We start from the raw sequence: 72,089 nt of genomic DNA, 5'->3' as shown, positions 1-72,089 counted from the left end.
CTCAGACATATTTAGAAGTTTGCAAATGTAAATCATTTACCTATTCAACATGTTAATACTATTTGAAGTGCACTGAATAAATGTTGTATGCTCAATTTCGTTTTTTTCTCTGTAGAGTTTTATGGTTTCGATGGCATTAATGCGGACGGTGATGATGGATCTCTCTTGGCTTTCTCAAGATTTATTTACAATATTCATTACGAATCTACAGAAGAGAGGATATGTATATTACTCTTTTAGAGACAAGGATGGTCATGACACCGGTTTCGAAGATAACGTTGCATATTAGCTCGACTGAATCAGACAAAACCTCGGTAGGGTGGAGCATTACAACCATGTGAACATTTGATGTATTCTTCCATCTGTTATTAATCTAAACAACTTTTTTATCTTTAGTATGTATTGCTGAATGATATTATGAACAGCAATTTTCCCATACCATTATATACTGTGCTTCACCACATTACCACCCTCTGTTTTATTACAGCAACAGAGGTGAAGCAGTAATGATGATTGTTTCTGCCTTACCTCTATTGCTATATTGTAAAGTTTAAATCCTACATTTTTTACTATATCTTCAAAGTAACGAGTCTGGTTGACCACCATCTGCTTTGTTACTGCCATGGAAAAAGAGACACAAAATTAAAATTGAGAACCTGTATTTCCCATTATGGTTAAACATGAATCAAAATGAGACTTTGCTCTAAAAGCAGAGGTTTTTAAATAAAAAAAGGTCTTTGAGAGAAAGTTCTCTCTGAAAAAAAGCGTTAAGTCTACGCAATGTAATTACAGTACGTGGAATGAAAACAAAGAACAAAAATTGTAAGCAAAGTGAAATGGATACTGCTAGTCCGGAGTGCATAGACTGACCCTACGACTTATTGCACTTCATTATCATATTTCTAAACAGCGCCCTCCCAACACAACACAAATTGATATTTCCTCCTTATACGTTGTCACTGAAGGAAAGCCGTTTTAAAGACATCAGAAATGACCTAGAACAGAACAACTTACTGCCCCTGCGAACAGTTACATGTACTCTTCTAAAACATGGTCTTAAAATAATGAGCTATACTTTGTTTTGAACTTTGCTGACTGTACCCAAAGGCCTGACGTATGATGTGTATACATTTAGATGAGTACACTTCAAAATTCCTAAACCCCCGGGTCATTATTGGGATGCCTTGTTTTGAAATAGCAGTAACACAGTGGTATTGATGAAGGGAAGTTAAAATTGTCACACCGCTTACATAACAGTGAGCAAAATATTTGATTTTGTTCCACATTGCACGTCGCACAGTTGTATGTTTTAGAGACACCTGGAAATAAACACGAACTGCCGAACTCACTGCATCCCCTGCGAACAGTTGCTTTACTAAATCTGGGTCTTCAACTGCAGCTGGCAAGTTGATTTCAAACATCCCAAACGTATGATGGTTATTGGAAGGCCTGCTGCTGAAGTCTGTGAAGTAGCTGTAACATACTAGTGTCGATGAAAGGGATAAAAAAATGTAACACTACCAAACGAAAACGTAAGCTGAGCTTCTGATAACACGACCCTATGAAAAGGTTGAGTTCGCTCACGTAACAGTGTGCATATTTGACTCTGGCTAAAGTATTATTTTACAGGGCATGGACATGACAATAAAGGAAAATCACGAGCAAATGAGGTCAAGCTGCCGAAATGGCAATCGTGCTTGGAGAACTGTCTGGGGCAAAAGCGGGCCAGCCTAAGGGTGGCCTCATAACCTTCACCACAGGTGGTGCTGTATGATCGTTTGCAGGAGATAAAATTCCTTCAGGTCCTTTTTACTTCTTTTACTTTTGTTAATTTTTTGACTGCAAATAAAAATTATAAGAAAACCATAGGACTTGCAATTGAAATTATTTCACATAATATCATGGCAAAATCTAAAAAAAAATATTAATATCAAACTACAGATTATGTGAGAGCTTTCCTTTCCACTATATCTGCTACATTTGATGGTTCATCGCCTCATATCGGATGTTTTCGTGTAAACTGACTTTTTGCCATTTAAGACATAACTCTGGTTAAAATGCCGGCCCTTGCCCGGTGGTATATCTAGCACAGTATTGCAAGTGAGAAAAGGGGAGAGGAATTCGCAGATTGTGTTGATTTCAAACGGGTCTGACGGTGTTACAATTTCGAAATAGGTTATTACCTTAAGGGGTCGTCATTATTTACGACCAAGGGGATTGGAGGATTAGAGGGAATCGAAAAAAAAACGTTTCAAGGAAGCATTACAAAAATGGCAACGGAGGGGCAAATATAGCACAGGCATTACTTCTTGATTACATCGTCCGAGTGGATTTTCCATCGAAATATCCATCAAGGTATTAAACACATTTTCATGTAGGTAAAGCAGCTGATCAACCCGCGACTCTAAGAACTCCCCAAGACCAGCCTATCTCTATCATTGATGAATTAACACTCTATCAGTTCAAGAACTCACTAAATCATGTAACTTGAATGTTTCAATACTTGAGCCACACTCATCGATGCATCATATGTACATGTGATAGATGCCTTTAATTCCATCGTACAAAACAATATGGATTCTGTATGGGCGATATTCATCTAGTGGTAGCAAGGGCAAGACACGATCTATTGCCTATCCGAGGTAATATTGATAACACCCGAGACAAAGCCGAGATATCATCAGAGAGTTGTCGCTGTTAAATTTTCCGATCGCCATATTTAAAATTACTTTCAAGTAATGTGTAAGAACGGACACAATTGTTCGTAGCTAGTCGTATGTACTCATCCTTCGATCGCTGTGTCGTCTAATTGTCAAGTTGACTTATGTATCGTCTCGTACGCCCGGGGATAGTATACGTGCATTTCTACGTCAACATAAAGCACGACAATGTGCAGAAACGAAGCGCACAAAGCTAAAGGTAGTTCCTAAGCGGTTAAGATCACCTCACACAGGCTAAAAGTCTCATAAAGTATGATTTATCACTTCTTTTCAATATATCATGCGACTAGGTCTAACCCAGTCACGATAATCGAATGCTGTGTGATGTGCAATAAAATAAGTAATCCTGAGAATGTCAAGGTGCCTTATAGTCGCCTTGAGTCAGAAGCAATTTTAGAATAGTTATAAGAGTTCTCACCACATATTTCCCTCTGCGTTTTGTAACGAGCTATGAGAAGAATACCGTAAACTGGCTGATATGTAATCATGAACATGATATGGAATTATGACAATCCAATCACCGTAATCGAATGATCTGTGATATGTAATAAAATAAGTGATACTTGGAATGTCTTTGTGCCCTATAGTCAATACATATAAATTCCAAATTGTGGAAACGTAATTGGTTTCCTATGAGTAACAGAGACAGATGTGTTTGGGCAGGAAATGAATGACATCGTGAAGAAAACGTTTGTGCATCGGTCATCCCTGGTGCATCAAAGAAATTATTCCCTTGTAAAGTACTTTTACCTTTTAACTCATTGATTGTTTGTGAACTAGATGATATAGAAAATGGTGAGAAACAAGGCGATTACTACCTTTTCAATGATGTCGTCACTTACAAATGTGATGAAGGATATCACTTTGAGGGCAACGTAACCTATTTTGTGTGTCAAGAAGACGGAGAGTGGAGTCAGTGTCTAGGATGTTCTGAGCTAGGTAGGACACGATTTGAAGACACATGACGCACAGTTGGTAATTTACGACCACCGAGTTTAGTATTTGCTTTACTGTATAAAACCTATATGAGTGACTGAAATATCAGTTACTTGCATGAATTTTGCTATTACGTAATACGTTTGGATGATAATAGAATAAGCAATCTAACACAAATTGATAAAATGCTGCTATTTTCTCTTTTCTGCTTGCAGAAAACCGCAACAACGCTTCAAATGTTTGGCTAAGTATGTTATCAAAGTCATGTAAATCTATACGATGATACGAGAAATTAGTAGCATCTGAGATGAAACTATCAAAATTTAAATATATCGTCATTTGACACACCTCTGTATACATGTCAATGAATATCAAACATAGTCTACCGAACAAAACATCCGAGAGCAAATATATGTGCGCACGCTATTTGATTAAGATGAGCGACTCAGAGATCATCGCATTTGACTAAGACGAATAAGCTCAACTAAATATGCAAACCCAAACTGCCAGAGTGGGTGTAACGCTTAGTCTGTACAGTGATTATACATTTTTATCCGCTCTCGCTGAAAGTATCACGAGTAAAACATTAAAAACAAAGCTTGTCAGTACGATTTGAAAACAGGCATCTTACAGACTCGGAGCGAAACCGGGCAATTGAATTTTGTAACATCATTAATTTGTCATTCAATTGTTTTGCATGTCAACAGTTCTGATTGTCTGTCTTGTCTTGCTGGCACTGCTCGCCTTCGTCGTTGTCATCGTCGTAGTTCTGCACCCGAGGTAAGGGCAAATTATATCAACCAACGATCAGAAATAACATGGCACCTCTAACAAAAAATGAATTGAATTGATAGACAGACTGACAGACAGACAGAGACAGAGGACAGATAGATAGATGGGGAGGTAAATAATAGAATAATGAGATAAATTGAGGGATACATAAAAATTAATAATTATTCGAGAAAGAAAGAAAGAAAGAAATACAGCGTTCAAGATAAACGCAGCACAACAACTTTCAACTTGTATTTTCATAATAGGTCGATTATCAAACCCTGTGGACATAAGAAATCTAATAACGTTCAGGATGAAAGTCACCGGTTGGATAGTGGGGATGACAGCAGAAAAGAAAACTCTCTCGAGCTGAATTACCAGACCTTGGTCTCAAGTGGAGTCAGTCTGTTTGCAACACTGAACAAGGAAGACCGGGCCGGCAGTTTTACGAATGGCAGCCAGCTGTGTTCAGACGCCGGTGATGATGGGCACGCTGAGATACCAACGGTAAATAGCAAACGAAGCTCTTCGGAAGATTGTGGAGTTAATGAAAATAATATAGAGCCAGAACGTTACATGCATTTACAACGCCCCCCGCAGGAGGACAGAGAGAGTGCTTATACTTCCCTTGATAATTCGCTCTCGACCTTTTCGACCACTGGTTATAGTAACGAAGAGGTCAATGGAGAAAGCTATTGCGACTCTGATTATGATATAAATTGACCTTGTTTCAATCGTTGCAATAAAAAGTACAACGTAAGACAATGAAATCAGTTAAAGAATCTTTTGCAAGACACACGTTTGGAATAAAAAGTTTCCTGACGTTCCATCTGATATTAAGATATTATTTCCTTATAATTTTCCTCGTTCAGCGATGGAAAATACGAGTGACTTAACGACCGTATCACCACGAGTCGATAACGAGTGGTGTTAGGGTCATTACGCCACGAGTATTTTCCCAGATGAACGAAGAAAAATATTAGGGAATAATATTCGTTATTTTTTGCAAAGTACAAGAAGTTTTCCATAACGATTCCGCGTTTAAACTTTTGAATAGCAATACAGCGTGGGCAAGTCGTCAATCGTTTCCAGTCGTTCGTCGCGTGAGCAAGGAACACGGCGTTCACGTTCGTTCGTGTATGGAGCCAAATGCAAGACGACCTCTCGGTCTTCACGTACCTTCCGCAAAGTTATACACTATTTCAAAAATAGCATATGCTTAGAAATTTATCTCAGAGTTACGCTATTTTTCGGAAACAAAAATCGACTGAATCTCAACGGCGCGAACACTGTGTAACGTCGCGCCTGACCGTGGTTACAATTCTTACGGAACCCACGATATAACGCAACCACCTGCAGCTTCGAGTTCGTTGTTTCCACAAATTATTCACGTTATTCCTTAGGAATATATGGTGGCCCAAAACTACCTGTTCTCCGCATTCAAAGTCTGCGTTGCATTCAATTGTTTTTCTCTCACATATGTCTCCGCATTCAAAGTCTGCGTCGCATTCAAATGTTTTTCTCTCACATATGTCTCCGCATTCAAAGTCTGCGTCGCAATCAAATGTTTTTCTCTCACATATGTCTCCGCATTCAAAGTCTGCGTCGCAATCAAATGTTTTTCTCTCACATATGTCTCCGCATTCAAAGTCTGCGTCGCAATCAAATGTTTTTCTCTCACATATGTCTCCGCATTCAAAGTCTGCGTCGCAATCAAATGTTTTTCTCTCACATATGTCTCCGCATTCAAAGTCTGCGTCGCATTCAATTGTTTCTCTCCTAGATGGGCGTCGCAGTCAGTGATTTTGTCACCAACACATGAGGGCGCTGGCAAGTTTTTGTGAGCGTGACCCTCGCTCCATGACCCATGATTGCATCCGGAAAAAGTATCACTCTTTCAGTGTTCGTGATCGCAAAAAGCTCATTGATTTCGAAGGTAAGTGACAAAGTTATTCATTGTATTGTAAGCTTATGGGGTTAATGATCTAGCCACCGTCTAGCCCTGGATGTATTGGCAGTTGTGGGACGGGCTGCCGTTTTACATTCGGACGCTCATGTGGGACCCATTATGATGCGCCCATACTGGTGAGCAGCGTACCCCCTTGGCTAGATCATTAACCCCATAAGCTTACAATACAATAAATTACTTTGTCACTTACCTTCAAAAATGAGCTTTTCGCGATCACAAACACTAAAGGAAAGATACTTTTTCCGGATGCAATCATGGGTCATGGAGAGAGGGTCACGCTTACCAAAACTTGCCAACGCCTTCATGTGTTGGTGACAAAATCATTGACTGCGGCGACCATCCACAGGCGGCCCAATCACTATTAATAAAGCTTATTATTGAGTTTTTCTCAGTTTTCTCTGTCACTATCAGTCCCTCTCCTTTTCTTCATGCTCTGACTGATCGTAGTAAATAAAATAAATGACTATATAGCCCAACCTAGCCTCTTGACTCTTCATTTATTTTACACCCCATTACAAGGATGTTTATCTCTCATATACACATCTTGTAATTAATTAGTCAACACAACTAATTATGCTAATCCATGGACTTATCAAGGGTTGGTCAACATTGGAAAGATAGAGATGTAAATGAAAAAGGAGTTTTAGTAACCTTTCCTATCTTTCGCGATGTTGACTAACCTATAAAATCCCTGATAAGTCCACGGATTAGCATAATTAGTCATGTTGACTAATTAATTAAGATGTGTGTATAGAGAGATAGAACGTCCTTGTAATGGGGTGTAAAATAGATAAAGAGTCAAGAGGCTAGGTTAGGCTATAAAGTAATTTCTTTTTATTTCCTACGATCAGTCAGAGCGTGAAGAGAAAGGGAGAAGAACTGATAGAGAAAACTGAGAAAAACTCAATAATAAGCTTATTAATAGTGTTGGGCCGCCTGTGGCCCATCTAGGAGAGGAACAATTAATTGCGACGCAGACTTTGAATGCGGACACATATGTGAGAGAGAAACAATTGAATGCGACGCAGACTTTGAATGCGGAGACATATGTGAGAGAAAAACAATTGAATGCGACGCAGACTTTGAATGCGGAGACATGTGAGAGAAAAACATTTGATTGCGACGCAGACTTTGAATGCGGAGACATATGTGAGAGAAAAACATTGATTGCGACGCAGACTTTGAATGCGGAGACATATGTGAGAGAAAAACATTTGATTGCGACGCAGACTTTGAATGCGGAGACATAAGCTTATGTGAGAGAAAACATTTGATTGCGACGCAGACTTTGAATGCGGAGACATATGTGAGAGAAAAACAATTGAATGCGACACAGACTTTGAATGCGGAGACATATGTGAGAGGAAAAACAATTGAATGCGACGCAGACTTTGAATGCGGAGAACAGGTAGTTTTGGGCCACCGTATTCCTTAGGAATATATGGGGGATAAACTTTTGTGTTTTCATTGTTCGGATTATTACTGTCGTAGTCTACGGAAATATCGATTTCATTACATGACTTTTGAGGCCTGGACACCGTACTTGACCCTGCAGTGAAAACCGTATGTCTACCGTATAAAAGTAAACCGTGCGTAGTAAGTTCAGGCGTCGCCGGGGTCTATACGAATACGAACCCTCATATTGATGACAAAACTAAGACACAATGACTCAACTTTTCCAAATGGATGAATTTTGTCAGACTCTAATAATCATGACTAATTTTTACCATATTTTCATGTCGTCAAACACGTTTAGATCGTGGGAAAAATACCGGCGGCCATGTTGTTTGTTTACAATGACGAACACACCGAAGATCGACGCATAAAAGGTCCGAAAAATCGAAATTGATGACATAGACGAGGGTTGTTGTGACTTAGAACGACCAGAGAATAAATCCCGTATTGTTTGTTCGTAGACGACAAACTTGGCTTGTGCATGTGATGACATATTTATTTGATTATATCATATTATTAGACTTTACCAATTTGGTCTGGTGAGAGGAGAACAATGCAATTCCCTCCCATTATCGCACCCCTGTTAATTTCCTTTTTGACCATAAAACATTTCAAAGTTATAGAGTAGATACATAATGCACAACCTAAATCAATATGTACAATGAGTACAAATGTATGGCTACGATATTTTGCATTATGTAAATTTTTATCAGTCATTTCAAGCTTCATAACCATGTTCATGGTTTTGACTATGTCATGGAAACACAATTTTGACTTTATCAAGAATCCTTCAAAGATTGCTATACTATATATAATGTCTCTTTTGTTCCATAGAACTGATGAGTCCCTATTTTATTTCAATGAAATACAGCCGCAATACCTAAACGGAAATACATTGACAGAACCAGCAACCAATTCGTCAAAACTACAGCTCGCAAAATTTCCAGCCGTCACTAAAAATTCGTTGTCAATTGATTTCGATCATTCTTGCTTGGGCATGAGTTCTTTAGGTTATCTTTGTTTACAATAGTCTGTTGGAATTTATTGACTAAAGAAAGGTCTACCTCGTATCTCTTTTGTGATGTGCAAATAATATTTACTAGAAGTTAAGGTAGTGAACGCTTCGAAATTGATGAACCCAAAACTTTTGGTCAACTTTCCGCAAGGTAACTCCCAAAAATTATCTTTTCAAATCATGAGTAAAAATTGGGAGTCGCTATTAAAATGGTAATTTGGAAACCAATTTCCTCAAATTTTCTAATAAATTGCTGCCAATCCTATGTTACTTTTACAGGAAAAAAATCATATTTCGATTTTCACAGATTGTAAGACAGTGAAAAGTTTACTGACTCCGAGAGCTCCAAAATAAGCCAAGACAACCGGTAATCCAGGACAGCATTAGTCAATTTTGAGAGTCCGAAGATCAGTCACTGAAGCGCATTCTATGTTTAATCTAGGTTAAATATTCTCTGCAAACCAAATAAACTACGTAACACTACTGGGCACCTTAACGCTGATTTTGCTGCCTTGGTTTGTTTACGGCTCGTCCACATTGCCATGAGTGGATCTTTAAAGGACTATAATATTATTTGAATAATCGTGTGGTGTACAGCGATTATATGCAGCAAAATGAAGGAAACTTCGTAAAACAATAGAATCGACCTTTTCGGTTCTGTTAGAGGGAATTTGGAGCATTATCCTGAAGTCATTTGACACTTCACTCCGGTCGTCACAGGCAGTGTAAACAAAACTGGGAAGGTAAAACCAACAACAAAATAGAGTAGCGACATGATTTACTAATTAAGGCATTAATGTCAAGGGGTTAAAGTGGAATCAGCCCCGTCAACACTCGTACGATGCGCACGCTCTGGTTCATGCTTAGATGATGACCTGATGATTTTACAATATTCAACTGATATACTTTTGATTACTTCCTGATTTTCCGATTGAAGCCATGAAGTCGAGTATTGATGAAACTTGCGAAAATAATAGTTACCAGAGCGCACAGCATAATGTTTATTCCATAGCAATTAAATAGACATGATTCGTAAATTTAGTGAGCAACTAAGCAAGAAGATGGTAATCCCGTCGGTTAAAGATGGTATTAAATCATTGCTTTGAAATATCCCCAAGTAATTAAATGAAATATATCCATCTTACACCGTGTGTGGTTTAAACTACCACCTGCTTAAACCATTTGCTTTGTCACGTAGTTTTGTAGAATGCTTCGTTACAACTATCGCCAGACAAACTATCTTGATCTTGATTTAGTCTTAACAACTTGACCATTTTAATGTTACCATGATCGTCTAAAATAAGTATTGCCCATTGAAACGGTGACTTCGCTCATTAGAACATCTCACAACAAAGCACATTCCTGTAAAGTGTTCACCGGGAGTTGTTAACAGAAGGTTTCAAAGCAATCAACACGGTTAAAGCAGTGGTCACAGTATCAGACCAGTTATTTTTTGATAAAGTATTAAAGACTCCAACATTACTATGAGCACTCAAAAACATATGGAAAACGAAATATGGTGCAACATATGTGAATACTAACGATACATCAAGGTCACTGCGTAAAAATTGAAGAACTTTACTTATTGTTTGCTCGTACAGTAAACGGTTCCCTATCCTGTACTTAGACTTCTTCTTGTTGAATGATGGATTAACATCAATAAATAGATAAATAAATAAATAGATAATCATTAATTGATTAAAAAGGGTCGATTATATCTCCATCCCAGGAGGAAGCATCGGCTGCAATGGATAGACCACAGCTTCTATGGTGTTGCTATAAATTTACTATTGAGTTTATTGATCATTTCAATGCAACAAGTATGACGTGGTTGATGTAGTTGTCCTGACGATGAGTAAAGTATAAAAAAGTATCGTTATATTCGTTCACATGACTGAGCATCAAGGTCATGGTAATATATTAGTTACCAAAGATGACACTCATGGTCATACAATCTTGTCTCAAACATTGCTTTTCTTCAAAAAGAAGATTCCAAGGATGGAAGATAACGTAGCCTTTCAATATCATTGTAAAATAAAATACCAATCTCACTCGTGATTGTGCAGAACAAATGCGTACAGGAGTTACGTCCCTGAAAAATATGAGGAAATAAACGATATTAAACATGTTATATAAATAATATGTTTGACCTGTAACTGTTTTGTCGTTAACGTAAGACCAAAGGCTGCCACATACAGACAAACCACAGGTTTCACAATTTTATAGAGTGGTCAGCTTCCGTATATTTTCAGACAGATCGTAAAGATAAAACATCGCTGTATTCTAGTACAGTGTCATAACTCACTTATTCACAAGAATACGTTTAACTTTGTCAAACGTGCCTTAACTTATTCAAACGTGCCACCTCTAGTTATGACAAAATTTGACCTAGTTGATTGATCTTAAAATGAACATAAGGACGTTTTCCAAGCTGACTGGTAACAGTGATTTAGTCACAGTTTAGATGCTGTACTTAAAATGTTACTACTGAGCAAGAAAAACGATACCCGGAGCTGCCTGTCTGTCACTATTGTAGCTATGATGTAAGGTCGTGTCAGCAAAATCGGCGCAGGTCTCGTAAAGTGTTAAAATTCAGGTCTATTTGGTGTTCTAAAGACACTACTATACTCAGTTTGTCCACACACTTATGTGATAATGACGGAATTTCTTGTGTTAGTACTTTTTCCTAAGGAATCTAGATACTTTTCTGTCCATAAAGGATAGTAACAGAATATGAAAGCATTCATGTCTTCAATAAATGCATTGATAGACAGCAGACTTGTCATTTTTTCAGAATGTTCAAAGCTCTGCAATCTCAATCATTGTAACATCAAGTAACAGGCTTCGAAACGCCACACTAGATACAGCTGCGTCTGTGCAGTAGGTTTCACATTACTGGTATAGAAATAGATCAGTGAGAAATTACATGAATGCAGAGAGTGATGTAGTATGGGATTACAATTTTAAGTTCGCTAGAAAGTTTGAATCGTAAGGTCGTTTGACATTGCTCTCCAATTTCTGCCAAACGTACTAAAAACCCTGGGATAAACAACACAAAATGGTTCTTAGAGCAATGGACGTGCTAACTATGTATCTATGACGGTTGCTTCAACGAAGCAACCAAGTTGGTTAATATTTACTTATCGAATTTTAACATCACGCATTGCTCGACGAAGCCTGATGCTACTTCCTGATTAGACATAACACCCCTACTGACACTGAAATAAAATTGCTATTTTCAGAACTTGGGCATTAAGCCCTACATTAACATGGTACTTGTTTGCATAATGCTTATAGACTTAGATTAAGGAAGTAGCTCAGTAAAATAAGTATATTCATATCAATTAGAGTATGTGATCAATACTAGAGTCTTGCGCATTTTGTACCGGTAAATAGTGATGGTGGCATTTGACAGACAAAGGCTGCCTCTTCTCTGAACTATTTCTTGTTGCGTATGCCTTGCAAGATGATTCAAATCAATATCTTGTACCTTCTACTCGCGCTCTACATTAGACAGTCGAGTGGTGAAGGTAAGTAATAATATAAATTTTAAATTCACCATATGTCACATTACTTGTCATACTATGGAGCGAATTGTACCAAAATCGAGTGTATACCCGACTGCGATGGGGCCCGGGGTTATTGCTATTATATTATATCAACTTGTGTGTCTTTGTTGTCTTGCTTGGTTATTTTCGTCACTTTAAGTCCCGGATGCAGATGACGGACGTATGAGAGATCGAACGTCAGCGTTTTTATATAACAACAGACGCACACAGTATCCTACGATAACATACGCACTACGCTCATCAACATTGCATTTTATTCACATGCAACGCGACTTGCGACCTGCTGCAGACACAGAAAATGGGTCAAGAGTTCAAATCACAAGAAAAAGTAACAATTTTTTCGTAAAGTTACTTAACAACAATAGTCCTGGCTGTTTTGGCATACTAAAAGTAGATTTGTCTCATTTTGTATCTATGCGTCGACCATCGCAACATTCAGGCTTGGTACAATGATGTTACAGGCGCTTTTTTAGAATGATGGATAATTTAGACGTTATTGTACCAGTAAACAAGCAGCTTTGAAATAATCCAGACTTGGGATGCCAGCAACTGTGATCAACAGTTTTGCAGTGTGTGCTGCCTGATTCAGCGAGAGCTGGACGCTGACACTGCTTGTTCCATTTGATGTCAACTTTCGTCACAGTCGCCAGGAGTCATCCCATCGTTATTTTGAACTTCTTGGTCTACATCGTTAGGACATCCCGATCTGTTACAGCCCAAACTTTGGTAAAGAATATCTGACATACCGTTACTGTGAGGAAGTGTAAATTTATTTGTGTATGAACGAATACTAGCTTAATTTTAAAGAGCTGTGTGTCGCGTCTCGACTCCCGCTGAATCAAGCAAAAGTGCACGGTGCGCCGTTGCCCTAATGCAATGATTTATGTACATCAAACCTAAATGTGCTGCTTCAGCGGTTTCTTTGGTCATTGAACCCAACTTAATTTCACCAAGAGGTAAGTTACAGACCCATACTTTTATCTGTGTCTCGAAATTCGGACTTTGGTCTTTGAAACAACTGTTTTGGATTAAGTTTAGATCGGTACGTTCAAATTCACCGACTGGGCAATTTTCGAAAATGCTGGTTTAGGGGCCCGTTTTAGCACTGCTAAAACAATATTTTAGCATCGGTGGAATGAGCTCTCGTCCTATCAGAATGGCACATGGTGGCATAATATAATACAATTAGTTTTTCAGACAGACTTTGTTTTACCTAATAATAGTGTCTAATGTGTCCGGGTCTCATCTGCAGACCATAGCATTCTACGGTGACGTGCTCCAAGTCAATGGGCATATAGTATCAAAACATATAATAATAAACAGATGGACCAAACATCAGCAGACTGTCGCGCTAATAGTAGGCTGTTGCGTAGATCGCTTTGCTTAGCCAGCAAGTAACTCAGCTGCCAAAAAAAGCCAGGCAACTTGGGGCAAGTCTACATTCTCAGATGCAACTCATGAGCAGGAAAACTTCAAAATGGTTTCTCCGATTTCTTCATGACAGACACCGTCGAAGAAAACCTAGTGATCACATTATCCTGTCCTATACATAAGTTAATCTATGACCAAATGAAACTCCATGCCATATATCAGACACGAAACCTAAAAGATAACGTGTTTAAGTTCTTGAATAGGAGTGAAGAAAAAAATATATACACTATTTTCGAAGTATTCGTGGGAATTTACAGTGCTCTATGAGGAAAGCAGAGCGTTATAAATAAAACACAAATTACTTCAAGTACAAAGTAATAATATATGTTACTTAAGTTCCATGCATCCTTCAATCTTCAGACAGAAGTGAAAGGATTAGTAGCTCCGCACTCTCATTTATATGTTTGGGACGTACCATTGTATTTGAAGGTGGTGATAAAATTGATAAATAATATTTGTTTTGGTGGCGACATTTTGAAACCAACACACAGTGTTTTTTCTAACAGCGTAAATTTGTCAGCATTGATAATGTGCAACTTTCCTGATATACAAAGATTGCATTGCTTGTTTATGTTAGGTGTTATGAATGCGTATTGATATTAATTAATTCCTTGTTGTAATTCATATATTATTTATAGAGATGGACTGTGGTGGTGATGTTATAAGCGAAGGTAGAGGTTCAATCGAATTTCATGGAACCCCAGGATTAGACACGAATGAATGTATATGGACCATATACATCCCCAAGCAATCCAAGGTGACAGCCAAAATCGAAGCCTGCAATCTAGCCGTGGAGACAGATGGCAGCTATGAAATGAGTTACATAGAGGTCAGAGATGGAGAAAACGCTGACGATCCACTCATAGGGAATTACACTGACTTGGATTGTTCATTATCGGAATCATCGATATCTATTGGATATGCCTCGACAAACGCGATGTGGATTCGTTTAGTCTCCCCTACGATCACAGATAAGAATATATATTTTGATCTGCAGTTTGATGGTAAGTTTCTCTTCCTCTCTTTTCATTTGATGTAATTAACTTAATTTAACTATAAATTTGATTCGATATATCCCGCAGATTCTACCTATTACATCTCCATAACTTTCCCATTAATCTTAAAATTTTTGTGTCTTTTACGTGTGTTTGCTTTACCTTTACCTTCTCTTGTGTGTTTTTTTAATTTTCTTTAACCAGAGAAACTATGAAATAGTATAAACGATTAAAATAGGAATGCTTGCGGCAAAAACGCGCACCTGTGAATTTTAATCTTCGTGTTATTGCACAATGGGTTGTCAGATGATATAATTTTTAGGATTTTGCACCAATGATCGGTCTTTGTTTACATTTGTCAAGATATATCTTCACTTTGACGCACTTAAACAGAAATTTGTGACGTGGTTATATGTATTCACTGTAAACAAGCGAAAAAAATAGACAAAAATTTTGTGTCACGGTGCCGCCGACCTTTACCTATTTGAACAAAGTACACATCAAATACGATACTGAACTTTTGAAAATCCTTATGCGTATTAAAGTCGCTATGTCCGACTTGTGCTTTATTTTTTGTAAAATTTACTACACAAAATCCAAGCTGAAATATTTGACGTCAGTTCTGTATAATTAGGACCTGTCGAGTAAAACAATTATACGCAGAAACGGTCATTATTGGTTCGGATAAACAGAGCGTGTGAACGTCGAAAGATGATATTTTATAAAAAAAGGCATTTCAGCTAGTCATGCATTAGTGTAACCGCATATGTGAAAGGAAATGACCCTGATGACCGCAATGCAATCGTATACTGTCTTTGTGAGTTGTATGAAAGCGTAACATATGCGCATGTGTAGAATGAGCGCGATTCGACAGATGTCTGAATCTCTAGATACAGTAACTGCTACATCCCGAAACGCTAAAACATCATGTTCACACAAATAAGTCGCGATAACTATGCTATAAATAGCATACACTAATAATTTTATTCGCAGACTTGTACCAAGCCTACTGTGGGTGATGTTCAACAATAAACATATGAAGATATTTCATGGATAATTTATTAGTAAAGGAACATATACCAGCCTATAAATTTTCCACTATTGTCCAGCTTATAAAACTTGTTGCTAGAGCTCGCGGACAACATGAGAAATGTTTAAACTTTTGCAGACAGTCTATCACATTGAGACTATATGTTATAGTATTATAGTAATTTTTTACTTTTCAATCCCAGGTTCTCGCATTAGTGGAGTTCTCCTCCCAGTCAAACACATGGCCAGTATGATGTTTGATTTCTATAACATTAATTACACAAACTGATCTCAACCTTTTGTCACATTTTGCTAATCCTGCAAACAGAGTTTGTGCAAGCTTTTGATTGACGGTCGGTTCAAATCGCCAACAGTCATTGATTCCCCACCACAAACGCTCGAATTTCCTGAAAAATTGTCTTCCAGTCGCGTTAGACTTTGAATATAACCACAGAGTTCGATCGGCAGCAACTTCACGCTGACCGCTTGGCAGTCTGTCTGTTTTTGCAGCCGGGGAAAACTAAAAAGTGGCATTTTCTGGAGCGTGTCCCCGCGTGTTGCCTGTTTGGTGTCCACTTACACAATGAACGCCGCCATACCTTGGCGTCCTTTTAAAGGGCAAAGGTATTTCATCGACCTCGACTATGATGGGGCGTCATCTGAATATATGCAAATGATACAGTTACGACCTGTTTTTAAAGTCTGTAATCTTGTTGCCGTAGGGTTGATTATTGTCAGGGTTTTTTGATATCATTAAGGTATCCAAGCTGAGATTATGCTATATTTGACCCCTGATGTGTTCTGTGTACGTCAGCAGGCTATCTACCGACACACAATTCGCCAAAGCAGGACATGTACTGAAGAGAGAGCCACAAAATGGTTTGTGTATCTAGCTCGATGAAAGCTCGCGAGCTGTCGTCTCGTAAGGATTTCCCTTGTCCGAAAGTGTCTAACTTTCTGTCTCGCGATCGACATTTTATGCATGTATCTCGTGAAAACTCGTCAATTATATTTAGGCATCGACTTCCGTGCAAAGAGGACGTCATTTGCCAGTTGTCTGCCCCAAGATGAGTTGAATCAATGAATGACTCCGCGCCTCAAAAAATCTCCTCTACAGTGAAGAATGTAGGAACTCGTACATTTATCTATTTTCTGCAGCCTTTGATCTGGTAAGCGCAACAGACTTGTCGTTGTTCGTCACCATAGTACCGATAGTTTTATGCAGTCATTTTGTTTCAAAATTCGTTTATCGCATAAATCGTGAAATTTATTTTTTTATATTTTATAATTTTTATTTCGGGAGAAATAAGTTTAAACAGCGATCAAAAAAAGGACGCTGATACATTTACAGAGCAATAAGTACAGTTTAGAGACAAAAAAAAAACCATGGCATTACAGTTGAGAAGAGACTTTCCCAAGTTAAAGATGCTTTACATTATGTTTCAAAATTTCCCACTTCAGTAAAGCTTTCTCAATACGGTTATTTCTTTTGGAAATATACATTTCAACTCTCTTCATGATTTGCACATTTGTTTTCACAATGTTAAAGGATGGGATCCTATTCTTTACCTTGCAGTCGTAAATAGTCGACGTCTTCTTAGTAACAAGAATTAGGCGATTCAAAAGTAAGTTAAAAGATGCATCTCCTAAGAGAATTTGTTTGGTCGATAGAGTAGGAGGTGCATCAAGTGCAGAGCCCCATAGGAACAAAAAGGTTCTCCATAAAGTTTGCACACATTCACATTCTACAAATAAATGAAGAATGGTCTCGTCAACTTTTTGACAAAAAGTACACAAGTTACTGTTAACTCTGGGGGGATTCATACGAAACAAAATACGGTTTGTATAGAGGATATTATGATTTAACTTCCATTGGAACTCTTGTAATTTTGTTCCATTGTAACTTTAAATGGCAGTGCAAAGATATGACCCCACTCATCTTATCTACAGTTAAAAATTGTGAAAAATACAGAATACTCTTTGGGGGAATAATATAACAAAACATGTTGTGAAAAGTTTTCTAATGGTCTTTAGAGCACATTTTGTCAATGGCATAATTTTGTTGCAGATTATTACACTAATAGGTAATTCTGGTATAATTACTTCAACATTACATTTCTTCCATTTCAATGGAATTGACTGTAAAATACCTTGCCATTGTAAAAGATGATTAAGATTACAACCCATATCTGATAAATCTACAATATACACTATACCTAGTGGAAGAAAAACTTATCAAAATTGACTGATTGTTGATACGGATTTCTTTGTTATTCCAGAATCTGATGATTTGTTGTGAAATACCAAAGTTATTACAAGGGTTTATCTCACTCCAAAATTCCAGCATTTCTTTGAAAAAACTGGTAATTGAACAGGGAGAAATTTTACACTGTAATTACATCTGAAGATGAGACTGCCACCAAGTGGTTATAAATAAAAATCCAGAAAAAGTTTCCACGGTAATTTTGTCTCTGAAATGTAACGCTTAATCCATGAAATTCTAAAAGCTTTGTACAATGCAAAAATGTCTATCATACCTATTCCCCCTTCTCTGATATCACCTATTAATAAGTTCCTACTGACCCTATCTGGGCCATTCCAAATAAATTTGTGAATAACACTGTTAATTGTTTTGAATCTGAGAACGAATGTACAGAAACTTTGAGATTATCAATGATTTAACTATTTGGATTTTACCAATTAAAGTAAGCCCTCTGGATCGCCAGTGGCAGAGCAAACGAGAAATAGAGTCGAATGGACCTTTAATATTTTTTTTATAAGCAGACGCATGGCTATATGAGAAGAAAATACCGACAATTTTAATTGGGGTGTCAGGCCACCTTATACCAAAGAGTGCATCCTTTCTATGCCTCCATTTACCGAGCCACATAGCTTCCGTTTTATTACGATTTATAGAGAGACCAGATGCTAAATGAAAACTGTTTAAAAGAGAGAAAGAAGATTCACAGCAGATACTTCGTCTGCCAAAAAACATGTTAAGTCATCTGCAAATGCAGCATTCTTGATTTCCTTGTCAAAGATACTTATACCATGAATATTATCATTTTATCGAAAGGCAGCTAAAAGTACTTCCAACCAATAATAAAGAGAGCTGGAGATAAGGGGTCTCCCTGACGAACACCTCGCTGTAATTCAAAATATCCTGTTGAAAGGCCACGGTTAAGTACACAACTAGTTGGATGTGAATAAAAAACACGTATCCAATTTATAAGAGAAGGGCCAAAGTTAATACTTCCAGAGCTTTATATAAAAATGGCCATTCTAGGCTATCAAAAGCCTTTTCAAAATCTATGGCCATTAGAATACCAGGTAAGTTTTCCATTTTTGTGTACTCCATAATACTATCTATAATTCTTACACAGTCACCAATTTGACGACCCTTTATAAAAGCAGACTGGGTCTCATTTATAATACTATGCAAGATCTTGTCTAAACGTCTAGAAATACATTTTGCACCAATCTTGTAATCGACATTTAAAAGTGTTATGGGCCTCCAGTTTCTAACGAAACGCTTATCCTTTCCTTTTTTTCAATGAGAGTGATAACTCCTTGTTTCTAACTATTTGACAATTCACCAAAAAATTCAAAATTCAAAATTCGTTTATCGCATAAATCGTGAAATTTATTGCATAGATGACGAAGTACCTATACGATTGGCTCCGATCAGTAAAGAAAACTGAACACCGCATCTTGTCACCAGTTAGTTAACTCAGTCTGAACCATACTTCACTCGACTGAGTTAACTGATTTTGCGTCTTGCCACCGGACTCATGCGTGGTCTTGCGTCTTCTTCAATTTCACGATGAAAGATAATATTCTAGGAACAATCAACTCACATGTATCGTTTTCTTTTAGGGGACGGCAAATAAATTTCTTTGTACGCAATGCAGGACGAAGCGAGGTTAGCCATTCGTATTTCAAAACCTACTGAAATTTGAAAAGACACTACATCGAGAATATTAGCAAAATATGATGGAAATATATTAAAAACAGGGACTCATTAAACTTGCAAAATAGAGAAAACGGCGGCCGATGTATAACTGCCCGATTGCAGGCTGCGCTATCTATAATTATCCGTCTGCTTGGGATGGATACAATACCCAGAGTACACTTACATCTGACTTGTCGAAAACTCATGAAGTTGAATTTTGCCATGCTTCTTGACTGCAAAGATCATCTGTAAATATTTGTTTTTAAAAGTCTATGATGTTGAACTTTCGTGAAATCCAACTCATATTGTATAATCAATGCAATGTTTTGGCAAATTCATGGTCGACAGTTCGCCTTTATCTGTTTTATACTAGCTACACTGTGAAAGGCATATACTCGAATTTGAAAGTATGCAGAGACAAAAAACGGAATACGTTCTGCTCAGATAACCACTTCACGGTCAGACAAAAAAGTTACTAGTAATTTCAAAAACATATCAAGTCTACATACAATTTGTGGCTAACGATCCTGGACCGTTAACCTAATAGGATAACAATGATTTGCTCTGTAGACTAATGTTTGCATTATTATTTCACATATTTACAATTACAATATGGCCCTTATTTTTCGACGATAAAAATATCACCTTGCAGAGCTTTAAATTTTAATGTTAAGCCAAGTAAATTATGGCAAACCATTAACTAAATAGTCACAGACACAGGTTATCCAACACCTTTACACTATCGTAGTGTGTCATCATAGTCCACATTTTTATTGTGTTCTCTTTAGAAACTACACTTCATACGATATTGATAACAATTGTTTACTGTACTGTGAAAGTGAAATATTTTTCTTTTCTATACAGCCTGTGGTGGTAACATCAAAACGAAGGGGGAGAACGTTTCTTCACCATTTTATCCAGACTCATACCTGAAAGGCGGAAACTGTACATGGACAATAGACACCTACCAAGGAACAGTCTTCTCGTCCAGTTTTGAAGAGTTTAAATTGAGATATTCTGAAGATTGGATAGAAATCGGAAATGACGTATGCAATGGAGAAGCTGATATTGGGCGATACACCAACGATGATCATCCATGGACAGTTAATGATAGTGAATCAAATACGATGTGGATTACTCTGACAGCGTTTGAATTTCCGGAACTGAATGGAACTGGGCTTTTCCACTTTCAACTAGAGCTCAGAGGTAAGCTTCAAAAGGTCCAAATAAGAAATTTTATGTAATTGCTTTGTTATTAAATATATGACATTTGATATTTTATAACTTTTTAAATAACACCAAGTGGAACGAGCATAGCGTGCACCGCGTGGTACTTATAAGGAACGTGAATCCATTCACTCTGTGCTTGGAATGCAATAAACGTTGGATTGTAGTTCCCACAACTACGTTTTCATCATCGCTGATAAATTGTATTTTTATCCACAGCAATGAGTATAAAAGTGATCAAAACGGCAGAAGTGCAAATGTGTGGTGATGCGAAAGAAACTTTATGAAAACTTATTGTTTACCAGCGCAGCCAACCAGGGAAAATACGTATTACTCTGATAGCTCTTGATTGTCTAAAACCTAATGGATCGGGTTTTTTTTCATTATTTACTTAACTTATTTGTTAAGCTTTGAAAGTCTACGGAAAGAAATAGGGAATATTAGTTGACCTTTTATTCGTGAGATGTTAGAGTTCATGTTGTATGTAAAACATACTTATCAATTAACCTTAACACGGTTTAGCAAGGACTTACCCAACCATTTCCTTTAAATAGGTAGACCTGAGTCCCTAATCATTTGTTATTCATTATATAAAAAGTTGCATTGCATATCTACATGCAGCAGCATGATATTTTTTCTTCGGAAAAGACGAGCCGAAAGCGATCAAAGTAAATAAAGTGCAAAGGTGTGAAAATCGACTTAGCAAATTTTTAGACACAAATTTAAGCACTATAAACAACTGTCTTGAAATTTTAATTTGCATATTGTAATATGCATTTGATTGATTCAATGACCATGGCTGGATTGTTCTTTCATATGATCAAATACAAAATTGGAATTTCGATTGCAGCTAAAGAGCTAGTGAAAATGATCACATGTCGAGTATGTGACCGCTGCTTTTATGCTAAAATGCAGATTGGAAACACTTGTCAATGGACCTGAGTCGCTCTTCCTTATATTGGAGGAACAAACGTAATAAGTTCACTCAATAATTACACAAGGCAGCAGAAACTTCATACAGAAACACGTACGTGCCTTCCTCTGCCATCATTGATAATGGCTGATGCAATTTTGCAATAAAAGTAATTTTTCGTGTAAAGAAACGTTGCTGTTGGACTGCTGCGTTATCGACTAAGGAAATCAAAATCGATGCACATTTTTGAGCACATAACAATATTTGTTTGTTTCCCTTTTTCATCCTAAATTTTACAAGTACCCGAATGTAATTACTATTTTTCATAATCCTCTGCTTATTGATTGATTATAGACAGTCACTCAAATTTGAATTTTCCTCTCATATCTTGTTTCAGTCATTGGCGGAAAGGGCGGTGATATCTTTGGACAGCGAGGTTTCATTATTTCGCCAGGAAATTCAAGAGGGAGAGAAAATGGGCTTGTTCCTAACATAGATGCTACCTATACTTGGAATATCTATTCTCCGAATGGAACGTTTGTACTCGGAAGTTTCGTCGATTTTTCACTCTTCCAATGGGACAAACTCAGTATATTTGATGGTGACGAGAATGAACCCTTCATCGAGTATCAAGGACGACAGGGTTTTGGTGAACAATTTAATACGACAGGAAACAAAATGGTTGTACAACTTTACACATTGAAGCAGTCCAGTAGAGGTTATGGGAGATTTGAACTTCACTTTGAAGGTTTTCTTTTTTATTATCATTAACCTTTCATGTATTTCAGTCACAGCATTTCTAATCGATCAGTATCATGACACTCACGCACACAGATTTAATAGATGCAATCGATAAAATATTTACTTCAGAATTTATTGACCTGTAGCACTCCATTATCTTTAAAATAGTCTTCAGTGTTAGTGGAGGATGGTTGTTGTGTAGCTATGACCTCATTTGTGGGACATAAATGTCTTGATCTGAATTGATTTTGAATTTTTTACTTTTGACATCGCTTTTCAGATTAAATTATCGCGGCAGATAAAATTCATATTGATAATATAATTTTCTTACATAGCAAATGTGACTGACTCTCGATAGGATTATTACTGTCAACTTCAGAAGACGTCACAGGATACAACGGTACTGTACACTCACCTCTATATCCATTACCCTATCCAATGAACGTCCAATACACGACTACGATATCAACACCATCAGGCACCGTCATGAAAATGAAATTTAAAGAGTTAACGTTGAGAAATGGAGACAACGTGTCTGTCTATAATCAAGATGGTCATCTCCTTGCCGGATACAAAGCAGGAGAAAACCTTGAAGTTTTACAAACGCACACTAACGTCACGTTTGTCATTCTGTACTCCGGTAGTGAAGATAGAACAAGAATAGGAACTTACTCTTTGGACTTCGGAGGTAACTATTCCATTTGTAACTAAATATTATTACGATGCAAAATATTCAATTTTACTGCCTCTATATGTACGGAGTGTATACTGCTACGAAACACCTGTACAGATAGCATACTTTCCCGTTTAAATTTTAGAACGCATGCTTGGTATTTATTGAAAGCAGTTAAAATAGAGGTATAGTTCACATGCAAAAGGAACGTTTGACTATGTAACGTTGAGATAAAGGAAAACGTACGTTTCGCCTGGACAGATTGCATATCATCGCAAGTCAACGACAACAAAGACATGTTTGCATGGTTTAGCAGAATATGTGCATATATTTTAGATTCAATGCCTTATATTTACAGAACATACAAGCGTGAGAAGGCTTGACCTTTAAATAAATACTCATGATGACATTGTTCTGCTAAAGGGCAGAATATGAAGTCACGATTTAAAATAACAATAATGTTCGTCAGAAATAACTGTTGTCCCTTTTGTAGCAATATTGGTCTGTTTTATTCCCGATGGTGAAATTAATGGCGAGTTTTATCCGGAAGATGACATCTACTGGCCTGGTGATGAATTGATGATAACTTGTCATGAAGGATACAAATTGTCTACAAACCACACAAATGTGACATGCGAAACTGATGGTAGCTGGAGTGATGACTTCCCGACATGCATTGGTAAGATCAGGCTCTGCGTTGGTCCCGTAATTCGATAGATATTTTCGATCGGATTAACTCGATATTGGCATTACAATATAATTGGAGTTCTCTTCATAAGGCTACACGCTATTAATGGAATATTCTACATTAAAGGATGCCAATGGAGTTGTGAAAAACATTGTTTACAATTTGTAGTGTATCATGTTTTGTTTCAGCTGATTCTACTACACTGTCGAAAAGTCAGATACAATACTTCGATGCAGAGAGAGAGAGAGGAGAGAGCGAGAGAGAGAGAGAGAGAGAGAGAGAGAGAGACTTGGTCACGTTTTTGTATCATTTTTTAAATAATAATAATAGTTCATACAATATGACATTAACTCATTGAATATTTTGTTATGGGTAACATGTACGATACGTTGTCCGAGGTGTATTTCTGACAAATGCCAACCCTATTCATTTACAAGCTGTGTCATGTCGTGACCCAGGTGAAGTGGACAACGGTGAGTCAGAGGGCGATGATTTCACCTATGGTAGCAACGTCACGTACCGATGTCAGGAAGGCTATACACTGAACGGGACAAGCACGATTACATGCCTATCGAATGGAACTTGGAGTGATGATATGCCACAGTGTATAAGTGAGTATTTATTTAAACGAACAAACAACCACACTTGATAGCACTTGTATGGGTAACCCGTTGTAATATTTTATCGAAGTTAAATCATAAACTTGACAAAAGTCCGCTCTTTGGTGTAAATATATTATGTTCACATTCAACATATCTAGATGCAATAACGTCCTCTTGTGGGCGATTTCATTGACGTCTAATGACCATCTTACGCCTAACATTTCCGGTTCGCATTAAAAATATCTTTGTTTGACCTCCGTCAACAACTCAGTGAGTCAACCAACCTCCATCTCACCCTCATATTTCCAAAGTGCAAATTATAAAAAAACATCAAAAATGAAACAGAAAAAAACTTAAAAAGGACTTTCCGATGCATGAATCAGAAACAATGTTACTACTTTAAGGGAACATCGTCAGATGTACATGTAGGCGATAAGAAAAGATAATTTGATAGGCAAGTAATTTTATTGTCATTGGGTTTAGATATCTGCAAACCAGTGTCGTCATTTCGATTCACATGATATTAATTAAACACCGTTGTACGTTAAAATCCCATGTTGTCATTGTAGATAAGAAAATAGGTTTAAGTAGATATCCAAAAGTTTCTCAAGAGTTTGTGGATGCATTGATCATTTCGAATCATAAAGCAACTCTAGAAGACATATTTTGAGTTGGCAATGGCGTGTCTGACTCAATATACTAGCTACATACCAGAGATGATGATTTTTATTTCAATATGTTTAAATATTTACCAAATCACATTGTCGTTTTGCGATAACACGATTGGAACTAATTTGGGATAATTTGATAGCGAACTAATGTCGGTTTAATCGCCAAATGTAAGCTCATCTGCTTTTCTCTTCTAGCAATGCACTTGGTTTTGTGAGTAATTTGTAATATTGCACATTCAGCTATATGGCACCTAACACTTTTGAGAAATTTGAAAAATACAAAGATCCAATTCTCCAAAATTAGTTCCAATCGTCTTCATGACCCTATGCTCTTCATGAAATTTTTTCGTTAGAATAGCAATCGCGACTTCATCCATAGGGATCCCTTTGCCTGAGTTAAATTATATGATTTCCTCTTTTGACGCCAAATTCAACACGAGAGTAATGTATCATGAAAAATTGTATGCTACAAACATCACACCAACAGCAATTCATAATTATATTCAGCAATTCATATTCATAATTAACTCGATTTTGACCAGCCCACTCAATATATGCACTCGCTATCGATCGTGCCTTATGTCGTGAACTGGTCAAAATCTCGTCGTATACCGTCGCTGGATGTGCTTTATTGCTATTATATCATAACAGTATATTGAAATTCTGGCTTGAACGTCAAAAACGGATTTTTGATCAAGCTGAGAGCTCGCGCGTATGCCAGCCGTGGTATATCACCAATATACCACGGTTCTTTTCGCGTCTCGACCAATCAGATCGCTGTATTTACACTATCAATATACTGGTATGATATAATTGGCATTATTTCCCTCGACAGAAGTGGTATTTCAAGTTACAACTGAAAATGTAATAATGACAACTCTACATTATTGGGTTAGTTTAAAAAATCTATTTACAAGGATGTTATAATCAGTCCCGGCAAACAATAAAAAAACGAGTCGCAAAAGGCAAACAAGTCAACAAGTTTTAGTGGCAAACTTCGATATTGCACTTACAGATCCCAAAGCATTTTTTGGGGTCATCTGCTTTGACCCAAATAATTCCCCTTGCATTGTACATTAATTGATTTGTTTATTTCAGTCGTTTTGTGTGGAAGTCCTGGCCAACTAGAAAATGGTGAGAAAAATGGTGACAAGTACACCTATGGAAGCAATATCACATATCATTGTAACGAAGGCTATCATCTGAATGGATCAGAAACGATAACATGCCAGTCCGACGGAACGTGGACTGAAGAATTGCCAGTCTGCATAAGTACGTATTACCAACATTTCACATAATGGCTTCAATGAAGTAAATTACATAAGGCTCGTCTTTCCTATGTTTCATGTTTTCAAATCACTGTTAGGTGCCAAAAGGTAGATGTGTTTGTTGAACCCGTTGCAACTATATACTGCACTTCCCCTTAGATGAGAAATTCCCTTTACAACATACGGCCGTCGTATTCTGTGTTCATGTACCTTGAATATTGTACCAAGAATATTGTGTTCAGAGCTGTCAAGGAGCTCGCGAGGAAAATAAATCCAAGAGTATGAAGAGCAGAGCTCAAACAGTATTGGACACATTCACTATGATATGCGGTATATAACAAGAACCGCTGAAGGTTCGATACGGAGGGAATAATATTAAGAGTAAATACTCGCCCTCATCGGTGGTTAAAGATATGATACTTTTGTTTTGTGGTGGTAAAACGATGAAGTTACTCGATTGTCGAATAGTTCGTTCAGTGTAGAGCTTTCTTTGCGGCTGGTAAAATTGTAACACGAATCAATGTTTTACGTTGTGTTGTGTATACTGTATTGTTAAACCCCTGCGTCTGCAACCTATGGAGTTTTGCCCTACATTAAGTTTCGGTATTAGAATACGCAGATTCAAATAACTTTGACGCGGAGAACAAAAGCTTTATAGCTGTTATGGGACACCACTTTACTTTGACCTAAATCAGCTGTACGTCAACACAGGGGAAAAAAACAAAAGAAGATTTTACATTTATACATTATACATCTGACCATTCAGTACTTCTCTTAATGGATATGGTCAGACCGAAACCTGTGAATTTGAGTGAAATTATGCTGCTGAACAATTTCTAGCACGCACTCTGCCCTTTTCGGATTTCGTTTTGTGCGCTTAGCGGGCGTCCAGAACGCGTTCCCACACTGTAAAAATAGCGGACGCTAGACGCGTCTTTACGCGTTCAAAATGTACATGTCGGTGTTCAAATTTGAACGGCTAGTGTTCATATTGTTAACACTAGTGTTCATAATATTAACAATGATGTTCTAAACCTGAACACTATGTGTTAACAACGATCTCCTTCAAGTGTTCAAAAACTCAGCATCACAGAAATTTTACAATACTGTGAAACAATTAACAGTCTTTTGTGTTTTTTACTTTACAATGGCTATAATAAATTTACTATTAATTCACTGTCCGGTAAACGTACACGGATTTTGGTGTAACGAATTTCACACTAAGTGAAAAATATTTCCGGCCTACAATTGCTGAAAGCATGTTTTTTCTAAAAAAGGAAGTATACAAAATAATTTTACACGTTTATTAAGGGTTGAAAGTTTAAAAATTAGAAAAGAAAATCAGAAAACCACCATGAACGTTTTAATTTTAACATCGGCGTGCAAGAGGCGTTCTACTTCTTAACACTTGGTGTTCAAGTTTGGTGTCTTTTCCTATCCCATGATGCATCAAAACGGAAGTTGCGACATTTTTCTTGTAAGCGCACCCTGAAGTCGTGATCGTGCGGAAGCAAGACCAGAAAGGGTAAGTTTCCTCTCAAAAATAGTAAAAGGTATTAGATTTTTGAAGCATCTATATTATCGTCCTTTGAAATTAATTGTATTGTACCTTGAAATAGCTTAACTACGTGAAGAAACCATTTTTTTCTTTCAGTGGCTGTTATACCAACAACTAGCTGTGACTACGCAGTGGTACTTTTGGCCATAGCTTATCGATCGATCTCACTCGGGTCAAGGGTCATCGCAAAACAACTGTAGCGATTACCCTTGACCTGAGCGCGATCGATACGCCTTGCATAGTACCGCTGCGTAATCACAGCTAACACATGTCTTTTGTAGACACAATCGCATGTAAAACATCAGTTAAACATCGTAGAGTACACAATGTATTGTTTCAGCGTATGAGAGTTTGGCTTTTATATTTTAATCAGTTGATGACAAGAAGCAGCAAATATTTTGTAACAGTATTGAAGAGAGGCACTGTAAGCTTATATGAAAGTCTCCCCTTTTCCTAAACCCTAATCAGCCCCATTTAAAGTTTCATCTCGCCATATTACCTATTGTTGCATTTTTTTCAGGATGTAAAAAGTTGGATTTAACTGAAAATCGAAGAGTTGTTATAGAAGCTGGTGGTACAGATAATGAAGAAGATGAGTGTAGAGGTAGCTGTCTGGAAACAAGCTTGAGAACCTCAGTTCATCTCTTATGTAGATTTAAACTTCCAAGGGTCAGTAACTGAATTTTGATAAATTTCTGAATTTTGTTCTGAATAATCTAAGCTTTGGTAGCATGCTATGATCAACCAAATGTTGCCGGAGAATAAGCTTTCGCAGACGTGTAGTCTCCCTTATTTAAATTAAAGCTGGAAGCGACAGACCATTCAGAGTAAAAATGTTCACTCCGAATAACTGATTTTTCTGAAATGTTCACGGTGAATTTTCTGTCACTTTCTGCTTCAATTTTTCACCCCCCCCCCCCCTTGCATCTGATGAAGGAGACTTCACGTCTTTGAAAGCTTATGCCCTTGTAACATTTAGTTGATCATAGCCTGCTACCAAACCGTAGATTATTTTGTATTGTAGCTCAACACGTCTCTTGTACTTAGCAATTGGTTTTTATCACAACTGGAAGTTGTGATATAGAGGTGGTTTCAACCGGTGTTTGATGTCGTCCATTTCCGTAAACGACAAAAAGTCAAAAACTGCTGAACAGACTGCGTTGATATTTGATACCGATACATAGACTGGTTCCAAGGTTCCAATTCCGAAAAATGGAGCCAAACGGAGCGCCGGTTAGATAGTTTTGGGAAATTTCTAACCCCCCTTTTTATCTAATTGATTTTAGGGGTCTTTCATATATGTAGTTTTGGAATGTACAACAATCCTGCATTGTGGACTGTTTTATGAGTTGTTGAACAGAAATGAGGTTTGATGAATGTTAGAAATATGCAGGATGGCTGATTCGAAGTATAAGAGAGTTCTATGGTCTTTTGGGCATCAAAAGCATTAAAAAAACATATTTCATAGTTTAGATTCTCACTTTTGAGATGACCCTAGGCATTTGTTAAGTAAACATCCTTGAGTCAATATACAGACTTTGGACATTCCAGAGATTAAGTATCCACAACCTCACATGTTACAGTCTTTCACTACAATGGTATGGCCCAAACCCATTGATATCAATGGAGAGTGTGGACCTGTCTACAGGAAATTGGGGTGAACAGGTTAGACAATGACGTTACAAGTTGTAGGTTAGTTATCAAGGTAGCACCAGCATAGAGTCCTGAGCATCTGTCCATGTGTTCTCACAGCAAATTACAGGGAAAAAAATTATTTGAGAAGTTTCTCTCCTTTAAATAGAAGTGTATTACAATTTAAAGCTGTCATGGATAGATTGCTCTCAAATGATCTGAAACACAGTTACTGCCCATTAGCAACAAATCTATAGCAAGATTTATGTAAAGTTCATGAACCTACACAAGGTATTAGACAAAAGATGACCATGACTTTGCTACTTTTCAACATTTATTTCATTCAGATTTCCTCAGCTTAGTGTATAATTTTGTAATCTTAATTACTGTCAACTTAGCTTTACTAACTTATTCTAACCTCATTATTCTTACACTAGTGTTATACCTTATAACCACAAAATTTCAAGAGATGCATATATGATTGTCACTTAACAAACAATTTACAAATATGTCTTCTGCTTTTTCTCCATATACATATACATGTCTCTTTTCTCATAAAAATGAGCTTAAAATCGCAATGTGAAAAATAGTCTTTCAGCTATATGTTGCTCATTGACTTCGTGGTCTGTCTAATTCACAGTGAGTGTGGTTGTTGATAAATGCCGATAATACTCGGCGGTCATTATGTCCAAGCGCCACTGGCGGCATTTTTTAACATAATGACCATAGGTCATTATCACATCTGGAAGTTGTGATATAGGGTTAGCTTCAACTGGTGGTGGACAGTGTCCATTTTCCGTAAACGACAAAAAGTCAAAAACCGCTGAACAGACTGCATTGATATTTGGTAGAGATATTCAGACTAATTCCAAGGTTCCGATTCCGAAAAATGGAGCCAAACGGAGCAGCGGTTAGATAGTTTTGGGAAATTTCTAACCCCCCTTTAACTAATTGATTTTAGGGGTCTTTCATATATGTAGTTTTGGAATGTACACCAATCCTGCATTGTGGACTATTTAATGAGTTGTGGAACAGAAATGAGGTTTTGATGAATGTTACAAATATGCAGGATGGCTGATTCAAAGTATCAGAGATTTTCATGCGCTTTTGGTAATAAAATTGATAAAAAACAACATATTTAATGTTTTAGATTTCTCACATTTGTTATGACCCTTAACATTACAGACTTGATGACATAACTAGCTGCTGGACCTGTTAACTGGCGCATTGATTTAAAGACAAAGATCGTTTTATTAGCTCACATTTGGTTTTACCAATGTGAGTTTATCGTATAGGCTGAAGTCAATGGCGTCTGTATTTATGTGTGTATGTATGTATGTACAGTATGTCCGTCAACATCAAAAACACGCAAACCGCTGCACGTTTCAGCTTGGTATTTGGTGTGTGGATGCATAGATGGGATTTTGTTCAAATGAAGTCTGCATTGCCAAAATTATGCAAATGAGCTTACAAAATGTGAAAATGGTTAAGAATTAATAACTCAAGAACAGCTTTTTTGATTGCTTTGAAAATTTGTGTGCAAGTACCTTAGGTTAACCTTATACAGTTTTATGAATATTGTGAAATATCCTTAATTTGTATTTTTGCTGAATTTTTTGGTGATTTTTCTCATTTTCAGTAAAAATTATTCTTCTCTGAAACCGCCGGCCCAATCGCTCTCAAATTTGGGTTGTCTCTTTGCAAGGGTGTTACTCTTCTAATTTGTTGAAATTATGACAAAATTGGGAAAATTACTATTTTGTGCAATTTTGTCATTTTTGGTCAAAAAATCTTAGACAGTGTTTCCTTTTTAAAACCCCTGGACAGACAGCTTTCATATTTCGTACACAGACGTACAGAGATGACAATAGTTAGATATGTGGAAATTGTCCTGAAATATAAAAAATTGTATTTTTAAGACAATATTGTCATTTTGGTCAAGAAACCTTTATCTCAACATTACTTGTTTGATAGCTTGTAATTTGGTATAAAGTCCCTTGTTTGATAGCTTTGTAATTTGGTATAAAGTCCCGAAAGATGTTATTAGATAAATTTTCTGCTCAAAGTGTTGGGAAACCCAAAATTTGTATATTTTAGGTACTTTTCTCAGTTTGTGACCTTAAATGACCTATACTAACCCAGGATATGTTGTGAGACAATTGTGAAGGCTGTGAACATAATTTTGTCATATTTGGTACCAATTTGTAGGAAAATTTGATCCAGAAAACAAAGCTGAGGTGATTTTTTTCATTTTTGACCAATTTTTGCAACTTTTCTATGTAAGACATTCGAAAACTGATGAGAAATTTGGATCCACGATAATGCCAGATGTTGTAATCACCACCCACAGTGGAAGGCATTTCACTATCTGTAACTAACTTAAGTGCTGTTTACATTAGAATGATAACACTCATGGCATTAATTAAAAATCTCCAAGGTTGTAAATGTACTTCCTGTCATTTGGTCTTATGTAATACCAAGGGGTGGAACATTTGATATGCAGGAGGGGGTAGGGTTTAGAAGATCAATGATGTAGCATTACTTTTTTACCAGATCCCTTGTGCATTTTTTGCCCACTCCCACCTTTTCTTTTTATCAAGCCTTCTCTGTTTCTTGTTGTTGACATTTGCTTATGTATTTAGGATCTGCTTCTCCCATTGCTATTTCCTGCAGTACCAAAACATTATTCCTGCAGTACCAAAACATTATAGACCTTTGACCTTATCCTGTACATTTTCGAAAATTACTGAACTTTATATTCTCGACATGAATTTAGTGATTTACAGTTTGGTTTTGTTACTGGTAGAGGAACTGCCACTGCTGCAGCCTTAGCAAATGATGTAATTTCATACTGTAACAAACGAGGATCGACAGTTTATACTTGCTCTCTAGATGCAGAGGGAGCCTTTGATGCTGTACCTCATGATGTTTTGTTTTATAAAGCAATGGATGTACTTCCTAATCATTGCTGGAAGATTTTAGTGTATTGGTATAGGCATCTAAGCGTACAAATTAAGTGGGGTTCTAGTTTGAGTGAACCAGTTATTGTGTCTGTAGGTACCGTCAAGGAGGATTATCGTCTCCTTTTCTTTTCAATTTGTTTTATCAAGATTTAGTGGATGAATTGTCGTCATGTGTTGGAGGTATCAGGATTAATAATTTGTCTTTTAATGTTTTTTGTTATGCTGACGACTTATTGTTAGCTAGCCTTTCTGTTACTGGTCTTCAAAATATGATCGAGATTGCAAACAAATATATTACAAATCATGGCTTGTGTTTCAATCCTAAAAAGACAAGCTGTGTTATTTTCGGTAAGTGTACACTTACACCGCATCCATATTGGTTACTGAGTGGTGTAAGATGGATGAATGCGAAAGTGTGAACTATTTAGGTGTTACACTTTCATCGTCTAATCCTAATGATCACATCAGAAATAGAATAAATGCATGTAGGAAAGCTTTTTATGGACTTCAAGGCGCTGGATTCAGTAATGGCCATATTGACTGTAATGTACTCGCTTATGTATGGAATGTTGCCATAAGACCAGTTTTATTGTATGGTATTAACTGTGTACACATGTCTAAATCATCAATTAATGAGGCCGAAAAAATCCAGTCAAAATTATTAAAAGCTGGGTTTGGCATTCATAAATATTGTAGAAGTACTTCTTTCCTGAAGGCAATTAATGTTATGAAAATTGATACGTCACTTGAAATCAGTTCAGAAATCCATCTTTAGTAATAACTCTCGTGCACGTTGTTTTTACCTGCATCTTTTGAATATGCATTTATGTGGTAGATTGCATGGTCACACTGATTTAGTATCACGTGTTAATAGAATTTGTGTCAGAAATGGTATTTCACTTTTGCGGTATATTTTTGACAAGCGATATTCTCAGTCGATCCTTAAAAATATGAAAACATGTTCAAGGCCAGATGGGCTGACTGACAGCATTCGCCAGTTGTTACTTGCAAAAGATTCACACAGTCGTCATCTTCTTAATATGTTATTAAGACCATTTTAAACTTGGGATTTTTTTTGTCTTGTACCGAGTGTTTTCCTTTAATACCTGATTTTTAAATTGTCATTGTATTAGTTTTTGTATTTCTCTTCTTTTGAAGGCTTTATAATAAAATAATAATAATAATAATAATTGCTATAGAAGTTGATATGCATGTTCCTAAAGATGACCTCCAGTACCTAAGTTGGAGACCTTATTTGCTTTTGTCATTCTTGTTTTTCTTGTTTAAATATTTCTTGAATGGACCAATTCAAACGAATGTGAGCACATAGTGTCCTTGATGGTATTTTTTGTAATAAGGACGTGTGATTTCGTAAAACATAGTCTATTAGCCTGAAAATGTGATTTTTGTGAATATTGCTTACCCCACTGACAAACAGTGTGGTTTGAAAATGGCTGGAATTCACTACTTCGGGACTTTGTTTTCTGCGTGCATTTACTGACAAACTCCAAACCCGCAGCACCTACCCATTCAGTATTTCATGTACAGGTGTACCCAGAGATAGAGTAGTTTCACAATGTGCCAGTTGTGATCAAGTGCCATTGGCGCTATTTTTAGCTTTGCTGTCAGCTAAATAGGTGGATGTGTAGCAACCAAAGGTTTTTCTTCAAAACAGCCTGTACGAATCCTTTAATATTTGGATTACAGGTCCCAAGGGATTACCCTAATCAGATATGTTCAAATTATGATGAAATATGCACATTTATATTTTTGAGGCTAATTTTGCTATTTTTTGGCAAAAATCTTCTTCTCTTTTACTGACGTCTTCAATATTTGGAAACATGTCCACCAAAATGACCTTAGTCAAATTTGTGCTAGTTGTGATGAAATATTCAAATTTTTATATTTCATGGCAATTTTTATCATTTTTGGTCAAAAAATCTTTAAAAACTCTTTTTCAAAACTGCTAATCGAACAGCTTTGATATTTAGGACATAGATCTCTACTGATAGTCTTTTTCAGATTGTTCAAATTATGCAGAAATTTGCAACTTTGTATTTTTAGGACATTAAAGACATTTCAGACATTTTTAAGACATTAGGGATTACCAGAATGTGACATATTCAAGTTATGATGAAATGTACATGTTTTTCATTTTAAGGGTGATTTTTACCATTTTTGGTAAAAAAAATTGTATAAATATTAATAGCAGGGTATACCAGAATTTGAAAGGTCTTTACGAAATTCAATATGTTTTAAATTTCTGAGAAGTATATTTTTGAAATGTCACCCATTTATGTCAGGGTTTATTTAAAGATATTACAAACAAACATACTTTTTTTTATGAAGGACTTTGTTGGACAAAGAAATAGGTTTTACCCTGCCAAGGACCCACTTTCCCCACTTTCTGCATGTTGTGCCTTACTGTGACACTTTGACAACTTGACATGGTGTGTTTACTTTAGTGTTGACAACTATATACCATTTGAACCAGAGAAGCCGTGACTAACTTCTTTTTTCTTCTAAATTTAGAATTGTCTATACAAGAGGAAATGTCTTTAAGAAACCATCTTACAAAAATGGATTATGCATTTGATTTCGTTTATTCATGACAACCCACATTTAAGCAATTTATAAAATAAACAATAATGATCAATGCGATCAAACGGTTTTTCAAAGTCAACAAATGCTACGAATAATCTACTCTTTTTATGAGCCAAGTATTTTGAAATTATAGTGTGTAAAATGAAAATATTATCTGATGTACAGTAATTCTTTCTGAACCCCGCCTGTTCATCTACAATTGGATAGTTCTTTTCAAGCCACACACGAAGTCGATTGTCTAAAATGCTACAAAAGACTTTACCAATTATAGGAAGCAAAGTTATCCCCCTGTAATTACCGGCACAACCTTTTTTATGAATTGGTGCAATGACACCTTGTGCCCAAGCAGTTGGAAAATTTCCAGACTCAAGGACAGCATTGAACAATTTGCACATCATCTCTTTGACAGGATATGGACATACTTTAAAAATATCAGGTGACACACCATCAATACCTGGAGCTTTACCACACTTGAGTTTGTTGACACAACATTCCACTTCCTCAATTACAATAGGAGAGTTCAAAAATTCTAGGTCAACATCCGTAATTTCTTCACTATTTTCAACGTTGTCGACAAAGCTCTTAATCTCATCATAAAATTGAGTAAAGTCATCGTTTTCAAAACCTGGAGTGTTCAGTAAAGTTGAAAATAATTAAACCACTCATTGTTCGATATGCTGCGAGATGGAGGGGCTGATTTACCTTTAATAAGTGACCAAAATTCATTTGAATCTACTCTTCCAGCTGCAATTTCCAACTTTTCCAAATTACTACTGTTAAAATCTTTTTTCTTTTGGTTAATCAGCTCCCTGTAGTCTCGTTTGCATTTTTTCAACAAGTCAAGGTTGTACATGGATCTATTATTTCTAAAATCATTCAATTTCGAATTGACTATACGTTTAAGTCTCTTACAATCTCGATCATACCATGAATTTTCAGAACATCCCGTGTGTTGCTGCCGATTGCAATTAAAACTACGTTTCATTCCACTTGCTGCAGATTTGATCATACCAATGAGGCATTCAGCAGCTTGCTCAACAGACACACTGTCAATAAAGGCATAAAATTCGCCGATCTGGTTTCTAGCATCAATAGAGTTCCAGTATTGTAAAAAATTCTCTTGTTTATTGCTATCCCATATATATCTATCATATGAGAGTATTGCGTTCCCAGTGTCAGGGTTGTTATCAAAACTAATAGGTAAAGTATCAGTAAAGCATTCACTTGGAGCATCTAAGATGATGTCAAATACAATTGGTTGATGATCAGATTCAACCCTTGTGTCGATATAAAACTGGTTAATATTTGAAAAATTACATGCATGAGTTAAGAGGTAATCAATAACACTACAACCAGTATCACTAACATATGTAAAGCTACCACTACCAATTTCTTTGAAAAGTCGCCCATTGACTATTCGTAGTTCTGTAGTTTTACAGAATTCTAGGAACTTTCTACCAGCAGAATTTAAAATGCCATCTCTTGAACTACGTTTGGGACTGACAGAACGATCCGAGACGAGATCTGCAGGGAACACAAAGGTGGCAACATCCTCATTTGCATAATCAGGCTCCTCCGCAGTGCGGGCATTAAAGTCCCCGCAGACATAAAATTGGGACTCAGGAAACTTTCCAATAAAGGAACCTAACTCTTGTTCTAATATATCAAGTGTACAATCAGAATCGACCCTGTCGCTATCATCAGGGGGATTGTAAACTACTGCAAATATAATTACAGGAAATTTATCGTTATTGTTGTAAAAAGAAAGCCAAACAATATTGTCAGAACTGCTAAGCATGTCATTGACGGTTAAGGTGAGCGAGTCTTTATAAAACACATTTATCCCCCCTGGATGTCTTCCATACTTTGATCTTTTACAGCCAGCTTTTTGAAATGATCTGAACCCATCAATACTATACAGTGACTCATTCTTAACCCACGTTTCAGATAAACAAATAATATCAAATTCTCGCAAATATGAGATGAAGTCAAGATCCAGTATTTTAGACGCCAGACCATGAATGTTCCAAGAAATACAATGTAATTGTCGAAAATTCACATTATTGTCAGATAAATTCTGTGTGTGTATTAAATTAGATGTTCTGTGTCCGTATTTGTGTTATTACCGTGGCCTTGGCCTTTATCCTAGCTGTGGCTGAAGTTCTTCTTGATAAGGGTCGAATATCGTCGCTTGAAGTGTCGTACACGTACGTAGTACCGTCAATCTTCAGTTTGTCAAACGACAAAAAGGCTCTCTTTCCCTCGTTTCTAGCGGCTGCAAGATGGCGGCCAAGCTTACGTCGTGTGTCTCTTACTCTACGGGTAAAATCTTCTGATATTTGGAAATCTGTACCTTTCAAGTTCTTGGCAGCCTCGAACATCTGTTTGCGTTGTTGGTATCTGGAAAACTTGGCAATGATTGGTTGTGGTCTTGTCCGTGCATTTGTCAATCGATGAACTCTGTCGAATTCTATAATCTCCCCATCGATGCCGAGCTTTTCCGTGATGAACGATTTTACCTTTGACTCTGACTGATCCCAAGATTCATTCTCGTCTTGATCTAATCCTTTGAAAATTAAATTGTCCCTTTTCATCTGTCCGTTCATACTGTCTAATTCTCTTGTCAATTCACAGACTTGATCACTTAAGGCTTTATTTTCTTCGGCTAAGCGTGCAGTTTCTTCACGGGCTTCCTCTAGTTCCCGTTGAACGTCATTAATATCATGCGATAAATCATCTATCTTTTTGTGTAAGTCTGACGACAACTTGTCCATCTTCCTGCCGAGGTCAACTTTTACATTACGTAACTCGCGCATGATGTCGGATAGTTCACATTGGTCATTTTCTGCTGTGGCATACGTACCCAATAGTGTGGTTTGTCTTGTTTTCCTCTTGTCGGTAGTTTGTTGGCTACTTTGATTTGGCCCGGGGTTACTTTCTATGTCTCCCGATCTCAATAGCATACAGAGCAAGACTAACCGCAGTGCAGCGCAGATGCCATTGCCGCTGATCTTGACGCCATCATGGCCGTTGCCCATTACACATGGTCCGTTGCAGTATAATCCAATTCTCGCTCGCCACACCTCAGTAGATATACCCATTTCAAAATATTACAACCAGTGGGTGCAGAATTACTTTAGGGTAATTTTACAGCGACGAAGCAGCTCAAAGAATCTCTCCAAAGTGTAAAATTCGTTGAAAAATCTGGAGACGAAGTGACCGATATGCGTCGTAGTCAACGCCCTCTAGCGAAAGTAATATGCATTTCATACATGTACGTCTTTTCAACACAATAAGTATGCCAAATTTTGAGCTTTTTCAGATGATTTTTGTACATTTTAAACAAGTATGAACATAAACGTAATCCACAATATGGTGATTTTTATTGCTTATGTTTTTGATAGGAAGGTGTTAACACTTTTTGTTTTTTCCTCTGACAAACTTTACATACAAAGTTGCATGTTTATTTGCCCATTTTACAGTAAATTATTGTATTTTACTTTAGAAATGTTTCGTGTATTTTTAGAATAAAATAATTTTACTGGATATCAATGGTCTGTAATGTTATTTCAAGGCTTGAACACCCCGTGAACGCCCAAAATTAAAGATGTTCAACAAGCGCGCATCATGTGTTCTAGCCTTTAACACGCTTATCGTTGAACGGCGTCCATGCGTTCAAAAAGTGTTACAGCCCTTTGAACGCGTAAAGGCGTTCAATTTTTTGAACACGTTTCCTGTGCAACGTGTGTTCAGATATGGAACACCATGGTGTTCAATATAATGTCTGATGAACACATAGCGTTCAAAATCTGCACACGTGTGTTCAAAAATTGAACGTTGGTTGAACACGTAGTGTTAAATTTCTGAACGTCTGGACGCGTTCAAAAAGTGTTACAAAAAGGCGTTTAATTGGTGTTCTATCCTTGAAAAATTAACTTTACAGTGCAGTTTGCTCGCAATAGCGCGACGCTGTCCGCAACGGGCATTCAAAAGACTATAATTCCGACCTTTTCTGGTATAATTAGACGAAAACGATGTACAATAATTAGGTAATTCACAAAATAAAGAAGTTTACGTTATTGGAAATCGCACTTCATGTTATTTTCGTACAATTCACACGTCGTTTAATCTGACAAGAGGATCTAGGAAGTCTAGACAAAAGGAAACTTCCAGCTACTGAAATAAAAGCTATAGAGTGTATCTTTTTGTTTTCAGTCGCTAACTGTGGTGAACCGGATGAGATAGAGAATGGCGAGAAATACGGAGAATCTTATCTTTACGGGGACATCGTCGTCTATGCTTGTGACGAAGGGCACCACTTTGAGAGTAATGTGACATACATTTTGTGTAACGCCGACGGAGAGTGGAGCGAATCTCCAAAATGTGTTCCCCTAGGTAGGAAACTATTGTGAAAAATGTACAAGCATTTCTGGTAACTTTATTATCAGACAAAAATTGTGATGGTTGTCTGTACAAGCAGTGGCTGCATATACAATGTGCTCTCACAATTATTTATGCTAAATCATTAGACAATAATGCGTGTACTTTTGCTTTATCTGTAGAAAAAGACGACACGGCTGTACGTGGATGGCTGGGTATGTTATTGATCTTAATGGAATTAATTTGTGGTCAGATACAGGAAAAGGAGTGTGTAATGTTAACAAATGTCAAAATGTGATGCTATAATGACATTATCACTTAAAAATGTATCATTTACGTATCTATGAATGTCTTCAACACCCTATCTTGAAAATAAAAAACTCACGATAGAAAAGCACCTTCCATTGAACTGAATAGCAGATTGGGGTTTGTCGACTTTTATACAGACGCTTTAGTCGACTACATAATTATAAGTAGCTCATATTCCGACTATGTTGACAAAACTTAAGTTTTTTTTTTATATTTTCACAGTTTTCATAGTCTGTGTCGCTGCTATTGTATTGCTTGCCTTTATTATCTTCATCGCCGTATATCTACATCGGAGGTAAGTTTTGGTCATCTTAACCAACACTATAAAATGAACGAAAAGAAAAGTGTGTGAAAATGTAATAAATAATTAAAACAAAAATCCAAATTTCAATACGTTCAATATACTTACTAACATGTTCAGATAATTTTTCATTACAGGTCGGTTTTGAAACCGCGGAATGATCAGAATGGAGGAAACAGAAAGCGAACTAACAGCTTCCATTACGAAAATCACGGAATGGATAAGAGAGGAAAAAGCGCCCACCTGGAACGAGACTACGAGACCTTGGATCTAACTAATATCAGTCAGTATGCAACGTTAACGCTGAACAAAGAGGACCAGACTGGCAATTTTGCACCAAGGAATCCACGTTCAGACGACGAAGGTGATAATTATGCAAACGTAGACATTAAGAATGACGGAAAGGGTCAGTCTGAGGACAATAAAGTGTATGAAAATGATATAGAGCCTGAACAATATATGTTTTTACTTCGCCCCCTACAGGACGACGGGGAGAACGCGTATTCCGTACCAAACAAAACTGCCCTGCCCTCAGCAACCACCGCCGTTTAAGTGGAGAAGTTTTTGAAAACGATGTAAGATAAATAAATCTTCTTCTATATAGAAATTAGCGAATCAAATTTTTTACAGCTATTGCAAAGGTGAAAGAGGCGTATTTCCCGTTTACCGGGTACCCACTGGCCCTACAGTTTTTAAAAATCGTTCGTAAACGCGGAAGTATAAAATAATGAAACACAGAAAAATCGGGCTACAAATACAAATCCTTGAGAACTGCAGTGGGCTCTGTAATGTTAATAATTGATGCACGCTACACAAGCAGCATGGCGGCCAGCGAGGTCTGCTCGTCGATTTTCGTTCGGCAAATTGGATCATGGATTTGAATGAAAACCATCTTTGTTGACAGATGGTTATTACAAGCGGACTTCGGAATACTCGTATTGTTACAATCAACTGAGTTTATGATGAAAGTGTTAGTGATGTTGTCGGGCCATAGCCGGAGTGCGTCAGAGACTAGTATCAATCAATGTTCAAGCTGCATGTTGCTGACGCTACGAAGAACTTTAACCTAGAACATATTCGTTGTAAGTCATTGCAAAAAGCTTAGGAATTGCAAGCTTAAACATATTGCGAGAGAAACTACAGGAAAACCATAAACGCATTTCCAATTCTTGGACTGTATTTTGTATTCAGTACTTCTTTGCTACCACAGGATATAACACTGATAACATTTAGCAGAGAAAAATGCTTATTGTAGTTCTTTGAGACGAGTACAGACTAAAAACAATTTGTTAGGATGAACTGATTCGTGTTTCAGCACAAATGATCCAAGGCTTCTAAATCTTTAAGGTAAATTAGCAAAGTAGTGAATTTTCATTGTTCCTGCTATAATATACATACTCGTGACCAAATAGTCCCTAACTGTTATCATATAAAGTTTAGAGAGAATAAACACAAGCTTCAACGTTGCTTTAGTTTCACATGGGCAAGTTTTGTTTTTGTATGAAAACTAGTTTTACCGACTATAATGATCCATAAAACGTTTTTCCAGCTTGCGCTCTCCTAATTAGAAATATTCTAAATCAATCGTCGGCCGTTCACACATCCGATAATCCATCGTAGATTTTTAATTCCTTATTTGAGCTAAACAAAGGTATGAGTTTACACATTGATGTAAAACATTTTAAAAAATAGTCTCAAAATAGGCAATTTGAAGGAGTTTACACTGGGTGTGTTTCGAGGAAAATTATTGTTGATGAGAACAAATACATGTATCACGTGTTCTCTGTTATTTGCATCGATATTATGGTCGATATTATTAATGTGTTTCTGTAAAGGTTCAGCCACAATATCAGCTGCTCTCGCTTACCTTCATCAAAGCTTTAAAATCTTTGTCAACTGAAAATATACTTTTGATTTTTAAACGAAAGATATCATTTTTTCCGTCGAAAGCTGCAATATGCATTGTAATACGCTTCAATGCAACACACATGTAATAAAAAACGGATGTGTCTTGGTCCAGTTATTTTCTGGCAAAACGTATATTCTCAGAGATTTAGGACATTTCAAGGAAGATTCAGTAAATTAATGAAAAGGGGTTTTGAAATACTTTTGCTTAAATTGCTCTGAATAAGAACATCACTGCGCAGCTTCAGATGTGAAAACCACGTCCTCTATGACCTTTCCAGAAAAATATAAAGCAGACGAATGAACAATAGAACTGTCAAGAGAAATGAAGTTTCACCTATAATACTTTTCGGTAACCTATAATTGCCAAATTAAAGTACCATTTAAGGTAGTGATAACTGCAGTACAATGAATTTTTCAAAACCTTTTTTACATTAATATACTTAATCCTCCTGATACATAACGTCAGAATACTATTTCATTTTAAAGTCTCACTTTGACACATAAACAGATATTTTGTTGAGTACCCTGTAAAAGCCACACCATTGACCTTTCGATTGTCGTTTGTATTTTCACTGAGTAGCTTAGCTAAGTTTGTTTTAGTACTCGTCGTTTACTGATTTTTTCTTCCAATGTACAGCCGTGACAATGTTTATTCAGCCTTAATTCCATATATAGTTTTCATTGATATAAAATGAAATAAGCGATTGTTTCAAATAACAAAGTATTTCTTCGTTTCATTATCTGCGTCGTGATATGTTGTCAGTAAATCGTGTATGTCGTGCATCCGACTTTGAACCATTGCCTACGCATACAATTTAAAAGATAATATCATTTGTGCGTGTAGATCGCTGTTTCTGTTAAGACAACAAGGACATTTAGCTCCGTTTCAAAATTTATTAGGAGATCATGTTGTCTAAACGGACTGATATCTAGTCCATGTAGATATGAAACCGGGAAGCAGAGTTATCTGTTACCATTGTTTGTCGTAACATCTCATGTCATGAACGGAAAGGAACAAACAGATTTAAGCGTGTAAACCGCGTTCAGTGCTAAAATCACCGTATGGATATTTGGATGGAATTGGAAGAAGCAACTGACTGAAACGGGACTATGAGGCTATTGTCTTAACTGTAGTCAGTCCACATGCACAGCTTACCAATTAGGACCTGAGGTTGGCAGTTGTGTAGATGGAAGTTTTAGTTTAGACCCCAATGGTGATGGCTATGCTGCCGTACTCAAGAGAAAAAACTTGTTTTGGCAAAAATCGTCATCTTTATAGAAATAGAATATAATATAGATTCTGAACGATACATGTAACTTCTACGCCTTATAAAGGAAAACAGAGAAAATACATACGTTATTCCTCTAGTGGCCGCGACCACCATCGGTCATTCAAATGAAGTTCATGTACTTGATGAATAAGGCTACTGCTTCTCCAATTATGTGATAAATTAACCGTTGTTCTCATTGTCGAAACGTAATTCACTGCCGAAACAGTTCCCAAGTTGCAACTGCAATTTGGAGTTTTCAATATACATATTCGCTGCTGTCTATCTCTGCATTACTGTGTTTGTAGGCTCACAAACAAACAGTAGTATTACAAACTTTCAAAATTAAGCTGAAAACCATTCCACTTCAATGCAGGGTCGCACACCACATACTTTCAATCAATTTTCAATCCACTCTAAATTATCTAGGCGGCCTTGTCATTAAATGTAACAAGAAAATGGAAAGTGTGATAATTGTCAAAGTGTAATACCTCATATGGCTTTTCGCCGGGCAAGCTAATTGAATGTTCAGAAATAGAACGGATTTTGGTAAAATCAATACACTTATGAACTGTCTTCGGCTGAGTGCACTTATTAGAGCCAGTTACCTAAAGTTAAAGGGCACCCTTCAAATCGGCGAGAATGTGGTACGCAGGTCGGCAGGCAGGTTATTTTAGCGACATTACTGAATGAATGTTCGCGTAAATTCATTCCGTGGCAATATCTATATGCTGGTATTTCTCTTCAAAGCAAACATTTTGCCTTCAAAATTTCTCTGAGCTCTAATTTAGAGTGAATTGAAAATTGATTGAAAGTTTCTTTGACTATCTTAAAAGCCTTGATTGATTGTATTCGTATATTTGGCGAATATCACTGCACAGTACACATATTTGTTATGATGTAGTCGCCAAGCCTCCTCAAATCGCTTCATGTTTGAAATTGAAAAACATGCCGGTAGATTTCGTCCAGGCTATGTTTGAGGAGAAAAAAATAGCATTTATATCTCACACGGCAAGATAGCTAGCCTAAGAATACCCTTATAAAGGTGTCAATAGGTCCTGGGACGGATATTTGTTTATTAAAGGAAGATAAACTGAGCAAATTCCTCCGTGCCACATCAGTGCATAGCGCAGTTGCTGACACTAGGTATGAAATTCACATATCGTTGATTTGACCCTCTTTGACTCCTGAACTAAAGGTTAAACGAGTTATATAAATAGGATGATGCGTTTTCTTGTTTACATTGAACCGGGAAGTAGAGTTTTCAGTCATAACATTTCGACACAGTATCTCATTGATGTCTAAGCTGAACGTCATGGTCATGTTTTCATTGAAAATGCTACTCATCGTCTTCTGTTTGCTGTTACGGATAACAAGCGGAGAAGGTAAGACAAATAGAATGTTGGTCGTTATGAATTACAGGTTTGAATATGGTATAAGGGTTGACCGGACAGTGGTGATATGTAGACATAGGTGTACTTTGGCATCATATCTCTGGCTGTATCCTCACTGTTATATTTGGCATAACCTAGGTGCTGATAGTGTTCATGAGAATGTACGCGACTCTATTGTACTTGTCTCACATCCGAACCCTGATGGATTGTCGCGAAAGTTTTCATAATTCTCCGTGACAATGCGTGGCTTCTCTCGATTCAAGTGCCTTTATACACTTAGCACAAGTATGACAAACACTCTATCGGATTGTCCTGTGAGAAATCGCCGTTAGACTGAGTCAATACATATGGATTCAGTATACATTGTGATATCGATGTGTTGGTCAAATGCTGAGAGAATCGTTCTCAGAGCTTAAAGATTTGAAAGAAAGCAATATCGAAATCAATACTAAGAATTACAGTATGATGGGGTGACACATTAATAATTTAAAAATGCAAAAGTTTGTGTAAACTGTAATTATTGCTCAATAGGTAGTAATCGTTTCAACATTTAAGGTACTTCGAGCGTCTAAACTGTACACTGAAAACTTTTGCTAAGATATTCTTGAAGCAACCATTAAACCATTCTTTTTCACAATCAAGAATACATATCTGGGGTCGCCGTTCAAATTGTGGTGCTAGAGAAACAAATTACTGAATATTAAAAATACTTGAAATTCCAAATAGCCGTGATAAATGTGATATCACTATCAACAAAAATGAAACTTTAGATTTATAAAAATATTGCGGTGAAAACTTTATTTACTCCACGAGATTCAAAATTAGTCCTTGCAAGTGGTAGACACAGTTTTTGAGTCTCAATATCTGTTTCCGAGGTGCATACTACGTATAACTATTAATTTAGCAAAACAATATTTCCGATATAAAGGGTCGCTATAATAATTAGCAAATATTATTTTACGTTGTATTGAACTGAACTTAATACTCGCGGGACCCCTATTATGTAAATATATTAGGGAAGTGAATGTAAGTAAGCTAGTTTTGATCCGTTATACAGAGCCAAACATTGACTGCTTGTTACAAATTAACAATTTAATCATATTTCGTGACATAGAGATAATTAATTTGACGATTGTACCATTCGCCTCATTGTCGGGTAAGTGTAAGAAATGTTTTAATTATACATGTGGAAGATTAATTTAGGATCTTTGTTTACTCTATCAACTTTTTAAATATACTCTCAAGATTACCTCGAAACGTCCGGTATCGGGTTTTTAATCACGTCATTACAGTGTATAATGCAAAAGACAACTGGTGTTGGAGCAGTAAGGAAAGAATTTTTATCAAGAAATGAAGCAACATTTAAAGCCAGAAAGGTGTTTTCCTGTAACATGCTTTTCAGAAATAGAGTAGCTTGGTAGATTTAAGGGGGAGGGAGGGGGGTAGGTAGGTAGGTGGGTAATCAAAAATGTTCAATCCTGACATACATTTTATATTGATATATAATTTATAAATAATTTCCTTCTTTTTAAGTCTTTCACTTTACAGTATGAAATACTGAACGAGAGGAATACAAATTTCGAATTAATTATATATAATCCCATGGTATTTTTCTCTGTTTGACGTCATCGTACACGAGTGTTTTTCGCGGAGCAGTACAACTTCAAGCCGAAGGCGAGAAGTTTAGCGGCTACGAGAAAAACATGAGTATACGATGACGTCAAAAAGAGAAATATTCCATGAGATTATATATTTATCACATTAAAGTCTTCTTATTTTTCTTTGATGTGGATGGATCAAAATTATTGTAACAAAGTGCATGATTTTTATCGCGATTTTGTGTTTTATTTACGCGGATTACTTTCATTAAATGAGCATTGTCTCGTGCTGGACCGATGCAAAGGCAAGTCTGCCATCGGCGAATAGCTTTCACCACGCTAGCGACGGATAACCATAGTATTTTGAGTTATTTAGTATACTTACAAATTATATTTATGAAGTGAATGCAATGACACGATCGAAACAGTAGTTATCATTCTTAGAGATGCCGTGGCTTTTAAAATATCACAAGTTTACGACCTTTGCGAGCCCGAAAGATTCAGATCTATGACACACAGAGTGTACGCTTGTAGTGGGCACTGCCGTCACCGGTCTCCGCCGGTGGCCATCTCGGTCGTCAATGTTTTCGTCTTACGGACTTTGATGTTTGCTGTGACACATATATCGCCCGTAGGTACATCCCAATTTTGTTACTTGACGGAAACCCTGTTCTGTTGTGAGTGTTGTCCGAGTCAACTTTCGAAATACATCGGATTCTACAGCGCTGCACTGCAGAGTTAAGGCTACAGGTCGACAGCTTATGTCTTCACTACAGCCTTACGCTGTAGGTTTGATTCCGATCGAGAAACAACGGAATAATTTGTGTGATGAAGGAAATTTATCGTTGTTCGTCGAATGACTTTATGCTTGTGCCTTCTATGTCGCTTTCCCGAAGATTATACGGTACTCATTTATTAAGTTGAACTTTCTTCGAGGTGTATCTTTCTCTGGTTTATCGCCAACCGGGATCGCCGGCTCGAAGTCGCTTGGCGATCGCCAGGTACGACGACATCCACATTGTCCACAAATAAATAAATCACAATATGGTCAACGTAGCTTTCAATACCGTGCTGCCAAACTGTGGAATGCTTTGTTTGAAAGGGTATGGTCCACAGTATTTATCTGATTTGTTTACCGTTCAGAGTGATGTACATAGTCATCATGCACGACGGTCTACTTCTCGCCAGTATTTTTATGTACCTGGATTATGCGAAAATGAATGTTCCTTTGTAGATGTAATTATCGTAATTTTGCTTGAGCCCCGATGAAAATTACTGTACAAGTAACTCGGCCGCTCAATAAAAGTGTAAATTGAGCTTAAGCTTACAACTGGAGCCGTGACGGTACTGAGCCATCAAAACGATCGACGGTATCCTCATTCGGTTCTTGGAAATAGCTAAAATTTTAGCGACTCGAAATTTCGTTTGACATGCCTTATATATTTCCATATCTGGATATATCGGGTCACAATTTTGTCAAACTGCCATGAGAGCACGGCATCGATCACAACAAATCGGTCTGTGTCGCGACGTGCACGTACTCACACGTTACGGTACCATTGCAGGAAAAAAGTTCCGGTTGATGACGTACAACAGGGATAATATGGATTTTTTATCTGTGCTGGTGTACGTCACACAGGTGGAGATACTGGGCAGTTCATGTGATAATATATGTATTTTGTTCATGAATGTTTTTGTCTTGTTTTTATGTTAAGTATGCAATGACTATAGTTCTTCTTCTACTCGCTGAAACGTTCAACGTTCAAATCGGGACTTAGTAAATTTCCATATGTGGATTGTTCTGACAAACAAAATATTTTTTTCATGAATAGGAATCTGTGGCTGCATGGATGTATACATAAAGAGAGCTGAAATATTATCTAAAATTTGATGTTTTACATTATAATTTCACATAATGTACTTCAAAGGTTAATATTCTTGTAAAAATATCGAAATTATTTAGAACTCAGCATTCTCTCTGTTCTGTCATGTATATATTTAGTCATTTCAAATATGACTCATTTCGTTTCATATTGCCAACCAGTAATTGGCAATATCCTACTTTCATGATGTCAAGTGCCGCTAACTGGTAAATTTAATCAATTTCGCAAAATCATCACAAAACATGTTTTGTAGGCTAATATACCGATTTTACTTATTTTTGACCTTGACCTGAAATCTAGAGGGGAAAGTAGAGCTGTTCGTAACTGCCCTCCCACTGGCATACACGGAAAATGTGCCCTCCCACTGAATTTTGATGCAAACTGCCCTTCAGTATCTATGGTCTGCCCGCTTCCCACTCCCCACAACAATTCAAGCTCCCACTAGCACTGCCCTCTCTCTGCAACTGAAATTCCCTATTGCCAACTAGATGCTCACTAGACAACTCAGACCAACATAAAACAGTGCGAGCAGCTAGCAGTGTACCTGGAATATTGCTCCCCTCTAAGTTAGGCGCTTACCAAATCTCTCCTAACGTTCTATCAACAACGGCTTTCCCCTCCCTCCACGTATTTTCCGGTACCCACAATCAAAAATTTTCTCCCTGCCCACAGAAAATAATGAAACTTTCTTCCCCGACCACAATAAATATTTTTGTTTTCTTTCCGCACGATGATCAGTTTTGAAGTTTGCCCGCCCGCTGAAAAACTGCCTACGAACACCTTTCTACACGAACAGCTCAGTTTGCGGCACTTGATGTGCATCGCATATACTTACGACTGTTTTATATTTATGCAGGCGATGGTCAGGTTTTGAGAACTGAGCTCCACAATTTAGTGGAGTCATTCTCTGACTTGCGTATCGCTAATTTAACCAAATCCAATTGAGAAACATTGCTTTTTGAATAGATCACTTTTAGGTTTCTGCATTTACCATACTTTAGACTTCCTCCTGCAGGCTGAGTTGAGTACAACTAATAACATTAAGATTCAAGGGAAAGACACTGCACTTTAAGTTTGCGTCTGTTTTGGGGATCATTGATATAGATTTGAACTACCACCATATTGCATTACTGAGGACCTGGCAACAAAACAAAATGAACTATTGATATATACGTATTTAAGCTAGAAAAATGTATTCAGTATAATTCTTTAAAGTGTGTTTACTTATTTACTGGTATCAAACTTGCGAGATCAAAGATATGTAACCCTTACCAGTCATACTAATGATGTGAAAGGAAGGTAGGTTTGCAAAGAGAATTAACATTCTGGAAAAATAAAAGTCAAATAAACAATAAGATATTAGAAAAAAGTAAATAACTTGAAAATTATTAACCTACAGTTATAAGCTATGTCTGAATCGCCAGCAGGGTATACATATGAATCGATGTTCCAATCTGAACTTTTAATATCTATATTATTTAAGAGGGATCTACGTCAGTCACTGATTTCAAACTGTCCGCTGTAAATCCAGTGTTCCTATTCATGCATGACCATAGAGCCATATTATGAAATATGTTGATGAGTGCATAAAAGTTTGTCGGTTTGCCCTCTGCTGGCACATTTATTGTTTCTGTTAATTATGTTGTTCGGGTGTCCGTTTTCCTGATAACAATAGTTCCCTCAATTGTCTGTGATTTTGTTATTGTCGTACTGCTTCTGTATACCAATGACCAGATTTTATCTATGGTTTGGTATTCCATTTGCGTGTATTGGTACGGGTTCAATGCTGTTATTGCCTCTAAAAAGAAGTGCTTGAATGTTACTAAGAACGAAATTTTTAAATTTTGATGGCGACACAATAAATTCTCATACCCATAGTACAAAATATTATGTATCTATATAGGCCACTAACATATGATCATTTACCCAACCACCGTGACCTCCGCGAAAACAAACATACACGCATATAGACAGATAAAAAGATAGGCGGATGATAGATAGATAGATAGATAGATAGATAGATAGATAGATAGATAGATAGATAGATAGATAGATAGATAGATAGATAGATAGATAGATAGATAGATAGATAGATAGATAGATAGATAGATAGATGTACAAATATACAAATGTTCTTTGTGACATTTACAGTGAACACATTTATGTGTTTAACCTAAGAGCTGTAATATGTGTATTGTGGGACAGCTGCTGTAATTTTCTCTATGGGATTATTTTTGCAAAGCTAACCCAACGTTAATACTTCTTCGTGGTTTCTGGAAAGGGTTGATGTTTTGTCAATTGCAACAGCTAATGTACGTTAAAATATAGAAACACTGTGTTTACAGCCATGTATCCTGAAATCAGAGCATGGTATTAGGATGTCTTTACAAGTGAGTAAATGTTACGGTAGATGTCAATCGTCTCTCAATGTTAATTCTATTCCAAAAAATACTTGATGATTGTTTTAAAGTTTTATTTATAGTTCATGCATTTGTGAAAAAAACATTTGTTTAAAGAAATACAGTCCAGACTGCAATGTCTTCTGCTTTGTTTACGATACCAAACATTATTCAGGATATATAAGTCAATGTTGCTTCCAAGTTTCAAATTGGCCATACCATTAGATTGTCTAATATATAAGGGTCGCCACTCTTAGGCACACGTTAATGGTCATAATATAGCAGTGGCTTATGGAAACCCGTCAACATTAGCAATACAGTAATTCTAAAAATCACTGCTGCTGTTTTTCTTGATGTTCCATAATTCCTGCACTAAAGCTATAGTTTTTTTATAGATATATCAAAAAGTACTCTTGTTATTTTGTAAATGAAAATATGGTTAAGGGTAGACACACTATCTTTTTTGGATACATAAAGTATTAGGAAAATGAATACGGCTATTGTGACAAAGAACTAATGATTGTTATATAAAAGTAGACAAAGCCCCCAAAATTGAAAGTAGTGTTAAGACCAGCATTCATTGATGGTACTTGCAAAGTCATGATCCCGAGAAAGTCATTGCACATATATATTGATACGAAACATAAAACATTTATATAGGAATATGAGTGAAGGGAAAATGAAGTAACAATATTGCATCGTTTTATGGGGTTTGTCATAATTGAAATGATCAATTTATGAATTGTGTCGGGTGCTTTTACCCCTTCTGAATGCGTATTCCTATTCATCGATTTATTGCCAGAGATGGACTGTGGCGGCGAAGTCATAAGCGAAGGTAGAGGTTCAATCGAATTTCGTGGAACTCCAGGATTAGACACGAATGAATGTATATGGACCATATACATCTCCGAGCAATCTAAGGTGACAGCCAAAATCGAAGCCTGTACTCTAGCCGTGGAGACAGATGGCAGCTATGAAATGAGTTACATAGAGGTCAGAGATGGAGAAAACGCTGACGATCCACTCATAGGGAATTACACTCACTGGGATTGTTCATCATCGGAATCATCGATATCTATTGGATATGCCTCGACAAACGCGATGTGGATTCGTTTAGTTTCCCCTACTATCACAGATGAGGATATATATTTTGATCTGCAGTTTGATGGTAAGTTTCTGTATCAGTTCCTCTTTTTCATTTGACGTTAATAATTTTACTTAACTATATTGATTCCATATATCCTGCTGTTCATATCTATTACATACAAAAGTATCCTTTTACTATTAGTGTTGATTGCATTAAAGCTTCCATTTACTGCTTCAAAAATTTGCGTTAAACTTTCAATTATTTCTAATCTTTGAAGTATACGAAAATATCGCATGTTTTTCAAAAACGTGCGTTTGTGTTTTTTATAGTTCTTTCACTCAAGAAAGTATGAAATGGTATTGACAATTAAACATGTATGCGGTGAAACGCACGTCTGAGAATTTTAATATCCGTTTGTTTTTGCACAAGTGTCCGTCAGAATGCTAGTTTTAGGATTTGTGCATCAATGATCGGTCTTAAATTTGTCTGTAGATTTGTCAAGATATTTAGACTTTTACGCAGTTTAACAGACAATTGTGACGTGTTATTTCACATACATGGATGTTAATTTACTGTCAACAGGTGAACAGTCAGAAAAAAATATCTGCTATTGTGCCGCCGACTTATACCTATTTGAAAATAGTACACACCCAATCCAGTAATGAGACATGTGTAAATCCGTGTGCGTCGAAAAATTGCCATATTCTGTTCTTGCTTTATTTTCTGTGAAATTTACGACACACGAACAAAGCTGAAATATTTGATGTCAGTTCTGTAAAATTAAGACCTGTCAGGTTAAAAAAATAATTTACAAAGAAACGATCATTATTGCTGCAGATGAGCAGAGGGTGTTGAGTCGGAAAGATGTTATTTTATAAAAAATCACTTCAGCGAGTCACGCATTAGTGTAACTGCATGCAATGACCTTGATGACAGCAACACGACTGTGTACTGTCTTCGTCAATTGTTTGAAAACGTAGCATACGCGTATACTATGTGTGAAATGAATGCGATTCGAAAGGTATGTGTCATATAATCTCGAGATAACATATACAGCACGATAACTCGTGTTCACAAATTAGTCGTGATAATACTTCTATAAATTACATACATTAATAATTTTATTCATAGACCTGTACAAGGCCTACTGTGGGATATTTCAACAATAAACACGGGAAAGATATTATAGAAATAACGGGCGACGCGCTGACCATTCATGTTTATTTATGGCAAGAGCAAGGGCGAGAGGAAAGCCAAAAGTTAACGGGCGAGGCTTGCTGTTATTTCCATTATATTATCAACGGACCCAATAAAACCGTCAAAATTTCACAAGTGAACGACAACTTGGCCCCAGAACTGAACAATACGCGACGCACTGTCATACGCGCTGTAAAAATATGGCAAAGCCGGAGTGTTTTCAGAAAAAAAAATATCTCAACTTGGCCAACAAGTGCTAAAAATGACTTAATATCCGTACAAACAACGCCGCTTGTTGTTAAAATGGTCGAACCTTGCGGTGTGGCTGACCATTGAGAGATAGTATGCTCTTTGACCATCCTCCAAGGGTTGACCGGGCTGCAAAATTTGAGCCAATCAAACGACTGAATCGGAAAAAATACTGTAACTCTCACATTTCGAGAAGTAAAATGTTCTGCTACTACAGTGTTTTTATTTTGAAATATTAGGCACATAAGAGAACGTTCAGAAATCTTAACATCCTTTGAGTTTGTGTGTCAGAGTAAAACAAGTTTAACTTGTACGTTACAGTCAAGAAATCCATGTATGCCAAACAATAAAACTCCAAACTCAAACTACAAGCGCTGTAGCATTGCGATTATAATTAATTGTGCTGCTGTATTTCATGGACTTCACCCACGACAGGATGCAATCTGATAATATGCAAATGATATAGTTACGACCTTTAACCCTGCCTACCATTTTGTTGCTGAACGGTTAATTGTTGTCAGCGTTTATCGATGTTTTTAAAGTATCGAAGCTGACATTTCGACATTATTTGACCTCTTACGTGTTCTGTGTACACATGCGCGTCACCTACCGACACACAATTCGCAAATGAAGCACAATATACCGAAGAGAGAGCCACAAAATGGTTTGTGATTCTAGCCCGATGGAAGCTTGAGTAAGGCTCTCCCTTGTCCGAAAGTGACTAACTTTCTGTCTCGCGATCGACATTTTATGCATACTCTCATGAAAACTTGTCAATTCTATTTTGGCATTGACTCAAGTACGAAGGGGACGTTATTCGCTAGTTACCAGCCCCTGTCCGTACATCACAAACCCAGTCCCCGTTCAACGGTGCTCCACAGTCCGCGTTGACCCTGAAGAATTGGGAATACCGGCAAAAATCAAAGTGCGGTCAAACATTAATAAATTTCCTGATGACATCATAAAATCCATCTACTTTATAAGTCTAAAGAATGTAGGAGCTCGTACATAACATTATATTTATTTACCTGTGGGTTTGCACTGGTAGGCGCAGCAGATTTGTCACTGTTCGTTACGTGACATTAATTGCTTAGTCGACGAAATACCAGTCCTACAGCTGGCCGCAATCAGTAAAGAAAACTATAGTGCAGCACCACATGACTCGATACCAAGTGAGTCAACTCTGTCTTAACCATACTTCACAAGACTAAGTTCACTGACAACGGTATTTTTGCGTCTTACCGCCCATGCTCGGTCTAGCGCCCTCTTTAATGTATCGATGAAAGTTTAATCTAGATAATATTTTAGGAACAATCAAGCCACATGTCTCGTTTTCATTTTGGGGTGGTAAATAAAAAAGTATGCGATGCAGGTCGAGGTAAGGTAAGCCATTTCGTACTTAAGAACCAACTGAATTAAAATAAAAATGCTACATCGAGAATTTTGTCAAAATATGATAAAAATAAGAAAAAAAACGGGGACTGCATAAAACTTGCAAAATAGAGAAAGTGGCAGCTGATGTATAACTTCAAAAATGCACGCCGCACTGCTAGTATCCCTGACCTCTATGATGTTGGGGTTTCGTGAAATCCAACCCAAACTGCAATTAGATTCTTCGTTTTTGCGATTCATGTTCGAGAGTTTGTCTCGATCTCTTTCCAGTCGCTACACTGCGGCTTGTACTAAAAATTTGAAAGTGTGCAGCGACTATTATCGGAACAAATACTGCTCAAATAATTACTTTGCGATCGGAAAAAAGTAGTTACGATTACTCTACTCTACAAAAATAGTTTTATTCACAGTCATACACTGTACCAAGGCTATTTGAAATATGGCTAACGATCAGTAATCGTCGACACAGTAGGATAATAATGGCATTTTTATTAATGTTTCAGATAGTAAATCATTACCTAAACAGTTATAGACGAAGATTACTGAACGCGCCCTTCTGCTACTGTACGTTTTCATTGCGTTGTCGTTAGAAACACTTCATACGATATCGATAACACGTATATTGTATTTATTGTGCTGTGACAGTATATACAGCACATGAAATTTCCTTCCTTCCTATTCAGCCTGCGGTGGTAACATCAAAACGAAGGGAGGGAGTGTCTCTTCACCATTTTATCCAGACTCATACCTGAAAGGCGGAAACTGTACATGGACAATAAACACCTACCAAGGAACAGTCTTCTCGTCCAGTTTTGAAGAGTTTAAATTGAGATATTCTGAAGATTCTATAGAAATAGGAAATGACGTAAGCAATGGAGAAGCTGATATTGGACGATACACCAACGATGATCATCCATGGACAGTTAATAATACTGAATCAAATACGATGTGGATTACTCTGATAGCGTTTGAATTGCCCGAAAAGGATGGAACTGGGCCTTTTTTCTTTCAACTAGAGCTGAAAGGTAAGTTTCTAAAGGTCAAAATAAGTTTTATCAGATGACTTTTCGGTTTGAAACATGACATTCGGTAAAAATTAATTTATCGATAACATCAAATGGGGCGAGCATAGAATGCATAGAGAAGACTTTGCGCATTCGTGCTAAAATATTGTAAAGTCATTAAGCTTTCTACTGAACCTGGCTTCTCCGTTTGTACGTTCATCGCAGTGTAATAGACATCATTAAGGAAAAAGTGAAATAAATTAATAGAGTAAAATAATACAAACTTTTTGAATTAGGCAAATTTACACTGTTGAGTATTCATATCATCTTTTGATGATATTCAAAGTGGAAGCTTATATTTTAACTTCGCAGTATTTTTAAGGGCTAGTTCTTCAATTTATCATCAGTCAACAAGTTCGGGTCATCTGACAGTGTATCTTTTCAACTTTGATGGAGTACAAATGCATTTTGAACAGTGCGACTGCTTCTTTGCATTACATCGATAATATGAGGTTGATTGCCATCTTGAGAATGTACTCTTAGTTTCATTTGTAAAGCGTTTATCAAATATCTAACCTGATCACCAGGTGCTATAGAAGCAATATCAAACCCGAAAGCAACTTCAACTGAGTACGAACAGTTTCGTGCATACACAATAACTCATAAAGCTATACACGACAATATCCACATCAAATATCAGTACAGATTGTGAATTCGGATAAAGTGTCTCTGATTACACTGTAGTTTGCGATAAGAAGCGGAATCATAATGTTTACAGATATTCTGATCAGTTCCTCATTCAAAAACAACCCTTTGGGCCGTCGGAAAAATTAAATAGTCTTTTTCTCCTTTCATCCCTCAACCGATTAGCCAGAGGACGACAAACAAAGAATATCATTAGTGTTTTATCGTAAAACTTCACTGATAATGTTATGATCATTTAGTCATCTCATCATTGGCTGATCCTACACAGCCACTGAAGTTTTCATTATACTCCGATATGTCGTTTTAGTCATTGGTGGAAATGGAGGTGATATCTTTGGGCAGAAAGGTTTCATTGTTTCACCAGGCAATCCAAAAGGAAGTGAACGTGGGATCTATCCAAATGCAGATGCTACCTATACTTGGAATATCTATTCTCCGAACGGAACTTTTGTACTTGGACGTTTCGTTGATTTTTCACTCTACACTTGGGACAAAGTCAGTATATTTGATGGTGATGAGAGTGAACCCTTCATCGAGTATCAACATAGCCACGGCCAAGATGAACAGTTTAATGCAACAGGAAACAAAATGGTGATACAACTTTACACTGTCAAGGATGAAGAAGGTAAAGGTTATGGAAGATTCGAACTTCACTTTGAAGGTATAGTAGTCGGAATTATGAAACCCTTGTCTTTTTAGCAATACTGTTAGTGATAATTTAATATGACAGGAAAAATGGTGTTACAACGTTACAAAAAGCACATGCATGAGGGTCTATGGAAGACTTTCACTTCACTTCGAAGGTTTTCTATTTCTATTTAATAACCGTCAATGAATTTCAACCATTGCATTTAATCGGTTGGTATCATGACACTCACATAGTTTTAGTTAAGGCACTTCAGAAATTATAAACTTCACAAATTCATTGACCTGCAACACTCTACTATATACTAAATAGTCTTGTTAGAAGAATTTACAGTTTCAGTGGAAGTTTTAAGGTAATGTGGCTGCGACCTCCTTTGCGAAACGTGACGTGTCTTAATATGAACTGCTTTTTAATTGTTTTACTTGCATTTTGACGTCGCTTTTCAGATTAAATTATCGGGGAAAATAAAATTAATATTGAGAAGACAGGCATTGCTTAATCTAATTTTCTTACAAAAGAAATGCGACTGACTCTCGGCAGGTTTATTGCAGTCAACTACAGAAGAAGTCACAGGATACAACGGTACTGTACACTCACCTCTATATCCATTACCCTATCCAATGAACGTCCAATACACGACTAAGATATCAACACCATCAGGCACTATTATGGCACTAGAATTTATAGAGCTGACGTTGAGAACAGGAGACAACGTGTCTGTTTATGATCAAGATGGCCAACTTCTTGCCGGATACAAATCAGGAGAAGACCTTGGAGTTTTAGAAACGCACACTAACGCCACATTTGTCATTCTATATTCTGGTAACGAAGATATAACAAGAACAGGGACTTACTCCCTGGAGTTCAAAGGTTATTATGTTCACTTGTCATTGCATAATGATGTCGTGGATTGTAGTATGAAGTGCGGTTTACTTCAGATCTTATGAAGTATATTTTCCTATACTTTACAACCCGATTTTCCCGCATGTAAATTGCAGCACGTATTATAGGTTAAACACTGCAGGTATAAGCGCATAGATAGTGTAGGCGTATACTGCAAAAAATTCATTTTAGAATGGCCTGATTCATGTAACGTTGTTTTAATATGAAACTCCCGTCTGAATAGGCTGAATATAATCGCGAAAGTGAACAACGCCGACAAATTAACTGTGCATGAATTTGTGCATACACTTGCAAAGCCTTTCTTTGCAATGAAAGAAAATTGGAAGAAGAGAAAGTCTTCCTTTTCTTTGATGTGAAATATTCCTGCATTGAGTCAAAAAGCATGGTGAATGCATAATTTTTAATGAGATGGGGACCATAAGAAAGTTTTTCCCTCTTTTCAGCGCTATCAGCCTGTTTCATTCCTGATGACGAAATGAACGGCGAGCTTTATCCAAAAGATGACATCTACTGGCCTGGTGATGAACTGATGATAACTTGTCATGAAGGATACGAACTGTCTACAAACTACACAAATGTGACATGCGAGACTGACGGTAGCTGGAGTGATGACTTTCCGACTTGCATTGGTAAGATCAGGCTCGGCGTTGGTCCATTAATTTGATAGTTTCTCGATCGAATTCGAACTCACAGCATACATCGCAAGTCACCTATTGACTCGTTATTCACTGTGAAAGCTTACAATAAAGTTGGCAGGAGTGTCTGAAGAGGACTATAAGTCATTATAGGAATATTCCACAAGAAAGGATGTATATTTAACTGTGAAAGCATTGTACATTGTTTTGTTTTGTATTATGTTTAGTTTCAGCTTGGTCACCTACATCATCGAAAAATCAGATACAATATTGAGAGAGAGAGAGAGAGAGAGAGAGAGAGAGAGAGAGTCACTTTTTTGCATCACTCTTTTATAAGACTAACAAATTGCACAATGCTTGGCTTATCATGGACAATGATATCAGCTTAAGTTTAGATTATTTTTGTTATGGGTAACATCTACCGACTACCGTACGTTAACGTTGCCCGATATGTATTTTCCATAAATGCCAACTCTATTCATCCACAAGCTGTGGTGTGTAGTGACCCAGGTGAAGTGGGAAACGGCTAGTCAGAGGGCGACGACTTCACCTCTAGTAGCAACGTCACATACCGATGTCAGGAAGGCTATACACAATCGTTTCGCTTAAAAATGCAAATTTACACGTGATGGCCAAAGACTTTAAATCTGACACGAAACGTCTGTCCTCTAATTCGTTATATTTTGATAACTTTCAATACCCTTGCCGTGGGTTTCATCGACTATTATCTCAAATGGTATCACTTTCACGGGACAGTTCCGTATCCATGGTTTTCTAACAATTCATTTTTGACACTAACACTGTGCAAGCCCTTTGTTTTTCATTGAAAGTTTTAGCTGGTTACTCAATTTACTTTTAGATATACATTACAATACTGTGCCATCTGCTACGCGGAAATCTATTTATAGTTTACATAAGTGTTAACCCATTTACCCATCAGCTGTGATATGCGGTGACCCAGGTGACCCGGAAAAACGGTGAGTCAGAGGGCGATGACTTCACCTATGGTAACAATGTCACGTAACGATGTCATGAAGGTTATACGTTGAACGGGACAAGCACGATTACATGCCTATCGAATGGAGCCTGGGATGATGATTTGCCTCAGTGTATAAGTGAGTTAAGTGAATATTATTTTTTTGATAAAATATAATCAAACTTGATTAAACAGTAACATTCATCATATGTAGCCTAAGATGAAGCAGAATTTTGCAGAGACATTGCCATTTACATTAAAATCGCTTGATAAATAAACTGGATCGAATTTCATCACAGAAAAGTTTTTTTCCATTGCACTTTAGGAACATCTTATTCTGACCCGTTCTTGAAAATCTAATGTCTTCCTCAGAACTTGCAAGGCATAACTCTACATGTGTGCATCGAAGGCCGCAATCGTAACACGTTCCATTCCACCTTCAAAAGTGTATCCTTGGTTGTATCGTAGCTCAACCGTTTTTTTTCGTAACCTGAAAGTACGATGTGATTCAACAAATCGGCAAAGCAACTTATTCCCATTGCAAATAATAAAGGATATGGATAACAGATCTAAATATATCTTTTTTATATTTTCAGTCATTAGAAAGCATAAAATCTTTTAAGATATCCTTAGAGTTATCACATGCAGTGTATGGACGACATAATAGGCAGCCATGTCAGATACAATAATCTATGTAAAGTTGAATTTAATGTATTTACAGCATTTTCACCAAAACGTGTCGTTTCCATTTGCAATGCCGATAAGATACCAGTGCAAGTGATATTATGCTTTCGTAACACATTTACCAAAAAATCACAACCATATGTGTAACTGTTAACTGCCAGATTAACTGATCAATTCATTCTGGTTGTTTCGTGTGGAAGTCCAGAACCACTAGAAAATGGTGAAGAAATTGGCGATAGCTAAATCTATGGAAGCAACTTCACATACCATTGTAATGAGGGCTATCATCTTAACGAGTCTGAAACGATAACATGCCAGTCAGACAGAACCTGGAACGATGACATACCCGTCTGCATGCGTGTGTTTTGAATCATATTTTATATACACTGAAATTGCACGTGATCAGAATACAGCAATGAAAAGCCAGGAATGTCTTTCAAACGTCTCAACAGATGTGCCTACATTATTTAATCATTAATGAAATCTTTCTTCCTGTTTACAAGTTATCGACTGTGACGAACCCGATGACGTAGAGAACAGTGAAAAGCATGGTGATTCATACCTTTACGACGACGTTGTAGTCTACAAATGTAAAAAAGGTTATCACTTTGAGAGTAACGTGACGTACGTCGTATGTCAGGAAAACGGAGAGTGGAGTGAACTTCCAGCATGCGTACCTATCGGTAAGATGAACTCCACGAATTTATAGTTCGATATTGCACCACGGTAGTATGTTGTGATTTTGACAACATTGGTTCAGTCATCTATTCAAGGGTCAGTGAAGCCAAAATATCATTCATATTTGACAAGAGGACATTAATTATTAAAACAAATTGCACATAACCCAGATAACCATCTTACCATTTCGCCAAAGTTACACTGGACGAAAACAAATCAATCACATTCTTAAAATAAAAAACACAATCACACTAAACAGAGAATAAAATTTAAATGTGTTTAGTTTCTGTGGAAAAGGGCGCGGAGTACAATAACTTTATAGGTGTTATCGGACAATATTTGCCATTTAACCTCAAAGCACCTTTACCTCTACAAAGAGAAAACAAGAGAACACAACTAAACATTCAGTACTTCACTAAATGAATAATGGTCATACTGAAACCTGTAAATTTGAGTGAAATTATGCAGCTGAACAATTTCTAGCACGTACACTGCGCTGTGTGGGTTAAAGTTTTGTTCTGTACGCTTAGCGGACGCTAAAAACGCGTTCTCAGTTTGCTCGCGACCGCCTTTTTCTGGTAAAATTGGACGAAAAAGGTATACAATAATTAAGTAATTCACAAAATAGAGCCATTTACGTACCTTGTAAATCGTGTTTCACGTTATTTTGGTACGATTCACATGTAGTGTCATCTGAAGAGGAGATGGCAAAAGGAAACTTCCTGATACTGAGAGTGTATATTTTGCTTTCATTCGCTGACTGTTGTGAACCGGATGAGATATAGAGAGGGGCGAGAATACAGCGATTTTTATCGTCAGGGGAAAGTCGTCTATGTAATTGTGACGAAGGGAGTCACTTTTAGAGTAATGTGACATACGTTTTATGGGGTGATCTCCAAAATGTGTTTCACTGGATGGAAAACTATCATACAAGCATTTTGGATAACATCATTGTCAAGAAAGAAATTGTGATGGTTCGCTTGAAGAGCAGTTGCTGCTCCCACAATCATTGAAACTATCGTGAGACATTAATGCATGTATTTTTTATCCGTCCGTAGACGACATGGCTACACGTGGATGGTTAGGTATGTTATTGAACTTGATGAAATTTGTGGTAAGATACGTAAAAGAGAACGTGCTATGTTAGAGAAAAGTCACAATTTGATGCCATGACATTATCATTTGAAAACTGTGTTTTGTTTACGTGTTTATGAATGTCTTCAAGTCCTGTCTTCAACACACTCATGGCAGCAATGCAACATAGAGCACCTTCTGTTCAACAGAATAGCAGATAGGAGGTTTGTCGACTTTTCAACATACGCTGTAGTCGACAACATACATAGCATATATTCCGATTTGCAACTGTTGATATCCGCTTTCGGGCAATCGTTTTGAAAGGGGTAGTTGGAGACATCTTATATTGAATTATTATTCTTCGTTGACAAACCTTGTTTGTTATTTTCTATTTTCACAGTTTTCATAGTCTGTATCGTCGTCATTGTATTGGTTGCCTTCGTTATTTTCATCGCCCTAGATCTGCACCGGAGGTAAGTTTTGGTCTTTGTAACCGACAATGTAGAATGAGTTAAAAAGAAAAGTGTGCGAAAATGTGATTGATAAACAAACAAAACAATCAATAGTTCAATATGTTCAATATGATCACTGACAGGCTAAGATAAAAACGTTTGCCTCATATTTTCATCACACTCAGGTCGTTTTCGAAACCGCGGAGTGATCCGAATGGAGAAAACAGAAAGCAAACTGACAGCGTCCATTACGAAAATCACGGAATGGATATCGGTGATGAGAGTGGAAAAAGCGGCACCCTTGAACAAGACTACCAGACCATGAACCGAACTGATATCAGTCAGTATGCAACGCTGAACAAAAAGGACCAGACTGGCAGTTTTGCATCTGGGAGTCAACGTTCAGACGACGACGCTGATAATTATGCAAACATAGACACGGAAAATGGCGAGAAGGGTCTGGCTGAGAACAATAAAGTGTATGAAAATAATATAGAGACTGAACAATATATGTTTTTAATTCGCCCCCTACAGGACGACGGGGAGAACGCGTATTCCGTGCCTAACAAAACTGCCCTGGCCTCAGCAACCACCGCCATTTAAGCGAAGTGGTTCTTCAAAATGCTTGTGTGCGATACATGAACCTTCTATATAGTAATTGGTGAGTCGTACTTTATAGCCAAGGCCAAGGCAAACATAACGGTCCGGTCAATTTTAATTTTTACCTGTTGACACTATACTTTTTTAAATTCTTCGTGAATGCGGATGTAAATCATATTTAAAACAATATAGTAAAGGAAGTTGATTTTAAGGAACTTACACTGGGTGTATGTTCATACAGAAATGGTTGTCGATGAGATCAAATGTCACGTGTTCTCTCTCATTTGCATGAATGTGATTCCCCATATCAGGACTGTGCAACTTAATAACACACTCCTGTCAAAAAACGTCATATGAGGAACTCCTCACCTATGCACTGTGTTGAAAAGAATTTAATCAGAAAAACAGGTTAAACAGTTTGCTATTAACAGCTATGAGTAATTGCTGCAATACAGCGTATGTAATTTTAAATAGTCACATCTCTGCATTACTATGTGTAACTCAGAATCGTCACCTCACAGGCTTTGTAGACTCTGATAAGTCAACATTTGACGAATTAATAAAGACACTTTGTTGTCTATTATGGTTTTGATTTTTTTTCTTGCCTACTTAACTGAAATGAAAGCGGTTTCAGAAATACCAATATTTAGAAATCAAAATTCGCTTTGAATTTTAAAGCTAAGTATCGGAAGCGATACGCTTTGATTTTAAAGCTAAGTATCAGGGGCGAGAACATATAAAAAAGCTGTCAAGGTTGGCAGAAGGGAGCTTTTATCGTACAGTCCCAAAATACTCAGGAAATTAGTTATAGGTACAACTAATATCTTATGATCTGTGATCGGCTTGATGTACTTTTCACAGCCAGCTACCTAAAGATAGTCTGACTGACAGAGATATTGTACGCACGTCAGTACGCAGTTGAATTGCACGGCGTTGCAGAAGGGATTTTGAAATTTCCTCAATGTATTCTGCAGTAACCAAAATATAACCTGTTCGTGACAACCTTTATCACAGCTTCTGAATCTTTATCAACTGAACAAATACTTTTTAAGCCAAAGATATCAATTTCCTCCGGCATAAAGCTGTGACAGACACTATGTATAACACATTATAATAAAAAACGGATATTTATTGACTCGGTTATTTCCTGGTAAAGCTTCTATTCTTGGCTCAATCGTTACCAGTTTTTAGAGATTTCAAGGAAGATTAATCAAATTAATATAAAAATTGAAACACTTTCTTTTGAATTTTCAGTTTCTGTGAATGACAGCGACATTCAACCGCTTCACATTTAAAAACCATGTGACCTGTGACCTTCGGAAACAAAATATTGAATAATATAGCTGTCAAAGTAATAGAATTTTACCTATAATGCATTTCGGTAACGTATAATTTCCTCTCTAGCTCCACACTCGGTGAAAAGCCCATTTAAGGTAGCGAGAACTGCAGAACACAAAAGCCATTTTAACAGTACTTTACTTAAAGGTATACAGTCATCTGTAATCTAAATATGCCCATATATGGTCAAGGGTCGTTCCCTGATATTCAAAATGCCCGTGTGCGGCCACTGTTTTTAAAAAGGGGCCACCCTCTTAAAATCTGTGATTGGTTAGATTTCCATGGTAACTGTGGCAAAATTGGAAAAGGTGACAGTATACCTTTAATTCTCCTGGTACATAGCGTCAGGATACTGTTTTATTTTTTGAATGTTTACTTTATCACGTACTCGGATATTTTTGTTGAGTACCCTGTGCAAGTCCTACCATTTACCCTTCGACAGACTTTTACATTTCCACTGATTAACTTTGCTGTTGTACTCATCGTTCATTGATTTTATTTCCTATTGTACTGTCGTGATGGTTTATCAAACCAAAAATTCTAAAATAGTTTTCATTTACATAAACTGACATAATAAACGAATTTAATGTACATGACAATTTGACATAGCATTTCTTCGTTTCGTTACTTGTCTTTGTATCGTGATATGTTGCCGGTAAATCCTGAAAATAAAAGCTCGATGGCAGAGCTAGTTAGCCGAGCATGTCTTGTATCCTATTTTTAATTGAATTGTGCCACTTTTAAGTGATGTGCAGTTGCAAGTGTATAAATTTCACATTCTTGATTTATTCCTTTGGTGGATAGACGGAAGTTGGTCAATCTTGTTATCTAAACAGGATGATATCTAGTCCTGGCCAGTGGAAATGGAACCGAAAAGCAGAGTTTTCTATTATCATTTTTGTCGCAACATCTCGTGTCGTAATAGGAAAAGTGAAACAGAAAGCGTGTAAACATCGTTCACTGCGAAAATCGTGGTGCGGTAATTATTGATGGCAGCAGAAGAATCAACTCACTGGAACGAGATCACAGTGGCCCAAATGGAGTTTGTCCATGTCCATGGCTAAATAAAGGAGACCTGGGGTTGGCTGTTTTGCGTATGGAAGTTTATGTTTAGACACCGTGGGTCTGCTTACGTACCCAGGCGAAGCAGCGAAAACTGGTTTGTGTGTGTGTGTTTTTTTACCGTCAACTTTAAGGAAATAATATAGCGTCTGAATGATACATGTATCTACTGCGCCCTGAAGGAAAACGGAGAACACATGACGTTACTGCTCTACTGACCGCGACAGTCGTCGGTCATTCAAGTGATAGTCACATGTAGTAGGAATAAAGCTACTACCACTCCTATTATGAGATAAATCTACCGGGGGTTTTTTCAATGATCACCGAAACATAATTCACAGCTTAAACAGTTCCTAAGTTGTCAACTGCAATTCGGAGTTTGCAATTAAGAATATACGTGTATACTGCAGTATATCTCTGCATTACTATGTTCTAAGGTTTACAAAAATAGTCTCATTAGACAAGCGTTGGAAAATAAGCGGGAAACATTTGCACTTGAAAGCAGGGTCTCGTGTTATTCCTTTTAAAAAATCCTAGCGGCCTTGATATAACAAGAAACAAGCAATTTGAAACTATAATAATTATCAAAGTGTTAAACCTCGTGAAACTTTCATCTGACAAACTAAATTGAATGTTCTTGAAAAAAAAACAGATGTTGATTAAATCAAAACACTTAAATAGGAACTGTCCTCAGGTAAGTGTACTTACTAGCGCCAGTCACCCTGGGGCACCCTTCAAATTGTTGATAAAATAGTACGCAGGTCGGCAGGCGGGTTATGTCACAACATTGCTGAATGGGTCTTTTCGTCAATTCATTCTCTGGAGATATCTCGATTTCGGTATTTTCTACTAAGCTTACATTCTAAATTAAGTACTTCTTCGAGCAAGTCTCTTAAATTTTTCATAAAAACTTTCTTTATTTTTTTGAAAAGCCCTGTCTTTTTGTTTGATTTCCTGTACCCGCGATGTCATTATACTGCCGTACCACTGGAATTTACAGTCAGCAAACATATAGTCTGTGGAATAATTTTGTATATTTAGAGAAATACCGCACAGTATACGAGTTGTCTAGTCGCTAGGCTTTTCAAAACGCTTCATATTTGAGATATTAATGAAACTTTGCCGGTAGATTTTATCAATGGTTTCTAATTCAATGACAAGTATATCTAAGACAGAGAGAATTCGTACCCTAATGAAGGTGTTAATGGTCTGAAATGCCTGCATTGTGCCACGTTAATGAATCCTTCACTGCAATTTCTTTCTTTCTGCAAGGTTTTACAAACTCTGCTTAACATGTACAGACCACACTAAAACACAATTTAAGTACTTATATTTTAAATATTCTTGTTCATGTGGCTCGTAAGTATTGGTGAACAAATACTGTAGAATCACTATATTTTTTTATTCAAAAATAGAGTATTTCTACTTTTGTTGATGTCCCATGAAAGATAGATCTCGGACGTAATGTACTCTGGTCCACAGTGCAGTAAGTCACATCATGCGGAATTGAAAATTCATTAAATCTTTGATTTTAAAGTCATTCCTCCTTCTTTTATAGAGCAATGATTTCTTAATTACCAAAACAGTTATTGAACTAGAGTACTACATCTTTTGACAGGGTCAAAATCAGAATACTATGAGGTTATTAAGAAAATACCGCAAAAGATGCGTGAGGACATTGGCGCAGCGTATCGCCTGACGTGAAGCGGAGATTGATGCACCGCGCTAATGTCCTCCTGCAGCTTTTGCGGTATTTTCGTATTTAATCTTGTACGTGACTGGGGTATCAAACAGTTCGGGTGTGGACAGTTTTCGTGCTCTGTCGATTTTTCCCCTCCGATTTATAGTGCAATTGTGGAACGCTATCTTGGACGCGGGTCCCCTGAAACCGTTTTACAGTGAAAGCACAGAATGATGCAGCCGCAGGGTTTGGACGCCTGGAAACGATAAATGTTATGGACAAAAAATTATATCGTTTTCGATGGTAGATGTATAATACTGTTTTTTATTCTTACATGTACATATAGCATTTTTTGAAATTAATTTAATCACAAACATGGATAATTGTGTTGAATACTCTATGACGGGCACACCCTTTTTTATCAGTCTTCTCGATCGTGTAAATGTATGTGCGTTCTTCTCTATCGAATTTGCGTTTCCTGATTGCTGTCGTGACAATTGTTATTTCACGTGAGCTAATTACGTCGTTTTCATCCTAATAAAAGTTAAAAAAAATAACCAAATGATACTGAAAATTTTCACAAATGAGAATGTGCTTATTTAGTTTTGTTTTGTTTTTTTTTTGTACCATGATATCTTGTCAAGTGGTCATATAAAGATAATTACATAGCTTATTAACTGACTGTGTCCTGTATCAGACTTTGAAACTCCTCTGAACTCATACCATTGGTAGATAACATCATCACCATCGCAGCGTTTACTAATTCGCTGAACATGACAACAGTGTTTGGCTCTGTTTCAATACCGTGACTGGAGATCAGTGTTCACTTCCGTATATCGTCATGAGCCACCCAACGCATATAATTTAAATCTATGACATTAACAGGCATGGTTGTTTCAGAACTTAAAAATACCAAAGGGGAAGACTCATAGCAGATGCGATAAAAAGTATGCTATTCGATAATATTTGACCTCATCCGTTTCAGTAGATCGACTATACTTCCTAAAATAGTCATGGGGATATTTATCTATTAATAGAAGATTGACGCTACAAATTCCCCTGTGTCACGTTACTTGGTCGTGCAGCTGCTGACACTTGGTATGAGATTCACATTGTTGATTTGACCCGCTTTGACTGATTAACGAGAAATTAAAAATTCTGTCCAAATCTGATGATGCTTTTTAGTGAACAAGGAACTGAGAAGTAAAGTTTTCTGTCATCATTTTTGCATAGTCTCTCATTGATGTCTGAGCTGAACGCCGTGCTCACATTGAAAATGCTACTCGTCGTCTTCTGCCTGCTGTTACGGATAACGAGCGGAGAAGGTAAGACAAATAGCATGTTGGTCATCATAAGATATTACCGATGGGGATTGGGTATAAGAGTTCACGTTGACCGGCCAGTGGTTTATGTATGGACATAGGTATCTATATACATGTTCTATCTAAGGCTTGGCTGTATCCGGACTGTTTAGTGGGCACAACCTAGATGTGTGATCATCGTCATGTATTGAAAGTGAGCAATGAAAAAATCAATACTAACAGCTACAGTATTGGATGACACATTGATGGAGCAAACTTTTGTCTAAATAATTAAATTAGTTCCTAAAAGTGATAGGTAAAAGGAATATTTTAAAAATGTGAGAGTCCAAATTGGCAAATATATGTCCCAAGGCACACGCTACGTATACCTTCTACCAAATATTGTTTTTGCATTGAATTGAATTTAATGTTCGATGAATCCCTAGCTAGAGGTGTAAACGTAAGCAAGCTTGTTTTGATTCGTCAGCATCGGAAGTCAAGGATTGCCTGCTTGGATTTATCTAAAATAAGTTTATCACAAAATTTTAAATCATATTGTGTTCATAGGCCCCCGGTGCTTCATTTTCCCATCTGCACCATTAGTATTATTTCCAGATAAATATATATAGAAAATTGTGATTTATTCATTGTAAAGATTTAATTAGGATATTTGTTCATTCTGTGAACTTTATTTCCATGATGTACTCTCAAGATCACATTGAAACATCCTGTACCAGTAATTAGATTGTCAATACGTGCAAATACAGTAAACAACTTTTGGTATTATCGACGATTGGGAATGCAGTAACAAAGGAAATTCGTTTATCGAGAAATAAAGTAATATCAACGGCCAAGGATATGTATGTTAACTAAGTACATGCTCTTTTGAAATAGGGTTGGTCGGTCAGTAGGTCGGAGGGTAGGCATATGTAGTCAATGGATAAATAGATTGGTAGATAAGTTTATAGGTGGATAGGCAGGTAGGTAGGTGTGTGGTTAGGTAGATATATCTATAAATAGGCAAGTACGTGTAGGTAGGTAGGTAGCTAGGTCAGGTAAGTAGATGCATAGGTAGGTAAAATGCAGTTAGGTACGAGTGTAATTGGGATTTTCGGTTTTAAAATTGTTCACAGATGACAAACATTTGTATTTTACAAGTGATATAGAATTTATAAAGATTTCCTTCTATTTCAGTCTTTTACTTAGTAGTATAAAGTACTTAGTAGTTTACAATTGTGGACCATAAATGTCATTGTTACATAAGTAGTGTTTCATATATGTTTTTTCTTGTATTTCTGTTCAGTGTAATCTGTGTTTCTTGACAAAGATGTGTTTTGTAGACTCGCCACACTGCTCCTTCTGGCCTCCAGACACTATCAGACGTAGCATGTCTGTTGAGACATTTTTTCTCCCTGCCTATCAGTTCTTTCTGTGCACACGGCACACTCCATCGATGCTCAGCCAGCTTTTTATTCGTAATCTGGTCCCCTGACCCATTTCTATACCAATGCTGCGCGGCTAACAAAAATTGGGTCAGGTATGGGCTACGCGTAGGCCGCAATTTTAGTCAGAATATTGACTGCATATTAACGACCACAGTCACCTGACCAAGTCATATGATCAGCAATGTGTATAGTGGCAAGCTCGGAAATAAGACCACAAAACATTGAACTATGGAGTTATTTGCATGTGAAACGACGATTATCGTCTATCTTTTTTTTTCTCAGAGGTGACAGACTATCCCAAGCTCGTTCTATTGACCAATAACAGCCATGCTTACAATAGCTCATACCTGACCCTGCTTTCGTTAGCAGCGCAGCCAGCGGTAGAAATGGGTCAAGGGACCTGGCTGTGCTATGGGCAGACTACCGTCAAATACTCACCTCTATTGCAGTGCATATTCATACCTTTAGACTGCTGCTTGTATCAATTTTTTTCTCCATGCTACTATAAGGCCACAACTCACATTTTGCAGCTCAACTCATGCCGGTAATTCCACAAACATCGCATTTTCTTTTCAGCCGTAACTTGTTAGTATGAAACCTTCATTTTGTTCTATGACAGTAAACACTGCATGAAAACCCAATAATTCAGATAAATTCACATTAATGAGTTGCCTGTATTAAAGTATAATACACGTGAATTCACATGAATACACATGAATACAGGCTTGCTGAATACAAAAAATGGATTCTTGACTGTATTCACCTGTATATGCACTCTTCAGCTAAAATACAGGCAATAATCCATGTTAATACAGTAAGTATTATAGGGTTTTTATGACAGTAAACACTTCGTCCTGTTGACAGGCAACCTGATTACGTGAAAGCAAACGCCAGTGTGTGAAAAAGACTCATTGCAACAAGTCGTCACTGTGCACTTATTCGGAATAGAACCAATATCTGCCCTATTAACTCTCTGTCTACATTTCTTGAAGCATAGAAAAGTACATGTTCTAGCATCTATGACTAACCAGAAATGCTCGTACCAACGCCTCTGCAATGTCCTGTACTTGAATCTTGTAGTACAGTCTGCCTGGCTTGATGTCTACGTACTGTCTAGTGAACTCACCGTCCATACAACATTTGAGTAAGCGGACCAATCTCTGCGTTTGAATATCTCACCGCATTATGGCAGCACAAACATGCTGTTCTGTGAGAATAAAATTTTCTCCTCCGGAAAGCACACAATTTACTTCGGCGCTTTCACTGACTTTTGTGGATTGTTCAGTTGCAAATCAGTGTGACTGGAGAGACATATTTTACAATACTTTAACTTTTCCATGCAATGGACCATAGACTTTTTTTCTTTTTTGTCATTTAGCAGTATAATAAATTGTAGTTTTCTAGTAATTTCTCATAACTGCCTTTATATCTGTACATCTGTTTCCTCACACCGTGCCTTCCACTGATCACAACATACCGATTGCATGAACTTTGCTTCCATGAACTTAAATTTCCTGTTACCATGAACTTCGTAGTTCCATTGATGGCAACATGCTTTATGGGAGACTTTGCTTTGGTATATTGGCATTTTCGGGTTAATATAGTGACGTTGGACTTTGCCTGTTAAGTTTACTGCTTTATGATATTTATTTACTTTGTTGCCTTACTTCCACCTGTCTGGCTCCTCCCAGGCTCGAAAAATGTCACCATGATCCCATGGGCCCAAGTCCCTTGTCATACCCCATACATGCTTTGTCGTCTGTCCTGTTCCCGCCAGTCTGACCCCCAGGGCGAGTATCATGTTACCATGATCCCCTTGGCGCGAGTCACCTGCCTGGACCTGTGTGTTTTTCCATTGTCTGTTTCGTTTTTCACCTGTCAGATTCGCCAAGGCTCGTATCATATTACAATGATGCCTTGAACTGGAGTCACCTGTCATACCCAATACATGCTTCGTTGTCTATTCCGTTCCTAACTGTCTGACCCCAGGCTTGGATCACATCAACGTGATCCCCTGGGCTGGAGTCACCATTCTTCATCTGTTCATATGTTCTCCACCTGGGCTCGTACAATCAACTGTCCCCCGGGTCCGATTCCCCTAGATTTGTATCATACAACCATGATCCCCTAGGCTAGATTTACCTTTCTTTGTGGTTTC

General features: G+C 37.1%; 2 protein-coding genes across 2 annotated transcripts; one reads left to right on the top strand and one right to left on the bottom strand.

Annotated features, from left to right (window-relative positions):
* Positions 1-37,475: 37,475 nt before the first annotated feature.
* LOC139144447 (uncharacterized) lies at positions 37,476-38,420 on the bottom strand. The gene has a single exon (XM_070715146.1). The coding sequence runs from the start codon at positions 38,418-38,420 to the stop codon at positions 37,476-37,478; it is 945 nt and encodes a 314-aa protein (XP_070571247.1).
* Positions 38,421-44,780: 6,360 nt separating this feature from the next.
* LOC139144446 (cubilin-like) lies at positions 44,781-63,107 on the top strand. The gene is made up of 9 exons (XM_070715145.1): positions 44,781-44,933; positions 51,625-51,990; positions 55,431-55,772; positions 56,764-57,117; positions 57,643-57,972; positions 58,449-58,634; positions 60,804-60,983; positions 62,453-62,525; positions 62,690-63,107. Exons 1-9 carry the CDS (start codon positions 44,846-44,848, stop codon positions 63,105-63,107), a joined length of 2,337 nt encoding a protein of 778 aa, XP_070571246.1. The 5' UTR covers positions 44,781-44,845.
* Positions 63,108-72,089: the final 8,982 nt, after the last annotated feature.

The sequence above is a fragment of the Ptychodera flava genome, chromosome 11, assembly GCF_041260155.1.
Source record: "Ptychodera flava strain L36383 chromosome 11, AS_Pfla_20210202, whole genome shotgun sequence".
Taxonomy (NCBI): Eukaryota; Metazoa; Hemichordata; class Enteropneusta; family Ptychoderidae; genus Ptychodera; species Ptychodera flava.
This window is presented reverse-complemented; position numbering and strand designations above follow the sequence as displayed.

Excerpts from the sequence above, each read along its gene's own strand:
- LOC139144447 (XM_070715146.1), bottom strand. The coding sequence starts at position 38,420 with ATGGGCAACGGCCATGATGGCGTCAAGATCAGCGGCAATGGCATCTGC.
- LOC139144446 (XM_070715145.1), top strand. The coding sequence starts at position 44,846 with ATGTCTAAGCTGAACGTCATGGTCATGTTTTCATTGAAAATGCTACTC. Across the intron at positions 57,973-58,448 it reads TTACTCCCTGGAGTTCAAAG|CGCTATCAGCCTGTTTCATT; the intron begins GTTATTATGTTC and ends CCCTCTTTTCAG. Across the intron at positions 60,984-62,452 it reads TCCAGCATGCGTACCTATCG|TTTTCATAGTCTGTATCGTC; the intron begins GTAAGATGAACT and ends CTATTTTCACAG.